The sequence below is a fragment of the Lactuca saligna genome, chromosome 7 (assembly GCF_052625555.1).
Source record: "Lactuca saligna cultivar CGN05327 chromosome 7, ASM5262555v1, whole genome shotgun sequence".
NCBI classification, from domain to species: Eukaryota; Viridiplantae; Streptophyta; class Magnoliopsida; order Asterales; family Asteraceae; genus Lactuca; species Lactuca saligna.
Genome location: NC_136423.1, coordinates 3,494,714 through 3,566,802, shown reverse-complemented (window position 1 = coordinate 3,566,802; position 72,089 = coordinate 3,494,714). Strand labels below are relative to the sequence as shown.

At 34.4% G+C, this 72,089-nt stretch overlaps 5 protein-coding genes and 1 long non-coding RNA gene across 7 annotated transcripts; 2 read left to right on the top strand and 4 right to left on the bottom strand.

Moving 5' to 3' along the window:
* Positions 1-3,644: 3,644 nt before the first annotated feature.
* On the bottom strand, positions 3,645-7,967 carry LOC145004462 (ferric reduction oxidase 2-like). Its single transcript, XM_078963391.1, has 8 exons — positions 7,770-7,967; positions 7,434-7,536; positions 7,156-7,353; positions 6,818-7,052; positions 5,835-6,162; positions 5,509-5,752; positions 4,363-5,069; positions 3,645-4,085 (listed from the first exon to the last, which is right to left on the bottom strand). Exons 1-8 carry the CDS (start codon positions 7,909-7,911, stop codon positions 3,946-3,948), a joined length of 2,097 nt encoding a protein of 698 aa, XP_078819517.1. The 5' UTR covers positions 7,912-7,967; the 3' UTR covers positions 3,645-3,945.
* Positions 7,968-27,885: 19,918 nt separating this feature from the next.
* On the top strand, positions 27,886-29,710 carry LOC145006479 (uncharacterized). Its single transcript, XR_013662910.1, has 4 exons — positions 27,886-28,260; positions 28,349-28,441; positions 29,297-29,364; positions 29,457-29,710. It is a non-coding gene; the product is annotated as an uncharacterized LOC145006479 (long non-coding RNA).
* Positions 29,711-32,416: 2,706 nt separating this feature from the next.
* Positions 32,417-35,584, top strand: LOC145004592 (putative serine/threonine-protein kinase At1g01540). Of its 2 annotated transcripts, XM_078963538.1 has the most exons (7): positions 32,420-33,227; positions 33,619-33,723; positions 33,800-33,922; positions 34,000-34,170; positions 34,273-34,402; positions 34,563-34,772; positions 35,237-35,584. In XM_078963538.1, exons 1-7 carry the CDS (start codon positions 32,653-32,655, stop codon positions 35,360-35,362), a joined length of 1,440 nt encoding a protein of 479 aa, XP_078819664.1. In that variant the 5' UTR covers positions 32,420-32,652; the 3' UTR covers positions 35,363-35,584. The 2 variants fall into 2 exon arrangements, with proteins under 2 accessions (XP_078819665.1, XP_078819664.1); XM_078963539.1 differs by lacking the exon at positions 35,237-35,584 and having other exon boundaries at positions 32,417-33,227; positions 34,548-34,661.
* A 1,489-nt stretch (positions 35,585-37,073) lies between these two features.
* LOC145006402 (coiled-coil protein (DUF572)) lies at positions 37,074-39,540 on the bottom strand. The gene is made up of 8 exons (XM_078965487.1): positions 39,301-39,540; positions 38,574-38,820; positions 38,328-38,477; positions 38,071-38,205; positions 37,860-37,985; positions 37,655-37,756; positions 37,469-37,529; positions 37,074-37,374 (listed from the first exon to the last, which is right to left on the bottom strand). The coding sequence occupies exons 2-8, from the start codon at positions 38,769-38,771 to the stop codon at positions 37,196-37,198; spliced, it is 951 nt and encodes a 316-aa protein (XP_078821613.1). The 5' UTR covers positions 38,772-38,820; positions 39,301-39,540; the 3' UTR covers positions 37,074-37,195.
* Positions 39,541-62,394: 22,854 nt separating this feature from the next.
* On the bottom strand, positions 62,395-65,466 carry LOC145004748 (putative polygalacturonase). The gene is made up of 6 exons (XM_078963732.1): positions 65,337-65,466; positions 64,651-64,989; positions 63,866-63,986; positions 63,602-63,776; positions 63,326-63,396; positions 62,395-63,235 (listed from the first exon to the last, which is right to left on the bottom strand). The coding sequence occupies exons 1-6, from the start codon at positions 65,433-65,435 to the stop codon at positions 62,526-62,528; spliced, it is 1,515 nt and encodes a 504-aa protein (XP_078819858.1). The 5' UTR covers positions 65,436-65,466; the 3' UTR covers positions 62,395-62,525.
* A 5,209-nt stretch (positions 65,467-70,675) lies between these two features.
* Positions 70,676-71,152, bottom strand: LOC145004962 (uncharacterized). The gene has a single exon (XM_078963995.1). The coding sequence runs from the start codon at positions 71,150-71,152 to the stop codon at positions 70,676-70,678; it is 477 nt and encodes a 158-aa protein (XP_078820121.1).
* Positions 71,153-72,089: the final 937 nt, after the last annotated feature.

The following is a 72,089-nucleotide window of genomic DNA, read 5'->3' as shown; positions in this document are numbered from 1 at the left end:
CGCCTACGGGATCGTTAGTATTGCTATAGACTAGTCGTTTGTGTAACGTGTGTTTGTAGCAAATAATCATGCTCAAAAATAATCCAACGTCGCCTGGTACCGATAACTTCACACGTTGCAATTGTTTCAATGTACGTTCATGTAATTCAAAGAATTAGGAAAACATCGGGTTTTCCTAGGGTATTTCAATACATACGGATTCGGAATGCACACAAATTTTAAATGAACAATTTTTACAAGTATAGAAACAAACAAGCATACCTATGGATCTTCACACATTCTTGACTTTACTATTTTCAGAAAATATCGGATTTTCTGGTGTTTTTCAAAACATTACAAACATTGGATTTCAAACATTACTTATGAACTCACCAATATTTCATATGTTAACGTTTTTCAAAATACTTGTATTCTCAGGTAACAGATAAAGTGAAGGATGAATTGTACTCTATGACGTTTTGCTGTGGTTTAATTTAGTATCAAACAGTTACTTTTGAGAATGTAATATTCTGGGAACAATGTAATGGATGTAAACGCTACCAGTTGTATCATTCTGAATGTTGGTGATGTATAATGTTATGTTTCAAGTATATTCATTGTGATGGTATTCAATTGAGTCACGACAGCCCTCGGACGTTTCCGCCGTCTGGTTCGGGGGTGTGACACCTGGCTTCATCGCAGCCCTCATTGGATCGAGTACGGATCCTCTACTTCTAGTAGTATGGGACCATACTACCTTCCACAACTATTCGTACTTTCCTCAAGAAGTGCCTTAACTAAGCCAAGATACTTTATATCCAACAATTCCCTCAAAGATAAGGCTCCCATCACTAAATCTCATCCTATGTTTTCCTAGGGCAAACTCCACACCACTCTGCCCCATCAGCCGCCGAAGGAAGTCCTGCTAAATTCCTCTGACTATCCCACGAATACAATTACATATTACAAAAACAAGATAATTCTTCGGATGAGAGGTCTCACACTACAACAGTTGGACTCAAACAAGAGTTGCACAATATATTTAAAACCTAACCCTCTAAAATTATTTAGTTCCCATAATATGTAATTTAGCATATTCGTTTACTAGTTAGTTGTAGCTAGTTAGACTCCTAAAAGCAAAAAACAAGCATCATTCGAGCATCAAGTAATCAGAACCAAGCATAACCTACTCAGACCGTCCTATTACTGATTGATCATTACTAACATGCAAATCTACAAGATCATACAACATATATACAAAGGCATCCTCCTACATCCTTATCCTTAATCTAGCCTGCGGTTTATAGATTCATAATTCAAAACATATCATAAACATTTATGGGTATTTTGGTAAAACTTACTTGAGCTCGGTTGATCGCATGTACCAACCCCTTTCTTATTTTAGAAAACATTTTCTTTAAACTATGTTTCTTTTTGAAAACATTATCAAATCCTTAGTTCGAGTTTAGACACACCGAGAGTATGCATGAATCCCTCAAACCAAGGCTCTGATACCAACTTGAAACATCCAAAAATTGTGACCCAGTTTTTTTTTATTTAAGTAGAAACAATATTCCAAAACATTGTTCATACATCCCAATAGATTAAATATGTCAAACATCATCAAAATCAGAGTATGCCCCACAAATAGAATAAATATGGTGTGTGCGATACCTGAGCCCTTCCCCTTGGAACCGTAAGTACCTGAAACACAAACTAAAAACCATAAGCACAAAGTTTACTGAGTTCCCCAAAATACCACATATCATACATATCATATATGGGCCCTACCCAAATGAGATATGGGCCTCGCCCAAACTCGCATAATGGGCCCCGCCCAGTGAAATAAGATCTCTGCCCACACTCGAATAATGGTCCCCTCCCAATAAGATATGGGCCCCACCCACACTCAAATAATAATGAGATCTGGGCCCCGCCCACACTCGAATAACGGGTCCTACCCAATAAACGTACATACATAAGCATATACAAGTATCCATAGACAACAAGTATAATAACATAACCAAATGAGGGTTGACCTTGGTGCCTTAGACCTACTAAATCCAATGAGGAAACTCACCTCGAAAAGTTGAATGAAACGAATGATCCCTGACTGTTGGTCCTACAGTTCCCCGAGCTATCAATTGCCAAATACAAAATAATTAACATTTGGGATCTACATCAAAACCAAAAAATCCTACTTAGGGTAAAAAGACCATTTTACCCCAAACCTAGCTTGGTCCAAGAATGGAGCCCATAACCAGAATCCAATAGGCCAAAAAGTTAAACAGTCCATCAAGGCCCAAAATATGGCCTAATTTCCAATTGGGCCCAATCCCTTCACATAGGCCTTAGCCCAAGGCCCAATAATATTCCTAGCCCAAAAATTCCCAAAATCAAATGGTCCAACTAAACCATATCCTTCTAAGCCCAAAACGAGGCCCAAGCCTAAAGCCCAACATCGAATGGCCACCTAACTGAGTATGCAGGGCGTATTCAGCTTGTACGCTAAGCGTACTGTCTCGAGGGCTTGTACATAGTGCGTACAGGCTTATATGCCCAACATACTCAACCAAATCAACCACCTTCTACTTTAAGCACTTAACTCGTTAAGACTTTACCCCAGAGTGCAAATCTAACCCCCTTAAGCTGAAATATCATGTGAAGTTGCTAACTTTACATCCATGCATGATCATAAGAAGCTCTAAAACTCAAAAAGGACTTAATTAAGGACTTAATGAATGCATGAGGCCCCTAAACTCCATAAAGTTGGAACCTTTATTCCTAAGGAGCCCACGAAGACATTAGATCTGAAAGAATAAGCCTTTGGGACGTCCAAATCCCAACATCCATCCAAACCATGGCTAAAAACATAACTATTTAACCCAAAAAGAGATCTAAGCATCTAGCAACCAAGATAAGAACATGATACCTCAAACTTCTTGCAAAATGAGTACTGGTTATGGATGCAAGACTTCCTTCTCCAAGCTTAGCAACTTCAAGATCTTCTAAATCCATCACAATGAACAAAATAAACACCAAGCTCTCTTCAAAGACTCAAATGCATGACAACGGAGGCTACAACTCGTTTTAAGGTTTTGGAGGCTTTGGGTGCTGGTAAAGGGGCCAGTCCCAGAAGTTAAGGATCCTTAAATAGGGTGCAACACCCCCACTTACAGCATACGTATGTATATGCCCAATGTACGCGACCTAAGTCCCATCTCGCCACCAACCCAGTACGTTAAACGTACCAAGTGGTACGCCCCGCGTACTGGCTTCTCAACCAGTATGCTAAGCGTACCAAGTGGTACACTCCACGTACTACTTAAGGGATCAAAATGAAATGGTTGAATACTCAAGGGTCATAAGGCACATACCATGACACAAGTATTACAGTATCATAGCGAGGGTCTAGCTTATCTATGGCTTAACAACTCATTGTATATCCTCATCATGCTTCTATCTCAGGATATATATATATATATATATATATATATATATATATATATATATAGAAAGAGAGAGAGAGAGAGAGAGAGAGAGAGAGAGAGATAGAGAGTGTGTGTGTGTGTGTTAATATGTTACACATCATCTAGTGATAGAAAACTAAGTATTATAAATTTTATATAGTAATTTATCATAGAGAAAACAAGATAGAAATACAAGTTTACACACATGCCTTACATTCTTTCTCAAACATAAAAGTAAATATAAATATAAAAAGTACCATAATCATCACATTGTTGTGGTAGATAAATCTTTTTTTAAATGTACTTCAATTTTACAATCAAATGGAAAGATTTAATCATTGTTTCCTATTCATATATAGACACACATTTCCATTTTCTAACCTTATCAATCTTGACCTTTAGAACCCTTAAAGCAAGGGTATCCATCATCACAAAAGAAGAAAAAATATATATATATTATTTCAATCTGTTTTAAGTATGCCTTGAAAAAGTTTTATCACCAATTAAAGCTTATGGATTCAAAATGTAAGTTTGAAGCCAACCCTGATGAGCATATGTTTGCAACCTCATGCCTCATGTTTTTTGGTCTACAAACAAGAACTCCAACACTTGATTCCTTTCGCTCAAACAACATTCCTAAAATAAACACAAGTATTAGTTTCCAAATTTTGGAATTTCAAATTAAAAAGGATCAAAATAGATATGTATGAGTTTTGGAAATCACATGGTAAACCTTAATATATATATATATATATATATATATATATATATATATATATATATATATATATATATATATATATACACACACCATATGATTATCTTAATTTTCCTTTAGGATAAAATTTAGGAGGACCGATAAGAGTATATAATATTAATTTGAATGTTGTGGAAAGGTTTAAAACGAACTTACTCTTAAGATTCGGTCTTTCACCGTAATGTGCATTTATAGATTGAATGAGTGATTGTTGGGGTAGGCTTTCAAGCTCTCTTTCCGCGTTATAAAACAAAGAATTAGGTGAGCCAACGGGTGTTGCTTCCTCCATGTTTTGAATTTGCTTCGAGTCTATTGCATTTTTTTTCTTGTTCCACCAAAAACCCAAACTACATGCTACCATTATAGACACACAAATGAGCAATATATTCATCACCCCCTTCGAACCATAAGGGTACACTTTGTTTGTGTTTTTATCAATAGGGTAGATGTAGAATCGTGTTAAAAGCCCGATAGATAAAAGGAAAACAACAAAAGAACAAGAAATAATTGCACCAAGCCATAACCAACCATTTTGTCCTAAAATAGGTGTTATGGGCCCATCTGAAGAATTTGGTTTGAGCCAAATGGTTCGAACTTGTTTCTTGTCATCAATCGTTGGTTGCTTCTCTCTTGTCACATAGGCCTCAATTTGTAGTTCTAGTTTTGAAAAATCCATAGGAGCACCAAATGCCGGTAAGAGCAATTCTAACATTGTGAGATCGGAAGAGTCTTTAAAGACACTTATCATGAGTATCTTTGGTGTCTTACATTTTGAGGTTTCAACTGTGAAAACAAGCTCCCTAAATATTGAAATAAACGGTGTGATCCCACTTCCTCCGCTCACCATCACTAAGATATCGTGCCTGCAACCATAGCTTCACTAAGATGCATTTTTTTCACTTAATGGACTTATGGGACAAGATGTAATCTAATAAAATTATTTGTATAATCGTTTTTTAGTTTTTTTCTTATAAATAGCTATTTAATAGAAAAACTGTGGAAAATAGGTTTTTCCAATAACTCCAAACTTTGTACAAATTTGGTCTTTTATATTTTTTTCCATTACATATCTCCACACGAGTCGGCATTTTCTAAAATTTATTTACCTAATTAGACTTGATGAAATAAAAAAACAAGCATACTCTTTCTCTCTCTCTCTCTCTCTCTCTCTCTATATATATATATATATATATATATATATATATATATATATATATATATATATATATATATATACACACACACACACACACAGAGAGAGAGATTAAACCTTGCACAAAATAATTTCATGACATTTTTTACCTTAGGAAATTAGTCGAGATAGGTCCATAAGGTCCTTCAACGCAAACATCAAGCCGATCAACAGGGTTTGGAGATGATAATATTTGATAAAGCTTCTTAGACCAACTACCTTCACCTTTGATCATAACACTTAGCTTCTCAGGTTCCAGATTGCTACTTGAGGTAATTGTGAATGGATGCCATTGAGTCTTTGAAATATTTGGAACATTGATGAACATGATACTCGTAGGTGTATAACTCAAGTCTATTAAATCAATGAAATCGTTATCACATAAATATTCATAAATACTTATATATTTATTATATTCTATTGTGATTGATGTTACCTTGGCTCTTGGAGAAGTTAAGCTCGAGAGTTTCAGATAAAAGAACACGGGTAGAAATCAAACGAACGTTTTCCTTTGATTGTAGAAATCTTAGGAACCGATCAATCAAGAAGAGGTAGAATCCAGGAAGCATGATGGATGTGTAACCTATGCCAACATGGAACACAAAGAAGACAATGAAAAGGATGTACAGGTGATGAGTATAGAAGAAAACCTCGAACATCTTTCGTCTAATTTGTGGAAAAGTTGTTGCCCACATGACCAATCCTGATAACAGAGACAACTCTCCCGCTACATTTGATATATCGGTTTTTGCCCATTTCAACATCTAAATCCAACATTATAATATAAAATGTCATAAAAAATTAAAAAAGATAAAAAAAAATAATAAAAAATAAATAAATAAATACTTCTACTAACCACATCGAGGTATAATTATCCTACTTCATGCCAAGGGAAAAAAAACTATGGCATCTAAAATAGTTCCATTAAATCATGTTGTTACTAATGTTATTATAATATGTATACGCACTTTGTATTTGTAATTTTGTATATACTATCACACAATCATAAATAATAGGTTTAAAACTAAAATTAACATTATATGCTTGATGTTAAAAGTACTTTGAATTCAACAATCACTTTCTTTGTAGAGTTCAAATCGACAAAAAAGACCACTTGGTCAATAATTTTTGACCACACAAAAGTTGACTCTTTTTTAGGAAAAAGATTTCACGCATCCATAGCGCACTTCATATCATGATATGTACTTCCAAATTAACTGGTGGAATACTTTCAGGACTTCTAAGCCATACACTTGTAAAAAAGTTCTCAAAGTTGGACCCCCCACCCCCCACTCACCACTGTTCAACATTTGATATTTTTATATAATTTTTAAAAAATGTTCATTTTTAAGTAATCAAATGGACTTAAAACACCTAACTATTTTAAGTGAAAGGTACCATGAATCAAATAATATATACCTCTGATGTTTGGTTGGTTGCAATCCAATAAATGATGTAACAAACGCCATGAGAAGAGAAGAGAGTCATCATGATATGCCCGAGCCATATGTGATACTTGACACTCGCTTCGGAAGTGAGACCAAACAATGGCAGGATAGATGAGCCTCGAGTCACAGGGAAAAACAAGAATGCTAGACATATATTACCAATTAGTCCCAACCTTAGGGCCACTGAATCCAATTTTGATTCCCAACTATCATCCAAAACAACAAGACATAAAATCAAATTTTACGCGATTGATCTGACTAGACTCGAGGAACAGGAAAAGGTAAAAAGTAAGATATCGATTCACGTACACTTTTTCTCCTTTTTTTGCAGCTGATTGAGGGGTAATTTTGGCAAAACTGACATGTAAGTACGTCGTGAAAGACCAGACAAGAAGAGCGATAAACATTATAAAGAAAGCAAGCTCGATTTTTGAGACGATTCCCAGACTTTTAACGATCATGGGCCTTCTCCATATAGTTAAGTTACCATTGGTAGCTTCTTTTTGTCTGAAACTTGGAGAAAAATAAAATCATTTATTTGGAGTAATAACACTTTTAGAACTACTCAAGTGAAATAACTAATATACCCTTCATTGCGGTTTTGGTTCGATTTTTTCCTTAAATGCAGATACACACTGCCCATGACAGCCATGAACAAAACAGGGAATGAATAGAGCAACATCGTTGGACCTGAAAGTATATACATGTAAAGATTACAAAACAAATTGAATCAAATATGTTGTACAACTAACAATAAGAATCGAGAATACAAGATCTTACTATACGTTCAAATATAAAAAATTAATACACAAAGTCACAAAAGAACTTTTTTTGGGATGCTACATCACCCCACTGCCCCAAGTAACTCCGCCAGTGTGTATCGTACAAAAGAAAAATATGGTGGTTAGAGAGATGGAACAAACCTTGAGTTCCAAAGTAAGTAGAAGTGGTGTGGGCTCGAACCCTAACGAGCCACTTTTGCTTGAAGACATAGGTTGGTGTCATCACCCATAGGAAAAGGTACCCTACAAACACCAATATCGCAAGCCCTTTGATTATCTTCATTCACTCTATCTTTAGATTTTCTTTCTCTAGCTGATTTACTTGAAGAATAAAGAGAGATGTTGCTATTTATAGACTTGGTCGGATGTAGTTAGAGAATTAGTCAATTAGACTGAGTGTGAGTGAGTGTGAGAAGGGCAAATTTGGAAATGCACCATTTTAATTTAATGTTGGAAATATATGTATGTAGGTATGTATGTATGCATATATGTATGTATATCTTTTCATGCTTGTATGTGTCATAAAAAGATAAGTTGACCACCAGGTTAAGAGAATCTTGAATTTGTATTTAATTAACCTGCATGCATGCAGTGGTTATATATATATATATATATATATATATATATATATATATATATATATATATATATATATATATATATATATATATTACAAGTTAAGTAACATAGTATTAATTTGCATGTGTTATATTGTGGTTTGGTTTGGTATAGGTTGAGGTGCAAATTTTCACTAATGGTCGTCTCTAATGCTCAAATTCTGACATTCCTATAATATTGTTTAGTGTTTTGGAAACGCTTAGATATTAGAATTCACCATTTTTATTTGCATGTACTATTCCTAGTTTATAAATATATATATATATATATATATATATATATATATATATATATATATATATATATATATATATATATATATATATATATATATATATATATATATATATAACAACATTTTATTTGCATGTGTTATATCGTGGTTTAATTGGTTTGGTAGGTTGAGATGCAAATTTTCAGCAGTTCATATATCCCAAGTCCCAACGATAATAAATAATTTCACAAAAGTATTACAATTTGCAAAAATACATTATAAGAATACAATTAAGTTGGTAAACACTATATCAGAACCACATCAAATATGTCATTGATACGCATTGATAATTGTATTGTATACATTTTAATGCATGAAAATAAAAAGAATTTGGAATAAAAGCATGGATCATGTGATAAAAATTAAAAAGAATTCGATTTAATTCTCTTGTTATGTCATGTTGGATTTAAAGAGAATTTATGTATGTTGCACGGATCATGCAAAAACTTTTACTTACATCACCTTCAAGTGGGATTTGCCTAAATTGGTGTGGGTTCATTTCTCGAATGTTGTGGTGGTTGACTTTGGCAAGCCTCCAAATTTATGCACTTCCAGCGTGTGGCCTTATGTTTGTGCTTGTGTTTCTTGTCGCTTGGCACGTGCTTTGTGGGTGACATGTCATTCTTAAGTTGACTATTCATGGTACAATTACATGTCTCAGTGGCAACCTAAATTCCACGTCATCCTGATATTGAAGACTCCAAAATGTGCAGCAATCTATGTTTGAGATGTCTTCAAAATATATCATAATTTCTGTTTCTAGCATGAATCAAACAACTATATCTTTTTATTAAGTGTAACAAAAACAAATCAGAAATCCAACTTTTTAAAAGGCAAAATATTTGATTTTATATGCAATTAATATATATATATATATATATATATATATATATATATATATATATATATATATATATATATATATATATATATATATATATAAACAAAGACAACCTTTAGAAATATTAAACAATGACAATCTTTAGGAACACTACCTGACAAGGGTACTGTTCATTGGGTTAATTAGTTCACCGACTTTGGTTAATTCCTGATCACCGTCTCAGTTTTCTTCTTAATTTCATCACTTCTCGATTCTTCATCTCAGTTAAACCTGAAAAGACTCTCACCGCCATCACCCTACAGGCGATCATTCATCACCACCAGCTTTAATCCTTACGTCCACCGCCTTACTTGACTGAAGGATCACTATCGATCCTCTAAACCTCTCTCAAAGCGTCAATCTCCGTCACCCATCGATGTTTCCTCGACCGCTTACTTTATCCTCTCTCAAAATCGCTCCTCTAAACCTCTCTCAACGCGTCAATCCCCGTCACCCATCAACACTTCCTCGACCCCTCACTTTATCCTCTCTCAAATCGACTCTCCTACCTCCACCGCCGACGGTCGGTGTTGTTATTCACCGTCGATGATGGCGATGCATCCATGGGAGAGAAACCCTCTCCAATTCCCTCATGCATTGATAAGCAGATAGGAAAAAAAGAACGACATTCGTTAGCGCTGCTGGCCATTATGGTGGTCCGACGGGATTGCTAACAACGGTAGTGCAAATTCAGGTAGAGGACGGTGGTAATCGGATGTTATTCAGCTCACCATTTCTTCTCTATCGACATTTTCTTTTAGTCACCCTTTTCCACCATTGCTAGTCCTAAATTAGTGTGTCGGTTATCCATGCACGCTCCAATAACGACTTGGCAAGGTGCAAAGTGTAATTTCATGGAATAACATCATTTTTCACATTTTTCCTAAAGTAACTAAGATTGAGAATTTATAAAAACATTTAGTTACTTTATAGATCATTATACTTATTAATGAGCAATTATTTTCCTTATCCTATCCGTTCGGCTAACGATCTTCCACTAATCAAGAGTACGGTAGGTAAGAGTGGATACCCAATGGTGATCATTTTATAGGCCGCTTCCTTAAACACTCCTTATGTGATGTCTCTCACTCAAGGTACATTCCTTTGAACATCATTTTGCATAAAAGTTTCTAATCTAGACATAGATTCTCAATATCTAACTCCTAATATGGAAACCTTTCCATACTTACCATATCACAACTCAATTTTAATAGAATCTTATATATTTATAATTATGTCGATATGCTCCATCCAATATCATACTTCTAACTACTCACAAGCGACTAATCCTCAGCAAGCTTTGGATCGTCTTTTGATAGTTGTTTAATTATCTTAGTCAAAACCAATTCTAGTCCTTTTTCCCTCTAAATGCGTTAGACATTTGGAAAAATTTTAGAATGGTCGAATATTATGGCCCTATCAATCAATCCTATACCCGAAGCGTATAGGACATGATGCATAATGTCTTACATAAAGATATGATACTTTGCCATAATATTTTATGTGTCTCGTTCTTACCATTCGAACTATGAAGAGGGATACCGCAATCATAATCGAAATTTAAGAACACACCATGTATCTTGACTAAAATTATTAACATTCCACAACCTAAACCTTTAGATTTGAACCGAAGCATAATATTCTCTCCCTTAATTATAGCAAAACAACTTTACATCCTTACTACTTTGCAAAGTATGACTCTTGTTTTCTATAATTAATATTGCTAACTTGCAATACTTGCCTTAATAATCATACAATCATAACATTTATGCTCCCACTATCATGATGATTATTATAAACATAACACTTATGCTCTCACTAGCTTTAACATGTATTTAGAAACCAGCTTAACTTCTAGAAAACAATACTTATTGAATTTCTTAAGTTCATGTTTCTAATACCCAATGCTTTGATAATCTTTTATCAAGGCTTCTTAAACTTATACACCTTTGCCTTAGATATTTCATATGTGTGTCTAAACAATTCAGACTAATTGCCAAATCTCACAATTCGAATCATGGAAAGGGATACCGTAACCATAATCAATTTGAGAATACAATTTTACAATCGCTATCTTCTTAAAATCTCTCTTAGTGAAAGCATTTACTCACATCCATCTTCATGGAGGAGGAAATCTTATGACACTTAGATTTTAACGGTGTATGTGTTTCTATCCATGTGAGTTTGTCAAAACCAAAGTTTGCGACAAATCCAAACTCTTATGGACTGAACTTTTCCAATCTTGATCTCTTGCCTTATGGTAACACGACTGCCCACCATGTCTTCCAAGTAGTTAAGCAGCTCACCCTTTCCCATCAATGTACTTTTCATTGATTAAGGTCCTTGACTTTTATGCACTCAAATGATAACTCATAGAATTCACATGCATAACTAACTCGATTGGAACGGCGCAGAAACAAGATAATGTCAACACGATAGGTTGTAAACCTCAAGTCGTGTTCTAGTGATGTTTGATAAGGTTTATTTTGATTTGTTCTTGAAACCTTTCAAGACCATTAAGACTCCCACTGACTCCTTGACATATAAGATTCTCTTGTCAATAAACATTTCTTGACAAACAAATATTCAAGAGTTAGTGTAGGTTTTATCAAGACAAAACACTTCACAAAATTGGTCCTAGTTGATCTTTGTCTTATCCAAGACATCACAACTTTTCAATTTCAAATGTGCACGAATAATAAAACTTTTTCCATATTCTACATTTGATGAATGTTATAAACCTTCTTAAGACTTGTCACTCAATGTCACAATCTTAACTTTAAGACTTGTTTTGGAACGAAGTATGATTGACTTCTTGATTTAATCATTTCTTCAATTCTTGATTCCTCTTCTTATACATACAATTTCACTAAGACTCACTTAGAGGATCAATTGATATATGGTTCTTAATCATTAAGACTTATCATAAAGCATAATAAAAGGTACTCTCCCTTCTTCTTAGAATAGAGAAACTTTTATCTTTCTGCCTACTTGATTCTTCTTATTCGTTCTGCTATTGATTCAAACCTTTTCAATCAATTCAGAATTACACTTAATCTTATAAGTATAATCATATTTACTAAACCTTTAGTAAATCATGACGAATATCTGTGTTACTCTTGCGGTGGACTTGATCAACACACAACTTTGTGTACTCGATCTCCTAATCCTTCACTTGACACGAATTAGTTTAATTTCCAAATATGAAATTTCTCATTCATCATGCAACCAAGTTGCATGATTCCAAGTTTCTGTCCAACTGAAACTTGGGCGATGAGAAACTCTCCCTATTTGGTAAATTCTCGACATTTCCACAATCATAATTAAGAATCACATCCATTCGTTGTAGAAATATGCAAACATCAATTTTCATAACGATTTCATTGCAAGGAAATAAATAAATGAGTCAAACCAAAATTTATTTTATTCATAAAAGCAGCGGAAAACATTTGTCCTTACAATGCAAAATCAACTGAAAAACTATGTAATAAATATTCCTAACAACTCTATCATAACTTTCTAAGCTCAAAATCTAATCTTCAAGTCCATGCGATCGAGATCCATTTCTTTGTGATTAGACTCATCTTGTTTTTCCATCAAGCTTCCTCTCTTTTCATTGATCCTGCAGAACATTCAAATGCAATCTTATCACATTAAGAATCAACGAATAGGAACGAATTGAGTTAGATAGTGGATTTTACCTGAAGCACAGTCATACTCTTTGACTCTCCCATCTTCTAGACTTTTCAACCTCTTAGGGCAGACTTGTATCCAACGCCCTTTCTCTTGGCAGCAAATGCAGGTCGGTTCTCCTAGAACATCCTCGGAAGCATGGTTGGTTGACTTTCCCAACAAATACGCTTCATTGTTTTTCTAAATCATTTCTGATTCAGCAGCAATAAGCATGTAAGTTAGGTCAATGAGGTTTTCGTCATGATCCATCATATAATACTCATTATATGATTCAGGAAGTGACTGCAGAACCCAATTCACAACCAACTTATCCAGGAATAACACACCCAACATTTTCAACCTATCAATGTGTGATTTCATTCCTAGAACGTGGGCACACACGGGTTTACCATCTTCATGTTTCATTTCCAATAGGGCTTTAGTGACATTGAACCTTTCAATTCTTCGATCTTGTGGGTTAGGGGGAATAATTGGAGGAGGAGGAGGAAGTGACGCATGATCTCTTGTTCCTCGATCGAATCGTGGAACATCATCTTCATGTGGAATGCTTGTTCCACGGGATTTGGGAAGACCATGGTTGTCGTACTTTGACATCTAAAAAACGGGAGAAAACAAATTCAAGTTAGTTGATCAATTGAGTCCTTAATAAATCACCCAAATGAGATATTAAGGCTAGAACCCGACACAATGCTCTACAACCTAGAAAATGGATGCCGTAATCTAGTTGCAGAACATTTGAAGGTAAGTGAATGACGATTCACTAATTTTCCACCGTGAAAAAAAAAAGAAATTTAATTTTTAAATCTATGAAAACTCCTAGATCCTTTGAGATTCATTGAACCTTTTCAATGGCATGTTTAAATCTCGATATGCCCCTCTAGTTTGTGACTGGGATGCCGAGGATCACAAAGCGGGTGTGAATAACCATGCAAACTTACATGGTTCCCTCACATGTTACGATCACCTATTCGATGCGTCGGTAAACCACACATGCTCCACCGAACTATGACAAACATTGAGTCACCCTTTGTCACCTTTGCTTAGAACCATTTAGTGTGCCGGTAAACCACACACGCTCCACTAACGTCTTTGCAAGGGTACATAGTGTAATTTCATGGAATTGCATCAATTCACTTTTGCCTAAAGTAACTAAGATTGGGAATTTGTAAAATATTTAGTTACTTTTGTACTTCATTATACTTATAATGGAAGGTTTTTGTCCTATCCTATCCGTTCAGCTAACGACCCTCCACTAGTCAAGAGTGCGGTGGGTAAGAGTGGATACCCATTCAATCGCCATTTTATAGGCAATTTCCTTAAACACCCCTTATAGACCAGCTTCATGAATGAGGCCTACTAACGGTAAGACTGACTTTTACTCATACATATATCTAATGTTAGACTTTTAATGTTATATATAATATAGGGTGTATTTTACACTTTTAAAATACTATGTGGTCAAATTTAACAATTATACTTTTAATTCAATTAAATTGTAAACCAAAACTTTATGGATTTATTAAACCACTTTTAATTATACACCTTAATTAATTAATAAAACCATAAGGGTGTGATTTGAACTTTTCAAAACAATACTAAGGTTTTAGAATTTAACATTTCTAAATTAAACTTTTAATCAACTTTTAAATTCCAAAACTTGAGGGCAAGTTTTGAAACATTTAAAAGACATTAGGGTTTTAACTATTTAAATTTCAAAAACAAAACTTAAGGGGAAAAATTGAAACTTTTCATAACACAAGGATCAAATAACAAATAATATAAATTAAACAATTAATTTCATCATTATCTATATTTGACCTTGATTTCAATTTATTGCAAAATAAGTTACCCAATTAATACAAATAATCAAACTTTATCAAATAAGGAAGTTATTATCTAATCAATTGGTAATTATCTTTTGTTTAATCAAGGATATACTCACAAATATGAATAGAATCGGATTTTAATGACTTAGAATAGATAAGGCAATTATCCATGAGTAAAACAGCAAGAAATCTCGAAGTCCCCTCTTTCTGACGCTCAAACTCGTCGAGTCACACATTGGAACTCGCCGAGTCGGTTCGAACAGAATGCCAAAATTCGATTTTCAGTACATAATTCAACATAGCATCAATATAATAGAAACTAATCTAGGCTCTGATACCACTGGTGGGTTTTAGCTATAAGAACATCCTATATGCTCATACAAACCCTAATGCTTGGATCTAGGTTTCTCTAATGTACATGCAATTCATCCAAGACTATAAACCCTAGATCTAGTATATGATAATCAACATAGCATATGAATTAGGGTTTATATCATACCTTGATTGTTATGTAGCAATAACAATCACAATTCCTCCTTGTAATGACTTTAGAAAGCTTAGAGTCACAAATATCACTCCTCTAATGGTTCACAAACACCAAGAGCAAGAGGATGAAAAAGAGAAGAGAAGGAGGTTGCCCAAAACGTGTGGAGACCCTAACCAATTAGTTCACCACGCTTTTGGGGCATAAAGGTCCTTTAAATAGTGAGGCTATTAGGGTTATCTAATAAGGAAACCCTAATTTGGATGCTTAAGCCCTACGCAACCCATGGACTCCTTCCTTAAAGGCCCTAAGACGATTTCTAATGGGTTTCCCCATATAATTCGTCCAACCTTATAATATAAGGTAATCCATAGCCCAATTGCAATTATCTTATAATTACAATTCCAGTCCCTTAAGTTTAATTAATCTCTTTTAGCCACAAACTTAATTATCAACTAATTTTTGACTAATATTAATTAAACAATATGATTTCTCCTTTAATATATTATTCTCATAATATATTAATAAATCCTATTTAATCCTTTCTCTCCATAATTCATCCTATCAAGTTGCTTTGGTGAAGGCAACCCAAAATGACCATGCACCATCGGGTCAAGTACATACCAAAATAGTTATGGACTTAGACACCAATCCAACACTCTCCTCCTCGATCGGATCGAAGCACCTTGATTTTACTGCCCATTTGATTATCCACTTCATGCTTGAATTCTTTGAACTTTTCAAACGTTTCTGACTTGTGCTTGATTAAGTAAATATACCCATATCTACTATAATCATCGGTGAAAGTCACATAGAAGCGGTTTCCATCCTTTGTGGTGGATCTAAAAGGTCTACATACATCGGTATGTATGAGATCCAATAAACCCTCACCCCTCTCACAAGTGCCAGTGAAGGGTGACTTGGCCATCTTTCCAAGTAAACAAGATTTGCATGTGTCATCTTCCCTAAGGTTGAATGACTCCAACACTCCATCATTTTAGAGTTGGGCTATGCGTTTCTTGTTGACATGTCCAAGACGACAATGCCAAAAACATGCTTTATCCATACTATTGGAAGAATCCATACACAACACATCATTTCCTAGGTTATCTACAACCATAACAGTTTCATAAATTCCATTACAAGGCATTACTTCAAAGTATAAAACACCATTTAGATAATCATAAATAGAACCATTCTCATTATTAAATGAATATCTAAATCCTTATCTAAACAAACCATGAAACAAAATGATGTTTCTTGCCATATCTGACGAGTAGCAATAATTATTTAAATCTAAACCTAATCCATTACTAAGCACTAGAGAATACACTCCAATCTTGGTGACAGCCGACGATCTTCTGTTTCCCATGATTAGATTTATTCTTCCATGCTCCACATCCCTATTTCTTCTAGTCCCTGCAAATCAGAACAAATGTGGTAACCACATCTTGTATCAAGAACCTAAGAAATAGCATGAGATGAATCATTAGATTTAATTGTGTAAATACTTGCGAAAGACGGCTTGATCTTCCCATCATTGATGGCTTGCAGATATTCCGGGCAGCTTCTCTTCCAATGCCCTATTTTGTGGCAATGGTGGCACTCGGCCTCCTTTGGGTTAGAGTTGGGCTTAGCAGGGCCATCCTTGGTCCCACTAGAAGAGGAAACATCTCGGGACTTTCCCTTGTGGTGGCTCTTTGACGGAGCCTTCCTCTTCTTTCCCCTTCGTTTCCCAATTGCCAAAACAGTAGCAGTGGGTTGAGCGGGAGTCGGTGCAACAGACTTTTCCTTGAGGTTGCTCTCAGCAGTCCTTAGGAGCCCTTGGAGTTTTCTTAGGGTGACCTCTTCCTTGTTCATGTGGTAGGTCATCCTAAATTGGTTGTAGCATGAGGGCAAGGAGTGAAGAACAATGTCGATGGCTAAATCTTCCCCAAATTTAACATTTAACTTGCGAAGACGATCAACATATCTTTTCATCTTTTGAAAGTGCACGGTAAGAGATTCTCCACTTCCCATCTTAGCGGTGATCATGTTTGTGATGATCTCATAGCGCTCTTGCCTCGCGCTTTGGTGGTACCTCTCCATTAAGTCTTGATGAATTTCATACGGATACATGTCCTCATAGGACCTTTGGAATTCTTGGTTCATAGTGGCTATCATGATGCAATGGACTTTCGCTACATCACGTTCGTGTGTCTCAAAGACAGCAATTTCTTCGGGAGTAGCAATTTATGGATTGATCTTCCCGAGCTTCTCGTCGAGGACATACTCTTTGTTCTCGTATCGCGCAATCGTGTGAATGTATCTTATCCATTCGCTAAAGTTCGATCCATCGAAAGTCACTTTTTGACAAAGACTCATTAGCGTGAATGAGTTAGCAGCAGTGTTGTTCGCATTAGCCATCTACAAATAGAAAGGACAAAGTTTGATTAGAACTGAATCCTAATTAAACACTCAAAATTAAAAATTTGGGCTAGGATCCAACAACATTATTTACATATTAGAAAAGGGATGTCGTAATCCAACACACAAATAATTTGCAAGTAAGTGAATGACGATTCACTAATTCTTCACCATGAAAAACATAAGCTTAAGTTTTAAATGTATTGAGAATTTCTAGATTTTCTTGGAGATTCATTGAACTTTTCAACGACATGTTTAAATCTCGATATGCCCCTTTCATTTGTGACTGTAATTTCATGGGATTGCATCAATTTACATGGTGCAAAGTGTGAATAACCATGCAAAGTGGGTGTGTATAACCATGCAAATTTACATGGTGTCGTCATTGTTACAATCACATATTCGATGTGCCGGTAAACCACACACGCTCCATCGAACTATGACAAACAATGAATCACCCTTTACCACCTTTGCTTAGAACCAATTAGTGTGCTGGTAAACCACACACGCTCCACTAACTTCTTAGCAAGGGTGCAAAGTGTAATTTCATGGGATTGCATCAATTTCACTTTCGTCTAAAGTAACTAGGATTGGGAATTTGTAAAAACGTTTAGTTACTTTATATAGATTCATTATACTTATTGATGAAGAGATGATTGCCCTATCCTACCCGTTCGGCTAACGACCCTCCACCAGTCAAGCAAGCGGTAGGTGTGAGTGTACACCCATTAAGCATCATTTTATAGGCAACAACCTTATACCCACCTTATAGACCGGCTTCGTGAATGAGGTATACTAACGGTAAGACTAGCATTTTAATTATATATATATATATATATATATATATATATATATATATATATATATTAAGCTTGTAATAATATAATAGTATATGATGTATTTTAAACATTTCACAATACTAGGGTTTTAATCTTTAATTTAAATTTTTCGAAATTTAATACCATTTAAATTAAAATTTTAAATATTAAAACTCTTGATTTAATAATTATCTCAAATTAAACTATTAATTCAGATTATTAAATCATAAGGGATTATTAAATCTTAAAGGATAATTACCATTTAAACAATTAATTTATCCTAATCCCTTTTATCCCTCTAAATCTCGAAAATAATGGGAGGGGATAATTCAAAATCTTTAATTACCATATTTAATTATTAAAAGATAATTACAAGATATGGGATTATCCAAATCCCTAAAATTTAGGATCTTATCTTGGGGAAGGAGGCTAATCTCGAAATCTTAGGGTTTACAAACCCTAGATTTCGAAATCTTGGATTAAATGGAAAGAATTCAAAAACCTTTTCATAATTTTCGCAAATTAGGATTAGGAAACCCTAATCTCGAAATTTCTTGCCTCCTAGGGTTTATTGGCTATAAACCCTAATTTGTCAAATTCATACAATTGAATAATACTAATTGAAAACAAGTTAACCAAAGGCTCTGATACCACTGATAGGTTTTATACAAACAATCCTATGTGTGCATGCAACCCTAAATTTGGATCTATGTTTTCACTATTAGATACACAACATTATGAACACATGAATAAAACCCTAATGTAGCTTGCTATTTTCGAAATTCATATATAAGGTTAGATCACATACCTCTTGTTGTTATATTGCAATAACAACTTAAATCTTCAAACCCTAAGTCTTGAAAGCAAGCACAATAAGTGTAGCGCATCTAATGGCTCACAAACACCACAAGCAATTGGAGATGCTATAGAGAGAGAAGGAAAGAGATAGAAATCGGCCTATGGATCTCTTAGAAGCAAGTGGGGCGATTTCTTAAGGCCTAGGGGTCTTTATATATGGTTGAGATCAGAGTTTCAGTCCTTATCCTTATCTAGTTGCTTGCCCACCAAGCAATCATAAGATAAGCCTTGATAACCCTTATCCCTTGGACCATATGGATGATTTGAAGGATATCCAATCCCTTGAATTCGCCCATCCTTCTACAGGGATAACCATTGCCCTATTTTGTAACTATCACATAATTACAATTTAGCCCCTCTAGTTTAATTAATTACACTTGATCACAAAATTAATTCCTAATTAATTATTGACCAATATTAATTAAACAAATATGATTTCTCCTTTAATATATTATTCTTATAACATATTAATAAATCATAATAACCTCTTTCTCTATTTATGTGACATCCCCATTTTCACGGCCAGAAAAGACCGATTTTGTTTATGCTTTATAAAAATCAGAGTACTTCATTTTATAAAAATATTGCGGAATTTGTTCCCAGAAAAACATGGTAAATACGTTATTAAAACATTTTCGAAGAAACGTATTTATTTCATTTTAAAACGTTGGGACGTCATCGTTAATACAGAAACATAAGCATAAACAGAACTTACAATTATTTACACTAGTGATCTACATCTCTTTAAATCTCTTAGTGTAATGTCACTTCATATCAACACCTGTGATATAAATAAACTGAGTGGGTCAGGTTGGGAAACCTGGTGAGTACGTAGGGTTTTCAACCCACAATAATATAATTATTATGTTTAAACAATCAAACAATCAACCCAATTACCCATCCCCATTATCTTCTTTATTCTTAAGGATCTACCCTAAGAATCAGCTCTTTCTCATTCATTCATTCCTAAGGATCATCCTAAGGAAACAACATGAAGTCCATTGTTGCCAATGACACATTGGTCAAGCGCAGCTGCTAATATTGTCACTTAGGCTCAGCTGCCAGAATTAGGACATTTTCTATGAGGCGCTTCTGCCGGTATTGACCTTTAAACACTATTGTCATGGTCATAAGGCTCCATATTAGGCGCAGCTGCCGATACTATCCTTAGAGCGCAGCTGCTAGGACGTTTACCGTAGATCAAAATCATCTACGGGTTGTGGTGCAGCTGCCAGTGCTCATCTATAGGGTACTAGGTCCACTGCTGCCAATGTATACCTATAGGGCACTAGGTCTGTACTACTAATGTTCCTCTATTTCAGCTTTTATCCATCATCATTCATCTACCCATGTTTTACCCAACATATTTTGTAGATATAAAATACTTTATACAGTTTACATCATTTAAAACATGTATAAAAATCTTTCACCAGCATAGACAACAAGTATTCAGAGAATATGCACACATAACACGTAATTTATATTAAAATACTTCATATCTATGTGTAAGATGAAAGAGACCATGCACTCACCTGATTAGGTGGTGATTCCGAACTCAGACAGCACTTCGTTATCTCAAAACAATTTTCCTCGACAAAACCTAGTATCAATACCACTAGGGTTTAATTTTTAACGTTAACCACTGTGACATCCCCAAAATCACGGCCAGAAAAGACCGGTTTTGTTTATACTTTATTTCAAAATCAGAGTTATCTTTTAATAAAAGGGTTGCGGAATTTGTCCCAAAACAATAATATGATAAAGATTTATCAAAAGCATTTCCATAGAAATGTATTTCATTAAAAGACTCGGGATGTCATGTTCGTACAGATCAAAAGTATAAACAGTACAATATAAGGCTTACTACATTATTTCATATCTACAGGCCTATATCCGTAATCCCTCGTCCAAAACATCACACCTATGCTCATGCGCCACTACCTGTAATGCATAAAACTGAGTGGGCCAGGCTTGGGAGCCTGGTGAGCACATAGGGTTTTCAACCCACAATAAATAAGTTTATTAATTTCATCAATCAACAATAACCCGATTACCCGTTCCCGTTATCCTCACTTTACGTCCCTAAACACCTATCATAAGGGACCTAGCCTAAGGATCATCATCGGGACGAACACTACTGCTAAGGGGATTCCTCAGCAATAAATGTCCTAATAGGCAACCATGTGGGGGATGGAGTACACCGGTGAACACATCGTTCACAACACCTACAGGTTGCGAGTCTGCTAGTGTTCCACTGGACTGTCTAGAAGAGTCTGTGGTCGTCATCTATACTCCGCTAGATGACTGGATCAACAACAACAACATCGAGGCCTCTCATCATTTTATCACACATCACCTATTACATCTACCCATGTTTTACCCCAACATTTTCGTAGATATAAAATACATATACAGTTTAAAGCATTGAAAACATGTATAACAACGTTCATCTAACATAGATAGCAAGTATTCAGATAATATGCACACATAGCACGTAATTTATATAAAATACTTCATATCTATGTGTAAGCTGAAAGTAACTATGCACTCACCGGAAAAGGTGGTGATTCCGAACTCAGACAGCGCTTCGCTTCTTAAAAAGAATTTTTCTTCGACGAAACCTAGTATTATTACCACTAGAGTTTAGTTTATTATTCGTCGAGACTAATTAATAGTCTAGCTATTATTATTATTATTATATAAGCGTCAAAAAAATACTTATATAACCCATAATAATAGCCCAAGTATTTATTATAAGTTCCTAATAACGTTACTATAATTAAATAAAAGTTATATTAAAAATAGTGTAGGCGTAGCTCACTTACAACGGGTTTTATAGAAAATCGGGCTTTGCTTGGAGCAGCGTTCCCGAGCCGAAAAGCTCTTCTTCTCGGAGCCTTCGAGCACTCCGGGGCTTCCGCCTCGTGCTAGGGAGGTTCCCTAGGCTTTTCGGGGGATTTCGGGGCTAGAGAGAGGTTCTAGAGAGAGAGAGAGAGAGTAAAGAGAAGAAAGAATGGGAAAGGTGTGAAGAAAATGAGGGTGGGAGAGGTGGTATTTATAGGGTGAAATGTGGCTGAACTTGGTGCCACATGTCACCATCTGGTGGCAAGCCTTGGGGAGAAAGCAATGGCCAAGATTGTGCCACATCACTCATTTTCGCACAGCACACTTCCGACTTCTAAAATCCGTAACTTTCACATACGACCACCGTTTTTGACGTTCTTTATATCCACACGTAGGTAATAATAAGATCTATAACTTTCATTTTGACACCGTCAGCTAATTCTCGACCGATCTTAAATTTAACAGTACAAGGAGATTATACTGTTAAATATCTGCGTAAAATTAATAACTTCTGCATACGGACTCTGTTTTTGTCTGTCTTTTTACCGTTGATTTCCTATTAATGAGATCTTCAACTCTCATTTACGTTGCGTAAGCCAAAAACCGCTCGAACTAAAATTCGAGTTTCAGGCCGTGCACTGCTAAGCCGAATCTTAGAAAAATCATAACTTCTTCATACGAAGTCAGATTTGGGCGTTCTTTTTATCGATGTTCTTAGCTTAACATATTCTACGACTTTTGTTTAGATTGCTAAGGCTAAAAAGTCTTCTATCGTAAATTCACTATTTACGTCTCCCGGTGTCGTGCCGATTTTGCCGTAAAACTTCGGCGGGCCATAACTTCTTCGTTATAGCTCGGATTTCGGCATTCTTTATATGTATGGAAATCTTGAGACATATTCTACAACTTTATTTAGAGATATAGGGATTATCTCACACTTTAATTTTGACGCTCATTTTTATTCTTTATTAATTATACATTTATAATTAAATACTAAACACATAAACACACATAATTCACATAATACTCAAATATTTCATATTTATTACTTCAAAAAGAGTTACAATAGTTGACCTAGACTATTACATTGACAAAAATGCTTAGCCCTGAAAACCCGGACGTTACAACCACGACTAATTAATAGTCTAGATATTATTACTATTATATAAGCGTTAAATAACACTCAATATAACTCATAATAATAGCCCAAATAATTATTTTAAGGTCTTAATAATGTTACTATAATTAAATAAAATCTATATTAAATATAGTATAGGCGTAGCTCACTTACAACGAGTTTTTATTAAAAACCGGGCTTCGCTGGAGCAGCGTTTCCAAGACGAAAGCTTTTCTTCTCGGAGCCGTCGGGCGCTCCGGGGCTTTCTTCTCGTGCTAGGGAGGTTCCGTAGACTTGGTAGGGGTTTAGGGAGGCTAGAGAGATGTTAGAGAGAGAAAGAGAGGCTTATGGTGTGAAGAAAATATGAGGAGTTCACCCTTGTATTTATAGGAGTTTTATAGTAAAGTAGTCTCTAAGCTTCGTCCGTAACTTTTGCATACGAGCTCCTTTTTTGTCTGTCTTTTTACCGTTGAGTTTCTATTAATGAGATCTTCAACTTTCATTTAGACCTCGTTGGCTAATTCTCATTCTATCTCGGATTTACAAAACTGTATCGAATTCGCCGCGCTCGAAAAGTAGGGACTAAGCTTCGTCCATAACTTTCGCATACGAGCTCCATTTTTGTCTGTCTTTTTACCGTTGAGTTCCTATTAATGAGATCTTCAACTCTCATTTAGATCTCGTTGGCTAATTCTCATTCTATCTCGGATTTACAAAACTGTATCGAATTCGCCGCGCTCGAAAAGTAGCGACTAAGCTTCGTCTATATCTATCTCATACTATCTTCGTTTTCGACGTTCTTTATATCCATGCGTAGGTAAAAATAATATCTACAACTTTCATTTTGGCTCCGTCGGCTAATTCTCGACCGATCATAAATTTAACAGTAGGAGGCGTTTAGACTGTTAAATGACCTCGAAGAATTCGTAACTCTTTCATACGAACTTCATTTTCGTCCATCTTTTTACTGTTGAGTTCCTATTAATGAGATCTTTAACTCTCATTTAGGTCGCGTAAGCCAAAAACCGCTCGAACTAAAATTCGAGTTTCGGGTTGTACACTACTTAGCTGAGACTTTGAAAAATCATAACTTCCTCATACGAAGTCAGATTTGGGCGTTCTTTTTATCGATGCTCTTAGTTTAACATATTCTACGACTTTCGTTTAGGTTGATAAGGATAAATCTCGCTTTATCGTAAATTCACTATTTACGCTTCCCGGTGCCGTGCCGGTTTTGCCATAAAACTTCGACGGGCCATAACTTCTTCGTTATAACTTGGATTTCGGCGTTCTTTATATGTACGGAAACCTTGTGACATATACTATAACTTGGTTAAAATTATTTATTCTAAATAATCTTTTGCCGAAAAGTCATTTTCGACCCATATTGCCTCTAAATTGACTAGCCCGGATCTACGGGCGTTACAATTTATTTCTCTAGTCAAGTTGCTTTGGTAAAGGCAACCCAAAAGGACCATGCACAACCAGGTCAAGTATTTACAAAATATGGTTACGGACTTAGACACTAATCCAACAGTTACATCATCGGTGGTGTGAGATAAAGTTGCATCAGGATTAACAGTCGCCATTGTTAGGGTTTGAGAATTGGATGTTTATCAGATTAAATTTGGGAATATGAAAGCGTAAACTGATAATGAACCCTTGAATCCCCTTTTATATGTAACGCTAAATTTTGAAATCAAAGCGGGATAAGCATTTAATGATCTGTGACGTGTCACCGAGAAAACCATGTCATGATGATGAAAAAGTAACCATGCGTGATAAAGTAACTGTCACGTCTCCTCAAAACCCACACAGAATTCAAACAGTCCCTTCAAACAGCCTGGATTGTTTGCCCCAATAGAATAGTAACCGTCAGAACCCTTCGGATGGAGGTAAGGCTCTTTTACTTTATGGTTTCAAAGTAAAGTTATTTGCCAGATTCTTGAAATCATCATCCTGAGTTGGTATTACTCAGAACCTCAAGGATTTCGTGTGTGTTAAGTGTGAAAGAATAAAGATAAGAAGCAATTATTTTTTTTTTTGGATATTCAGTGATGTCAAAAATTTAATTTGACACGAAGGCAGTTAAAACCCCGGGCAAAGATTGTCCAAGTGGTTGAACATTCGATGGAGGATTGCGATTACCAAAAATACAAGTCCATAATTCTTCATCTAAACCATTGATATAATCCTCCATACGATCAGCCCACTGATCGTAATACTAAGGGGTTAACATTGGAATTTTTGTAAATGATCCTAGCAAATGAAAGAATGAAGTCATGGAATTAAGATTGAATGACGCCATTGTTTTACGGAAGAAAACTTTGAGAATTTTGAAGAAAATTTGAGATTCTTAACAACAAACTAGTTGATTCAAATTGCTAGATGAACACTCGATTCAACAATTCAAGTGCGGAATCGAATCACAGACTTAGATCCAATTAATTTTTCACTTTTCAAATAGTGCGGAAACTTTTAAACCAAAAATAAATTAATTTAAAAACTCTTGAAAGGATGAAAATCAGATCAGAGATATGATTCCTGCTCTGATACCAATTGATGTGGTGTTGGTTATGATGGCATGTGCGGAATAAGAACGATCTAGTGAATCAACATGTAAAATCAAGAACACAAGAAGTAAATAATTCTTTTAAGCTCTCATTAGTTTCATAGAAAGAGTACAAATGGGTCTTGCAATTTTTCTCTCTCTAAACTAATGCTCTCATAAGTGTTCCTCACATAAAATGAGTGTCACTCACTTCCTTATAAAGGAAAGACAACCCATTACACATACAAGTAGGTTAGCCCAAGACTCCACATCCAAGCATGACTTTGCACCCTAACAGCACTGACCAACATTATGTTGACTTTCAAAATACATGTATTCTCAGGAAGATGAGTGTGGAAGAGTGTCCCCCAAGTATAAAGGAAGTTTGCAAGGAAGCTATTGAAGTTTAGCATAGTTATGTTAGGACTTTGTGTCTGTCCCTAAAACAATGTAATCCTTCAAAAATCAATAATAAATAAATGTTTAAAATATACCTTTGTGTTTGATTGTACCTGTTGCCGAGATACAATTATCCCTACGTCGCACTGCCCGATGTTTCCACTAACGACCGGGCAGGGTGCGATAGATTGGTATCAATGCCTCAGGTTATAGTGAACTAGTAATTCCTTAGGAAATACGACTATAGCCTAGGGTGTAAAAACTCTGAATTAGTAAAACCTAATAAAAGTAATAATAATAATAATATGAATAAACTACTCTTGGTGAGGTGTCTAGACTGAAAAACTTGTAGATATGGTTGTTATATTTCAAAACAGGTATATGCTAAAATGGTCCTATCCTTTGACTTTTCCAAACTGGCCGATCCTTGTAGTTTAAAAGTACACATATAGGATTAAATAAAATACCCCAATCAAACATTAATCAAATAAAGAGTTTTGTAAACTCTTATAAATACACCCTCGTATCAAAAAAGATTATCCATTCAAATTACGACTTAAGATTTTAGTTAAAAAATGAATCCTAGGTTTAGTTAGCAATGCGGCTAACCCACAACTAGACCTAAAATGTGCAACTAAGTTTTATTATGGTCTGACCGACACATGCTCAAACCTGGATGTCGTAGTTGACAATCTAAATGCTTAAGGATTTATGGATCGATAGTTATTACGCCTAGTTAGGAAATTAGGACGAAGCAAAGGTAGGATCCAATTCTTCTTTTTTCTAGATTTTTTTGGGTTTCATTTTGTAAGATGATAATTGTTACCAAGCTGAAAAAGTTGGTTACTCTCTTTCAATACTCCAGTTATAACTTCGGGTAACTCATTTCCAACTAAACTTAAGTGTTTGAGTTTGTTTTAGGATCATTACCAAATAACATGACCTTGTTTTGGTACCATTTTGCAACATTCATACCATTTCGCCCCTAATATTTGCTCACATCAGTTGGATTTTTTTCTTATACCCATGCAACCTTATAGTGGTTTTCAATGGACAACATTAGGATGCTAATACAAGGAATTAAAAGTGAGGGAAGTTTGATTTATTTTAGATTTTTTTAAAAAAAATCAATTCATAGTAACTTATTTGGTTTCGTGTATTCAACTCACTCATTTCCAATAAAGTTTAATATTTTGAGTTCATTTTAGTCAAAATGACATTTCTGATATTTCCTTCTTAAAAATGATTACATGCATTCAACAATGTACTTAAAGTTTCCTACCATTTCCTGCTTAAAATTTATTTATGTTTGTTTTAGGATTATTAATCGAGTGAATACCTCATAATAAAGGCAGTGACGGCCCATGGGGAGTTCAAACAATGCCTTTGAACAGGGCCCAATAATTATGGGGCCCCAAAATTTTCCATCATGTAAACTAGTTGTATTCGGTTTGAGACCCAAATCAAATTAGGTTAACAATCGCATGTATGCAAGATGTAGGAGCACAAGGAGCGGGAAATCTGAAACTTTGGGAAAAGAAAAAACTCTTCGATTTCTCTTAGGCATGGGTAAGAAATTAATGATTCCTTGACAACAAGTATCTTATTGTTTGTTTAATATCAGACAATTTCAGAGGCAAATCAAATCAGGAGCTTTTAGTTCTCACAATCCTATTGTTTCGTCTTTCTACTCTAAAATCAGAAGCATCAATTCTATTTTATTCTCGAAAATCAGCTTTGAGTGCTTTGTGCTTATAATCTCTGGAAAAAAAAACCTGAATGTTAGAATCATTCTTGTTTCTTCTCGAAAATCAAATTTTAGAAGCTCCAAAATCAATCCTGGTTGAGGTTTCGAAATCAGAAGGTAAGAAATTTATGATTTTTTGTTTTTTTGGTTTGTTTTTTATGCAAGTTCCTTTTTTAACTTTAATTTTTGGTTTGTTTTATTAAAGATACAAGCAAATCGGTTTCGAAAATCAAAAGGCACAAGAAAATCAGTTTCGAAAATCATAAGGAAGAAGGAACTCAATTTCTAATTTTTGAAGGTACAACTGTGCAAGCAAATTAAAATTTGTTTTTTTCCTTTAAGTTCATTTTTTATTTTTTATTTTTCTGATAAGTTTCACTTTCAGATCAGTAAGAAGTAAACCAGTTTTTTTCTTTCTTTTCTTCGTGTCCTATTTTTTTGAATTTAGACTAACTGAAGCAATAATCTATTTGAACGTTAATCAAGAATTTATGTTTAGAAAATTTTAATTATAGGTATTTTTGAAGTATAGATAATCAAAAAGTAACTTTTCTAATTTTTGATTATTTTATTAGAAGCAAGTTTTGAGTTTGTTTTTTTCCTGATGTAACTTGTTGATTTCATTTCTGATTTTTCTTAGTTTTATTTTAAGCAAATCAAAGTTTTTTTTTTCATAATCGAAAACCAAGAATTCACTTACAAATTTGCATGCATATTAAAGACCTATGATCTATTGTGGCACAAGAACAATTTAATAGATTGATTTCGATAAAAGATTGAGAGAAACATTTTGGATAAAGTTATTCATGAAGAGGCTGGTGAAGACTATTGGAAGGATGACAATTTTCAAGTTGAAGCAAATTTCATTTTTTTGTGTATTATTTGAATGAATTTTTATTTTATGTATATTGTAATTGAGCATGGAAAAAATTTGCTTAAATTTTTAGTTCTTTTAAGTTTTAGGGCCTTTTTTTTTGTTAAATGGAACGAGGCCTCCGAAATCTCGTGGCCGGCCCTGAATAAAGGGTTAGTTGACTTTTAGAAATTTACTGATTGCATTCGTAGAAAAATTGGACCACGATTGTCTTTTTTTTTTTTTTTCAAATCTAATAATCAGTTAAATAGGTTGTGTATCTCAATATATTTACTGCAGGGCATGCCTGTAAATTCTAAAGACGGCTAAACGGTTATCAAATTCAGTTCGATTTTAATAATTTAAAGGTTTGTTGCTATTTTCATTCTTTAAATGTTGATTGGATTTGTGTTTTTTTATTTGATTGGTTGTGATTTCTCTCTATTTTATTCACTTTCAGACCATCAGCAACAGCAGTTGAACTCTCTATTGGTGGATTTCTGGCAATCATGAACAGATGACGCTGGAATTATGAACATGTCTCAATTCATGTGGATACCTAAAGATGCAGCAACTCCTATTCGACAACGACTATGAGAGCGCAAAACTGTTGAAGACCATGCACGAGATGCAAAAGAAATATGAAGCTCTTATTCAAAATCTCAAAAAAAATGTCAAAAACCTAACCGATGACAAACATCCCTACTTCTAATATGTTTCTGTGTTTAATGCGTTTTCTGTTCTATCGTTTGCTACAGCTTCAAATAAGGAAAAAAAATAAATAAACACAACACCAAAGGCAAAGCTAATTTAACTTATTAATGGAGATGTAGAAAAAGCAAAATAGGAAGAAAAAAAAAAGTAAGAATTTATTTGGTTCTATTATAAATTTATAAAAACATGGGAACAAAAGTTTTTAATTTACAGTTATATTTCAAAAATAGCTAAACACAATTACAATTATAAAAAAAATAAAGGGGAGACAATATCAATTGATTAATTCTTGATAGAAGGATTTTCAATGTTAATCATCCAAATAAGGGTTAGTTATCATCTAAATAAGGGTTGGTTATAATTTGTGGCCAATCATTGTTATAATAACATGTTTTTACACTCAAACAACAAAAGTGAAATAATGACATAACTTTTAATGTTTTATAAATGAAGTTTAGGTTGGTTAACATGTTTAAATAATTCATGAATAAAATGGTTAAGATGATTGAGGTGCATTCATAAGTATTTGATCGCTATAACGTTTTTTATAACGGTTTGTACACGTGTCTATTATTCTTCTTCCAAATCAACATATTTCATCTAAAAGAGAATTTAACTCATCAACGTTTGGTCAAGGGCATCTATCCGCCAACTATTGATATTGTTATGCCAAAAGTCTGAAAATATATATGATCATATAACTAATCAATTTTAAAATGTATAATATTTTTTTTTTATTGTAAGATATTGAACGTAGAATCCTAACAAAAACAGTTTAAAACATAAAAATACATTTTCATTCATTAGTTAATTATTCAGTTCACATTAAATAACTTCAACCATTAAAAAAATCATGTTAAACAGTGACGATGCTAGGTATAAGAAAGGTCAGTCCAAGAACCCACCTATTTTTTTTTTTTTTTTTAATTTATCTAAAATTTCTTTAGGAATTTTTGAGGGACTTATTTAAAAAAAAATTAAGATCTATCTTACCTATAAAAATCTTTGAATTTATATAGAAAAATGCATATAAAACATAAATGAACCATATGGTTTTCTATTATAAACTCGCTACTGATTTAACAAAAAAAGATAATTCAAAAAAGATTTTTAGGATTCATATTCGATTCAGTTAGACAAAGTATTACATAAAAAATAATAAATAATAACAATTTTATGATCATACTTGATTCTACCCAAAAACAATTTTAAAATCGTCAAAATCAATTGCTTATATGAAATCGTATGATTATAATCACGCAACAACCTTATTAGACAAGTTTAATTGGTCAAAACAATATGGGATAATGACTTAAAAATGTAACGAAGTTTCAAAAGTGTTCAAAAAATACCATTGTTGTTTTTTTTGTACACAAAATATCATTTTACCGGCTATTGTAGGTTATCCGGTTTCCAAATGTTCAAAAAATACCATTGTTGTTTTTTTAGTACAAAAAATACCATTAATATTACTATTTGTACACAGAATACCAACAAAACACACAAGTGTTCAACTAAAACATTGTGGTAATCAGGTACTCCAGGTAAATGGGATGAGATGAGCGTAATCAGCAAGTGCTTGTTTAATTTTTGTTGAAATTGTTGGAAAAGATCTTATTTCCACCGTATGATCAGCCGAACAAGATTACAGGTGATGTTTCGGCTGATAAATTTTTCTTCAAATCGGTGATGAGAAGAGCGTAATCAGCAAGTGCTTGTTCGGCTGTTAGATAGGCTAATGTAAAAGCATTCTTGTATGCCTCTTTCTGGCTTCCATATGGCATCGATTCAGCATAATATCGATGCTAGATCAAATCACGTAGCTTTTGATAAAATTGTATTATTAAAGGTCTGCAAGTGAACAAATTAATGTAGAGTAGAGTGGGCTTTTACTTCGGGGAAGATGACCATGGCACCAAAACAAGGGGCGAGTTCCCAAACGAAGTCGATGTTGGCAGCGAACCATTCGATGTCGCCTTCGTTGCCGCAATAAAGGAAGATTGCGCCCAAACGACTAGGTCCTGGGCCCACCCAGTGATCGGAGTTGATGAGATAATGTTGTTGGAACTTGGGAAGATCATTGAAACTGAAATGATCAAGAGTCTGATCAAAGTATCGTGTCTCGTAAGTGTACTTCGGCTGAACAAGAATTTTTGGGTTTTGAGAAGCCGTGGGGATTTGCCGAGAAACGGAGGTGGCCGGTGAGATTCCGACGTTGATGAAAGTAGACAGATGATTAGGAGGAAGAATAAGAAAAAGGGTTTTGCCATGGTGGTGGAGGGTGGCGATGAACAACAGTAGTGGCTGAAGTGAAGTGAAGGGTTCTTTATAAAAAGTAGCTAAATTTTCATTACATTCAAAGAAGGAAAAATGACTTAAAAAGATAACGAAGTTTCAAAAATGTACAAAAAAGACCATTGTTTTTTTTTTTACATAAAATACCATTTTACCGGCTTTTGTAGGTTACCCACAAGGTATTATTTGAACACATGTGTACTTCATTGGTATTTTGTGTATAAAAAATATATTTTAATGGTATTTTAAATACTAAAAATAAAATAATAATAATATTTTTAGTATATTTTTGAAATTTCATTACCTACAAATAAAATAGTAAACGTGTACAATTTACCGAACTAAATGGTAATTTTCTGAAATTTATAAATTATGAGTCATTTTTAGTTTTTTTGTAATCTGACCAAACCTTAAGTCCTTACCTGGACAAGTATTGGAAACCAGCACAGCTTACTCATTTGAGAGTAGACTTTCTCTCTCCTCCTTCCTTCTTTATCTCTCACACATACACACCCTCGCCGGAAACTTCATAAACCATCGCCGGGTACACTGCTCCTTTCCCGGCTAAACTAACATTCAGTGGAGTCCAGCTCGATTACACATGTTCCTCAGCTACTCTCCCTGATTTCCCTTTCTCTAAGACCACAATGTCGATATACGATAAAGCATTCATGAACAGCGAGCTCTCAAAACCAACCTCTATATTCGGTCTCCGGCTATGGGTTGTCGTCGGGATCTTCGTTGGAGTTATCATAGTCCTCGTACTTTTCCTCATCTCCGTTTGCATCACCTCTCGACGTCGACACTCTCACTCGACTAAGAAAAATGAACAAACCCTAACCCCTGCAGTATCGAAAGAAATACAAGAGATCGTCCCTCACGAATCGTCTGCTGCGGTGGATCACCGTATGTCAGTGCCGGAGATCCAAATCGATATAGGGAAGTCGGAACACCGTGTCGTTTTCTCCGACCGGCAATCAAGCGGTGAGAGTAGGGCTACGAGTAACGACACGGCGTCGTATGGTGGTAGTAATGGCGGTTCGTCGTTGCCGCAGGTATCGCATTTAGGATGGGGGCGGTGGTATACGCTCCGGGAGCTGGAGGCGGCCACAAATGGATTGGCAGATGAGAATGTGATCGGTGAAGGAGGCTATGGTATAGTGTATAGCGGTATTTTAGGGGATAATACTCGCGTGGCCGTGAAGAACTTGTTGAATAACAGGTAAATTATGCTCGTATTTCTAAATTCAAATGTTCAATACTTCAATCAACTATAACGCCAAAGAAAAACTTTTTGCGAGTTATCCTTAACCTAATTCTTATTTTCATCAATACTCACAATTTGTGATGTTAGCGTTTCGTGCGAATTGATGTTACTCGAAACTCTATGTGTATGAGAACACAATTCGGTCGTATCCAAAGTTGTTATCAAAATCAAGACCTGAATCGAATCATATAACAACGGAGTCTTTATTCAAATCCATGTTTCTTCTACCCATACAAAATTTGAGTTCAATTTCAACCCTTCTCTTATCTTATAACCCAAATTTGTTACTCATGGATTGTTCCATCTGTTGGTTGATCACCATTTGAATGATGAAATAACTTACCAGGGGTCAAGCTGAAAGGGAGTTCAAAGTAGAGGTAGAAGCAATTGGGCGTGTCAGACACAAGAATCTTGTTCGCTTGTTAGGATATTGTGTAGAAGGAGCCTACAGGTAATCAATCATATACATCTCAGTTGCTATTTATCTTCATCAAGAATCTATCATCATCAAATTATCTTTTTTCCAGGATGCTAGTCTATGAATATGTAGATAACGGGAATTTGGACCAGTGGCTTCATGGGGATGTTGGAGATGTTAGCCCTTTAACATGGAGTGTTCGTATGAATATTGTTCAAGGAACTGCTAAGGGGTATGTTATATAACTTATAACCAAATTTATTAGCATAAAATCTCTTGAAAATCCAACTTTTTTGTTTTTTTACACAGTTTGGCATATCTTCATGAAGGGCTTGAACCGAAGGTAGTTCATAGGGACATCAAATCCAGCAATATATTACTTGATCGTCAATGGAACCCTAAAGTTTCCGACTTTGGCCTTGCAAAGCTTTTGGGTTCGGATACAAGTTACGTAACAACTCGTGTGATGGGAACTTTTGGGTATGTTTTTTTATTTGTTGTCGAAATGTTTTTAGGATATGAATCTTGATTCTTGAAATTGAATAGTCAATAGTATGAGTTTGTTTGTTTTTTTCTGTTTAGGTATGTTGCACCAGAGTATGCTTGCACGGGTATGTTGACTGAAAAGAGTGATGTGTATAGCTTTGGAATACTTATTATGGAGTTAATCACTGGGAGAAATCCTGTTGATTATGGTCGACCACAAGGAGAGGTTAGTAAACCATATGAATGAAATTAAATGACCATTTTGCCCTTACATTGTAGTTGGTAGGGAAAAAGAAGGGCAAATGTGTAAATGGTTGGTACCCTTACATCAACTAACTTCTTGGTTTAATTTTTTTTTTTCTCCTTAACAGTTTGAATGATTACAGGTGAATTTAGTGGAGTGGTTGAAGACAATGGTGGGAAACCGTAAATCCGATGAGGTGGTTGACCCGAAGCTGACCGATATGCCATCTTCAAAAGCGTTGAAACGTATACTTTTGGTGGCGCTTCGGTGTGTGGATCCAGATGCACAAAAAAGGCCCAAAATGGGGCACGTACTTCACATGCTTGAAGCTGATGACTTGCTCTTTCCCACTGTAAGTCAAAGCCCTATTATTATAAGCTTGCTGAATTATTTATAAAGGATGGGTAAATTAGTCATTTTGTCTCGTTAATCATGATCATTGAGATTATGAACGCTTGCTTTTGTATTATTTTTAACTGAAGGGTCAAATGGTCATTTTGAACGGTTTATTCATTCTGAAAAAGTATAATAAAGAAACATAATTTATGTATACAAGACTTTATCCAGACAAATACCTTAGTGGCAAATAAAATAAAAAGATCCAAGTAAAAAAAGAAACACCAAAGCAATAAGCAACACCTCTTTAGTAGATTACAAAAAAGAGGAATCTTATGGATAACTTAATGATTATTTATGGACAAAAAAGCGACTGAATGACAAATGGAGGAACTCTTCCCATGTTACAAATATTTGTCATGATTACCGATGGACAAAAAATGTTTGTTTATTTATTTAATTTCTTCCCTTGATTTGCAGGAAAGAAGAGAATCTTCACGTTCGAATCGTGATTATAGGGTGGAAAATAGTAGCAGCAGATTAAACCATAAAAAATCTGGTGATAGAGATTCTGATACAAGTGAAGGTGATAGCCGACGCAGATAACATAACACAATCGATTTCTTTCATTCGAGGTCCGCAGGATTCTCTTAAGTTTATAAAAATTGTTATTTATTAACCATTTTTTTTTCTTTCTCATGTATGTTAATCTCCTAAAGTTGCAATGTTATATCATTCTTTGATTTGATGCCTAAAGTCACACCACAACAACCCCCATTTGTATTTTACTATCCAAATAATTCAATTACATTATTCTTTCTTTCAAAAGATGCATCCTTCGCCCACAAGACACCTCTTTAGGCTGAAACACTTATCCCTCTTAGTGCTTCCACTAAGACTTTATGACATCACCTTTTGTTAATGCCTTTGAAAGGTTACGCATTCTCACATTTTGTTAACCATTAAGAGCTTCCAACCATTCAGTTCAGCATTCAAACACGTTTCTTTACCATCTTAGAAGACAAGATGAATATTGCAAAAAGACACAGGGCATCTTCTTATTAGCCAAAAAGTGCTGCATTTGATTCGCCTGATTGAGGTTATGGGGCCCATGTGCCAGCTAATTTTATTCTTTCAAACTTGTAGCTGTACGACAAGCTGTTCATGCACAACCCTTTTTGTATGTTTTCTTGCTTATATATATATATATATATATATATATATATATATATATATATATATATATATATATATATATAATATCGTTTGTTTCATGGTTGTCAAAATCGCGATCCTGATCGTAGGATCGTACGATCCTACGATCCTATGTATGAAAAACGATCCGGATCGATACAATAATGGATTTAAAATTTTCGAAGTTCATTTAAAACAATTTAATTTGCTGTTAGATGAAAGTTGATGTTTAAAGCTTCCAAAGTGAGCAACTTGGTTGTGCTTAGATAAAAACTTGTTGAATGTGCATCTTTAGCTAAAACTTGTTGAATGTGGTAGTGAAGAACCAAGTAATTTTCAAGAATGGTTTGAGATAATTTGCATGTTTGGTTTAGTTATTTTATATATGAAAACATTGAGTTTAGCAAAAAAGTCATTTCGGGGCAAACGGATCGTTTATGATGAACATATAAGTATAAAATTGTCATTTTTATTATTTAGCACTGCAATTCAGATGATCTAACCAAATAACATTTAAAATTTATAGCTTAAAAATTCAGATCCTCTTAAAAATTCAGACCCTGAAAATTCAGATCCCGCCAAACAGACTAGAACAAAAAGTTAACATGTAAGAACTTCATGATTTAAGGTTAAAATAAGGTTAAAATAGATGGCTGGGCGAGGGGAGGGGAGGACATGGAATGTCAACTTAGTTTAAATGAGAAGTTATAATGCGGAGGGGTGAGAGGAGATCTAGTTTTGAGAGAAATTTGGTGAAAATGGATGCAAATCCTCGAAGAACCTTGGTGAATCTAGATCCAAATCTCCAAATGAAAGCTTGTGAGGCATCAAATTCCATTTCTGCTTTCTCATTAATAATGTGTTGATATGATCATCGTTATTAATCCAAATCATGTGAAAGGGATAAAAGAGGTTAATTAGTATAGAAGATCTTAATTGACTTTCTAGAAGCCTAAAAGAGGTATTGCAATAACCACTGACATAATAACTAAGGTGAGTAATGTGAGTTTTAATACACATAATCATAATATGATGTGTTTCCTACTTTTATATATCTTTGTTTTAACATTTAGAGCGAGCCAATAAGACATTCCGTTTGTTATGACACTAACCACAGGGACCATTTGTGTAATATTGTCCATATTTATATAAAAATAACATCAAAATCTCAGAAGCTTTGAATTATAACAAATACAATATTCTTGATGATGGTTTGCCTATGCTTTTATAATTTTGGCATAAAGATTATTCCTCTTCTTCATCACTGTCATACTGTTGGCACAACAGTAACACATTACTTGTAGTAGTTGCTTTATCATCTTCTTTCTTCTTTTCTTCATTTCCTTGTGATTTTTCCTTCTTCACTACAGAAAACTTCACTGTCGCAGACTTCAAAACAAAACTCCCAGAACCCTTTGCATCTTCTGCAATAAAAATAATATATAAATCATCATCTTAACAAAAAATTTACTTTCTATTTTAAAAGTAATAGTTACTGTTACTTTTAACTAAACTGACCTTTTTTAGTACTACTTGTTTTTGTTAAGTAATCTGTTGGGGAATCCGAAACCTTCTGTTTCTGCATCATAAAGAAGAAAGTTTTTTTTTTTTTAAAAAAAAAAAAAAAAAACTGTCATATAACATTAATCCCATAAAAACCTTTTGTTATGCAATATGAAGAGACCATATCAATTATCAGCATACCTTAGAACCACCTTGTGAAGTTTCACTGTTTTTTGAAAGAGTGATGTCATCGTCATCATCCAGCTCAGCATCGTCAATTCTACGAACATATTCGTTTGATCCCTGGGTTATATATTCAATAAAAAGTCTTATAAATTTGACTAACAACTTATCGAAAAAGTTAAAACATAATAAAGTATGTTGCTGTGTTGAAAATCACACTAACCTTGAAAATGGATTTAATTAGAGCTTCATCCGCTTCTTCAAGCTTGTCCTCATCCTCTTCTTGTACAGGAGCGGATCTCTGCAAGGCTTCAAGCATTGCATCTACACTCACAGTCGCGTGTCGCGACTGCAAAACAAACACAAAATTTCAATTTTCAGGATCCAAAATAAGTTTTAAAATGATTAAACAATAATTTATTAAAAAAAAAAACCTTCATGGACTTCATTTCATCGAGTGCAGAAAGAATATCCATCTCTCTTTTTGAATCAAGTGTTCTATTCTCCAATGATTTCATCGCATCTCCCATCTCTTCAGCATCTCGTTTCCTTTGCTCCTCGTCTACCACCTAAAAAAATACAGATAATTTTATAAAAATGAGAAACCATATGGTTTATATATACATGGTATTACTTATTAACATCAAAATTATAAATAAATAAACAAATAAATAAATAAATAAAAACCCACCTCATCTTCTGCACGCCATGGCTCGAAATTTCTTGCAGCTCCAGACTCGACAACATAATCTGAGTTCTGTGGATCTGTTTTCATGGTGATTTCAGCTGAACATTTCGTGCACTTAAAATAGAATCTGAATATTTGAATTCCTAAATATGTCTGCATAGCGAGTAAGAGAGAAGTGAGTGTTATTTAGGTATAAGTTATAAATGACATTGTGTGTTTAACTGTTTATCATAAATCATAATGGCTTACCTCTCCTATTACGTCTTCTTTGCGTGAATTGAATTTTGTTCCTTTGTATATGTAGTTTCCACATGTGCTGCATCGAATGCTCATTGGAAGCATCATTCTCACTTTGATTTGTTGATTTTTGGGCATCCGTCTCCTTGGGATTTTAGCCGGATCAAAATCCGGGGGGTAGTATTTGTTCAACACCTTTCTTTCTGCCATTGCTTCTTTTTTTTCTTACTACTCAAACTCAAGAAGATGGGTGCACTACCTGATTCATTACATACAATTTGAAATCAAGATCAGAAGAAACAGACAAGTCTCCAACAACATATCATAGGTATCTCAAATATACATTGATCAATTTGATTACCACTTGAAAAGATATTACTACTTCTGAAAGTAACCCCTAAATCTATACATAAACCATAACTTTTAAAGAAACACAATAAAATCTAGATATTGTTAGTTTTTCTTTGATAGATATGAACTGCAATAATCAAATGGATAGTTTGTTGCCTAGTTTTTCTTTGACATGTATGTGGGTAAATACGCATCAATAGAATCAATATCAATTTCGTTCAAAATCAGTCCTCTTTCTACCTAATGAGCTCGTATGTTTTACTAACCCTAATCTGTAATTCTTTCTCAATGACATTTTATTCCTGGTAAGTCCATCAGAAAGTTCGGAACTGTAGACTAAAAGAAGAAACCCTACATCAAATGGAAACGTGAAATTATAGAAACGAACCTTGTTTTCAAATGGGATATGAACCCTAATTTCTTGTTGCCGTAAACTGGGATTGCTGTAACGGATTTTCTTCAGAGGTAAATAGCACTAAAACTGCAAAGAAACGGGAGCTTGCAGAGTCACCAGGTAGAAGGGGACGTAGAGAAGAAAGTCGATTGAGGATTTGATGCGAGTATGGTGAAGCTTTCTTCGATTCCTCCCTTTGGAACGATGAAGAAATCGCGGGCCTAATAAGTGCTTATTATTTAATAAAAATATTAATACATATATGAAAAATCTTTAACCCTGAATTTAAAGAAAATAACTAAAAAATTATTTTTTTAGCAAAATAAAAATAACTAAAAAAATGTTTTTTTTAGCAAAATAACAATCAAATTTAAAATCGGTAATTCTGATAAAATGGTATGTTTTGGATTTCAAATTGAAATTTGGGAGTTAGAGGAAAAAAAAAATCTTTAAAATTTTAAGAGTAAATCCGAAATCCGATGAATTCTAACAAAATATAAAATATGAAGTATATAGGATACTAACATTTATAATTAAATATGTGATTAAAAACAATAATATTAAAAAATTTGAAATTGCTATTGGCATAAGTAAAAAAGCTTTCCTAAAAAAAAAAAAAAAAAGTCAATGAAACATTTGGAAGAAATTGTCATTTTCAAAAACCTAAAAAATTGTATTTTTCTTTTAAAAGCTTGTTTAGAATGATTAGTTATTTAATTTCCCTTATAATATTGAAAAGGGTTTTTGATTTAAAAGTCCCTAAGTCTTTAAAATTTGTTCGGTTTAGTCCCGACGACGAATTTTGATGCGTTAATGCCCAACGTTTGGGCTTTTTTTTTTTGTCAAAAATGCTATTAGCAGGTTTGGAGTCGGTCATCCGGTGACGTCCAACATGTTACAGAAATACCCTTATAAAAGAGGGAATCCCAACAACTTTCGTCCCCCCTCCCTTATTTGCGTAGCCTTTATCCCTCATTTACGTAGCCCTAATCAGAGCATCTTCACGCAACAATGGTTGCATCGTCTTCAAACTCAACAACTTCATGTAGAACGAAACTTGTTAAATGTTATTGTGGTGATGTGTGTTATGTAGCAGTGTCAAGAACACCAGATAACCCTGGTAGAAAATTTTGGAGATGCCTTAATTTCAAGGTATTTTGTAATTTTTATGTTAAATTCAAATGATTACTATTAGCAGGGTTTTAGAATTGTGATTACATGTTTTTCTCCCTTTTAATTTGTAGGAGTCTTCAAGGTGCCATTTTTTCAAGTGGGTGGATGAATATGGGAACAAATCTATCCAGCAATAAGATAAATTGATGGGTGTGATGAAGATTGTTGTAGGGTTGTTAATGTTTATTTCAATAATGCTTGTAATTCTTGTCCAAAAAATGTAATTTAGGTATTGTACTTTTGCAATGTGGTTGTTAATGTAATGAAGTTGTGTTTTGAATTGGAATCAATGTAATTTGGGCAATGATAATGTAATGGTAATCCTTTTTGTAGTCTTTTTAATTTGGCATGTGCAAAGTTGTAAATGGCAACCTAATTTAGGCATTGAATAATATCAACATATGGCAATTTAGGCATTGAATAATGTCATGAAAGAGAGCAATTTAAATGATATAATTCATACAAAATTAAGATGTTTTAATCCATACCAAAGTCTGATGCTATAAAGCATAAAAAACCAAATGTCAGATGTTATAATCCACACCTAAGATGCAATTAACCAAACCTATTGTAAAATGCTATAATCGAATAATAGTACCATAAACCATATTTCATAAAAAAGGAGTGTGCATTACATAATGTTTCATGTAGCAATCATCCAATTGTGCCAAAAGCCTATCAAAGTAACATATATGACAATTGGATGTTTGATGCAAAAACATTATATGAAAGCAACATGTAGCAATCATCCAATTAACCTGACCATACCCTCATCAACCTCTTATCCATTTTCCTGGTTTCACCCTTAATCCATATGTTGTTCAATTTCAAACACATTGTCAATATTCTCAAAATCTTGAACATCGCCAACAACTTTTTGTCCCTCAATCTGAACGTGTCCCTCATCTACAAGTTTTTCCCTTACCTCCAACTCTACCTTCACCCCTTCTACCATAAAATACACATACGTGTTATCTAATATGCTTCGATCTGTGAATATGTGAACCACATGCTAGTTAGTGCTAAGGATCTGCTTAATTTTTGCATAGTAGAATGCTAGGAGAGATGCCGTTGTATGCATGTTGTATGAGCTTGTAAACTTGCATGCTAGTACTGATCAATCAGTGATAGGATGGCATGGTTAGGTGATGCTTGGTTCTGATTACTTGATGCCCGAATGTTGCTTGCTTTGTGCTTTTAGGATTTCTAACTAGTTTCAACTAACTAGTAAGCGAATATTCTAGGTTACATATTATGGGAAGTAAATAATTTTAGAAGGTTAGGTTTAACTCTATCGCGCAGCTCTTGTTTGAGTCCAACCATTGTAGTGTGAGACCTTTCATTCGAAGAATTATTTGGTTTTAGTAATATATAATTGTATTCGTGAGCTAGTTAGAGGAAGTTAGTTGGAGTTCCTTCTACAGCTGATGGCGGAGAGTGGTGTAGAGTTTGCCCTAGGAAAATCTAGGATGAAAGCTAGTGCTGGGAGCCTTATCTGTAAGGGAAATTATATGGATATAAAGTGAGTTAATAGATTCAAGGCAATACTTGAGGAAGGTACGGATAGATGTGGAAGGTAGTTTGGGCCCATACTACTGGAAGCATATGATTCGTACTCGATTCAAGGAGAGTTGCAATGAAGCCAGGGAACTTGTGGCATTGTGATTCCATGATGTGTGTGTGTCTATATATATATATATATATATATATATATATATATATATATATATATATGATATGCATTCTGATGGTATGACTGGTCTATTTTCAGTATGTTGACATTGAAAGGAAGACGTGTTGGCAGTTTGGGTGTTAGGGAGGGCTCGTGTCACACCCCAAAACCAAGAACGGCGGAAACGTTCATGGGTGGAGGACGTCATGTATAGCATCACAACAGTGTAAAGTAGTAAACAAGCAACAACATCATCCATTATATTAAAAGTAAAGTTTTAATACATATGTGTTTTTTCATTGTAATAAGACACCAAAATATACAATCAAAATAAAAGACGAGTCTTGTCTGTGCTCTGTCTTCTCAAAACCTGGTCATCGTACCTGTCTACTGGTGACCTGAGAATAGAAGTTATTTTGAAAGCGAGTATCAGCTTAAAGCTGGTGAATTCATAAGTATTTAAATGTTATTGTCTTGTTTTGGAAATATGTTATGTATGCTATGTAAATCTTAGAATGAAATAGTTGATATAAGTATGGAAACCCTAGAAAATCCCTTATTTCCTACTAGTATGAAATGTAGTCTTCTACCAAGACCCGAATGTTTTGTAAGTAAAATGATAGTTTTTCCTTTCTATTGACTAGTACTAAAAGTACTTAGTCTAACTCTTCGTTTATGTGAATGTATCACAAAATAAAGTAAATAGGAAAATGTACTAATGTAAGTGTTATCCTTTGGTACTAGGACTAACACGACATCGCGTTAAGCGAAATGTATAACCTAATGAACATCCAAAGATTGTCCAATTGCCCTCTGTAGCAGCAGCAGGGAGTAGGAAGGGTTAGTCCCGTAATCGATTTCCTAATATAAGTATTAACCGTAGGCATTCGTAGATGTTCATCAACCTCTGTAGCGAACAGTAGGCCCAAGGAATGGTTAGTCCCGTAAAGGTACTCCTAGTATAAGTAATAACCGTAGGCATCCGTAGATGTTCATCAACCACTGGTGCTAATCAGCTGGGATTCGGAATGGTTAGTCCCGTCTAGATATCCCGTTGAACTGGGATAAGCAGGACAATTTACACAGAAGGTACTAATAAATCATCCTCGTGAATCGAGATACAAGTATTCATGTAAAGTATTCATGTAAGGTATTCATGTATCATGTAAGCATATGTGAACGTACTCATGTATCATGTAAGCATATGTAAACGTACTCTTGTATCATGTAATGTAATGGTATAGACTCATGAATGAACTGACTCTTGTGTGATTCCTTGTAATAGGAATAATGTTTTGTATCTTCTAACTATCCATATGATAATTAACTGGAAGGTAATTGGTTGTTCAAGTTGGTTGATACACCCTTGCCACACAAGAGTGTGGGAAACTAAATGAAGGATGAAAACTATAACCTCAATACATATATAAGAACATATGTGTATAAGTATAGTTTTATTCAAGAAGGTAAAAATGATTTTGTAAGACATCTAAGAGTTTTGAACAATAATAAGGAGTGACTTGATGTCATTTTAAATAAACATTTCAAAAGTAATACATTTGATAACAAAGTACTTTTAAGATAGAAAGTCATTTCATGCATCACATTTTGTAGTATGTGAAATCTGCTGGATGGAAACACAATTATAAAATACATATGAGTGATTTAATAACATGTTGTTTTCTACTTGTATTCCCCCCATTAAAGCATCTAAAATCATTTCAAACATTGATTAAGGGGAATGAACTCACCTGTAGATGGTGGTTTGGATGTACTGAACGGTGTCGGATTGTTTGGTGGCAAGTGAGGACTTGTACAAACACTATGATCCTAATGAACATATAATAACACATATATGCACCCAGTTAGTCTTAAACTACTAATTGTAAATGTTAAGACATCCTAGAACATAATAAACACTTTATATAAGTGTTATAAGCCTTAAGGATTGCATCTAAGTTTTTGTGGGACAAGGCTAAAGGGGTTTAGGGTTCCAATAACCTCCTTTGAGGAGTTTACGGCCCCAAGGCCAATTCCTTTGGAGTTTACTGCCGTAAACTCACATGGAAGGGGTGTTTTTATGCTTTCAAGCCCCAAGCTCATGTAGGATAGGTTCTAGACAATTACATAAGGCTAATGAAGGCCTCAGGCACACATTGGTGCCCTTGATTGATGTTCACGTCCCATGAACCACATTAGGGCCGTAATCTCACTTTGGGAGGGGTTTTTGATGTTTTAAAGAGCTTAAATTAACTAGGTGTAAATATAGGTAATTATCCAAGGCTTTAGGAGTGTTAAAAGCACTCTTTGGTCCTTGTTTTTGGAGTTCACGGTCCAATACTTCTTGGGTCGTGAACTCATAAACTTTGGTGTTCTTGGGGTGATTTCAAGTCATATACACACTAGCATACAAGCCTAAGGTAGTAAAATTCACGGGGGAAGAACTAGGCATCTTTTTAGGAGTTTACTCCCTAAGGTGTTTTTGGGCGATAAACTCCCGAATCTAGTTGTTTTATTATGAAATTGATGTTATTAAGCACATTATAAACCATATAATACAACTAGAGAAAGGTACTCACGATTTAGGATGAAAACCCGAAGATCCGTGAGAGAGAAATGGATTTTCTCTAGTTGGAAATGCAACAAATGAATGATTATAGCTCAAAATTCTATATATAGTCCTGAGATTTTTGGAAGAAAATATTTCATTCCCGTAATGAACTCTAATGTAATAGATTTTTAGAATAACAGAGTTGCACAAAACCCTAGTGCATCTACTCTCCTGATATCTCCTTAAGTGTAAACCCTGAAATACTCAAACTTATACGGAAAAGTCTGAAAATTTACTATGACTGTTATAACTTCTATTGACTTGATAATGTTCGTACAGAATGGAAATTTCGGGTTGTCACAGCTCGGGAGTCGGGAAACTAGATGAGCAGATGAGGAAGTTCATCTTGTTAGAGATTACGCGCAGCATCCTTGAGCAGACTCCTGTGATCTTTGGTTCGGTTAATGAGGGTATTCTGGAGATTCTAGATGAGCGGTTTTGCGCCTTTCATGCAGAGGTTGTGGCTTTTGTTGGGACGCGTTCTTTGACCTTCAGGGAGTTTTGGGCATGTGGAGCTCTGAATTATCTGTTTGATTTGGTTCCCATTCCTTTGTGTGGGAACAAGGTTATCGTGGGCATGGATTGGTTGAGCCCTAATGGGGCAGTGATCAAATGTCAGTAGCTGTTGGTTGGGGTTCGGACCCCAAGTGGGGGAGAGTTGGTGATTCATGGGGAGAGACTGCAATGTGGGCCGATTTTGTGTTCTGCAGCAAAGGCCAGATGTTATCTTCAACATGGTTGCTCAGGTTATGTCGCCTATGTCATGGATTCCCGAGATAAGGGTAACGCAATGGTGGACAATGTACCTATTGTGTGGGATTACCTGGATGTGTTCTCGAATGATTTTCCAGGGGTGCCTCTAGAAAGGCAGGTGGATTTTAGGATCGATCTGGTTCATTGTTCGACTCCAATAGCCAATGTACCGTATCGGTTAGCTCCTCCTGAGATGCAGGAGTTATCTACACAACTACTGGAGCTATTAGACAAAGGAACGTTGAAGAACCGTTATCCACTCTCGAGGATTGATGATCTATTTGACCAACTTCAGGGTGTATCTTGGTTCTCTAAGATTGATTTGCGATCGGGTTATCATTAAATGCAGTTCGTGGATGAGGATATTTAGAAGACAACTTTTCGGACTCTTTATGGTCATTACAAGTTCATGGTGATGCCTTTTGGGCTCACTTATGCTCTAGCAACATTCATGGATCTCATGAACCACATGTGCGGACTGATGTTGGATCGGCTTGTGATAGTATTTATTGATGATATCTTGGTTTATTCTAAGACTCGGGATCAACATGAGGAGCACTTGAGAGAAGTGTTGGAGACATTGAGGGGGGGGGGGGAGATTTTTCGAAAAGTTATCCAAGTGCGAGTTGTAGTTGCACGAGGTGCAGTTTCTAGGGCACCTTGTCAACCAGAAGGGTATTCTGGTCGATCCGGCCAAGGTCGGGGCCGTGATGTAGTGGGAGGTTTAGAGGTCTCCATATGAGATTCAAATTTTTCTTAGTTTGATTGGTTACTATCGGAGATTTATCCAAGACTTCTCCAAGATATTTGCTCCTTTGACTCGACTGACCAAGAAGATAGTTACATTTCGTTGGGGGCCTGAACAGCAGACAACTTTCGAGACTCTAAGACAGTAGTTTTGTGAGGCACCGATTCTGACCCTGCTAAAGGGTGTTGATGATTTCATGGTTTATTGTGATGCTTTAATCACAGGTTCGGAGCAGGCTCTAGACAACTCAAATTCGGTAGAAGAGTTAGACTGGCAGGCTCTCGACTTAGAGTTTCAGGTAAGAGATATGGTTCTCCTGAAGGTGTCACCTTGGAAAGGTGTCATCCGATTCAGGAAGCGAGGCAAGCTGGGCCCCAAGTATATTGGTCGGTTCAGGGTTTTGGATCGGGTGGGCCGGGTTGCTTATCGCTTGGATCTTCCAGTTGAGCTCAATCGGATTCATATAAGCTGAGGAAGTGCTTAGTGGATGAATTCGTAGTCGTACCATTAGAGAATATTCAGTTGGATGATCGCCTAAATTATATTGAGCGACCGGTTATGATTTTGGATTGGAATGTGAAAACCTTGAGGAACAAGGTAATCGAGCTGGTGAAGGTGCAGTGGCAACACCACAAGGGATCGGAGTGGACTTGGGAGCCTGAGGACATGATGAGAGAGCACCACCCAGAGTTATTTGTGGCAGCGGACTTCGAGGATGAAGTCTGATACAAGTGGGGGAGATTTGTAACACTTGGTTCCAAGTATGTATTGATTTCAAATGTCTTCATGTTGCTCTTTGAACACGGCGTGGTGAATCCTTACCACGTCGTGTAGATAGGCCTTTCAACACGAATTTTATTGGACCAACACGACGTGTTTGCATCATAACACGGCGTGTTGGTGGCTAGTGGAGAAACCCTAATTTTTAGGGTGTTGTACCCTATTTAAAGGCCTTAAGTCCTCATAGATGGCCTCCTTACCAACCTACATCGCCACTAAAACACTAAAATCGATCCCTAAGTCTCTGGTTGTATTCTTGAGCTAGTAAGAAGTTCTTGGTGCTTATTTTTGGTCTTTGTGAAAGAATAGGAGATCTTGAAGTTGTCTTGCTTGGTGGAAAGGCCTTGGATCCAGAATCATCTTCTCTTGTGCAAGCTTTCTAATGTATCAAGTTTGAACCTTGACTTATAGATGTTTAGATCTCCTCATATTGTGCTTTATTATGCTTTTGGTCCCTTTTTGAGTTGTTGAGAGAGTGAAGTTGTTTTAAGGGCTTGTTATTCAAGATCTGAGTTTGTATTGGACTCCTTGAGCATAAAGGTGCAAGCTTTATGAGATATTTGGTTTCATGCATGTAATAAATCACTTATTTAGTCCCTTATAAGCTTAATAGCTTCATTTAGACATGCATGAACGTAATGTTGGCAACTTTAAGTGGTTTTCTAGTTCAAGGAATGTTTTGGGGTTATGTCTTCAAGGATTAAGTGCTTATGGGTTAAGCCCTTGCTCTATCAAGCCTTATGGCTGGGTTTTGGATCCTTTTTGGTAGTCCCTATGGGTAAAGTTGGAAACTTTACCCTTCTAAATATCATTTTGGTATATATATGAGCTTTGGAGCTCTTGGGGTCGAAGAAGGCAACTTAATGTGTTAAAATGTTTAAACTCAGGCAAACACGACGTATTTGAAAGTCAACATGGCGTATTGGTGGGGTTTTCCCTGATTATTTGGATGATGGTGAAACACGGTGTGTTGTCAAGTTAACATGGCGTTTTGGGTAAACATGGACTGTTGACCTTGACCTTGACTTCTGACTTTGACCAAGTTTGACCTAAAGGGGGTGTTGAGGTATTTTGAGTGGTATCTGAGGATTGGTTACTGTTTAGGTGTCGGGTAGAGCTGATATTCGGATCTGGGATCTATTCATCCATCACTCAGCTTCATAGGCGAGTTTCCTCACCATGTATAGCGGTTCGAAGGCACCAATGCCGACCCATGATTTGATATGTTAGAATACTCATTGTCTTTGTGACATTAGTATGTGTATGTATTTGAATGCTTACTGGGTGGGGCCCAATGATTATCCTGTCTGTTATTACTTGTTATGCAGTATGAATTGTATGTGGGAGGGGCCCGTTGTGCGAGTTAAGGTGGTTCCTGTTACTATGATGTTCTTCAATCCTTCTTCGGGATAATTACATCGCACACACCACATGGTTTCCGCGTTGAGATATTACTCTAATTGATATGATGTTTGATACACTTATTTTCCTTTAGATTGTATGGATAATATTTTGGAATACTATTTTATTAAGTTGAAAATGAAAATTTTAGATCATATTTTTGGGACATTTCAAGAAGAATGATGAACTATGATGTTCTTCAATCCTTCTCCATGCTCCAAAATTTCTATAGAATGCCCAAAAAAATCTCTGATTATCTGAACAATGATCCAAAAATTTCAAGAAAGGACACAAATATATAAGCGATATGTAAGTTCCATTTGTGTAGGTTGAGGGTTTTAGAGATAACTGAGGGTACGTTTGAGGGGGTTGGGAAGAATGCGACGGGGAAGGAGGCGGCAGGTGGAATCAATCCGCTCTATTTCTAGAACTCAAAGTATGATCTGTCGAGGAGTTTAGAGAGAGATGAATGGTTTTCGAGAGGGTGTGGGAAGCATGTAGATAAATGTTTACAGGCGGTGGAACACAGAGAGAAAAAGAAGGTGGCTAACAAAAACGGTGAAGAACACTAATCCAAATGTCATTGGCTTACAAAGACGATGAAGCAAATATAGAAAAAACACGTGTCCAACTCAAAAGAACACATACCCACCAAAATTATATAAAATAGCAAAATATGACCCATTAAAAAAAGGACACAAATTTACAATGACACCCATAATCAAAGGATCAATTTTACCAAAAAATCAATATGTTCACTGTTGCTAACTTTGAACAACTTTAATATATATATATATATATATATATATATATATATATATATATATATATATATATATATATATATATATATATATATATATATATATATATACACACACGCACTAGCTTAAAACTCGTGGAAACCACGAGTAAAATTTTATTAAACTAATATGTATAAGTTTTGCTTAGATTTTTATATTAATTATTTAAAATTAATATACATTTTTATTTGAATATCCAATATACATTATGTATGTGAAAACATTTAATATAATTATGATATACATAATAGAATATAAATTTGAATAAAGTGTTATACATAGTTGGTGACCAACTTCCATGTTTGAAATCTTAAAAAAAAAAAAAAAATACCATTTTACAAAGTATGATGTTAGAAATGACATTTTAAAATAAGTAGAATGCTATAAAATAAAATGTTTTTAAAATTTCCATTCTATGTTCGAAATCCCCAAATGAGATTATTTTACAAAGTAGAATGCTATAAATAATAGTTTCCAGAAAATAGAATGATATAAAAAATATTTTATTTTATTTTCTAGTCTACCTTCGGAATTCTAAAAATAAAATATTTTACTAAATAAAATATTGAAATTTCAAAATTTATAAAGTCTGAGAGTAGTTGGTATATCATGCTTTTAAGAAATATTACATTCATAATTACAAAAAAAATGAAAATAATAATAACTCAGAAAAGAATTTTGAAGTCATTCACCAAACTTTTTCCAAATTTATTTACACCTTTTTGGTGGAGTTAGAGATCCAAGCCTTGTTTTCTCAAATCCAATATTCAAAATTCACATAATCTTGAATCACATATTCAAAAATCTTCTTTTAAGGGCTACACATGCTTCTATAAACTCCTAAAAAATGTTTAATTGAAATGGTCAATTTACTCATTTCCACTTAACTAATTGAATTTATCGAAAATATATCAAATCTCATTATTGAATATAGAAATACTATCCAAAAGGAGCAAATAGTACAACATTCTTGATGCGGCAACCTGTCCAAATTGGAAATCCACAGCCCTCAGTCTGGTCTTTACTTTGTGTAAATTGTCACTTACAGACTATCAGATTAATAAAAAAAAAACATGATTTTTTTTATAGTTTTGATGAAAATATTAAAAGTTAGAGAACACAATCCAAACCAATACAAAAAATGTATCGCTATAAAATGAAGACTCGAAATGTTATCCAAAGTTATATACGCATTCAAGCTATATGCATTTTGTAGGTGGAATAAAGAAATTGAAGCAGCCCATGAAAACCGTTTCATAGGTCGAAATTTGTAATCTGAAATAATAAAATTATTTATTTAATTAGGCATAAATTTGAAGCAAATGGGGTAGATATTCATGGAAACCATTCCATAACAGGTGGGAAGGGTCTGAAAATTGCTATCTACATTATTGTTTGGGTTAAAAATAATTTTATGTTTTTTAGTTAAAAATAAAAGTATGTTCTTGTTAAATGGTATTAATGGGTAAAGACGTTTATTTATATATCATAGGTTTTTTTGTGATTAATGGGAGTTTCTAATTTTTTAAAATAATAAATCATAGGCTTTTTTGTGATTACTTTCAAATTGGGTTGAGAGTTAGTTTTCAGAAATCTAAACTTGTTAAATGACTATGTCTGTATTACTTTAATTTAATTTAATATAACTGTACCTCTTAAATTTAAGAATTATTTGCTTAATATGACAAAAAATATTTGTGTAATATGGATATATCTTGGGCAAAATACTGTTGTAGGCTAAAAAAAATAAATAGATAATAAGATTAATTATAATGGAAAGTAGGATGCTCTAATATGACAAATACTATAATTTAAGAAAAAGTGATATACAAACAAAGGAGGATGCCTAATAAGCCAGATGCAAAATAAATAATATGACAATTTGCAATCTATTACTATTTGGATAAATTAGCTTGTTCCTTGGTGAGTTAGGTTATTAAATTAACATTCGGTTTATGATAGAAACATTTACAAAAGGAAGGGCACAATAGTCATTTGTATTTTGTTGCTTACGAGTTAGATTAAAAGTACAATATCTTTCAAAATAAATAAAGTAGAATGCTATAAATTGTAAATGATATTACAAAAATGCTCCCTGTCAATGAAATAGTGATAACGTAAGTAAAGCAATTGTCCCTGTACTAACATAAAGTTACAGGAAATGTCTATTAAAAAAATATAAATTTTTTTAGAAAAGGTTCAAGAAAAGAAATTACACTGAACATACAAATTGACATGTCCTTGGGTCGAATTCCAAGAGCATATGATATAATACTATCGTTTAAAAATATGGAATTTTGGTAACTTCAGTTTATAACCAAATGAAAAAAAAATCTTCAAAACACTACAAAAGTCATGACTTAGTAGACACCTTTGCAAACTTATAGGTTGGTGGATTATCAATACAAATCAAATTTCAAATCAATTAATTGAAATTGCTCTTTTTTATATCAATAAAGGGAATGATATGTGGATGTAATTTTTACCCCATGTATGAATCATAACCATCATCTTTCCAACGATTCCATCTTCAGCCACACCGATTTCCTAGAAATAAAATATAACAAAAAGTAAGTACTACAAATCTTTAACCTGTTTTACATACATCAAGTGTGAATATAGTAAAATGTAAAAAATGTAGAAAGAGCTTGTGACAACCTATTATTCAATCATAAAGTCATTATCGACATTTGGCATGACAAGTCCAAAATCACTTATCTTAAAATCATAATTTGCATCCAACAACAACTTGCTAGGTTTTAGGTCTCTATGAATGCTGAATTGATGCTTACTATAAAAACACCAAAAAGATAACAGAAGCATGTAATATAACAATGACAAACATTCCTTTCTAAGCAAACCTCCAATGAGGAGATCATCTCATTATCAATAAAGCCATAATTAATGGTAAACTGGAATTGAACACGCAGGAGTTAAAAAATCAACCAACCAAATTTCTTAGTGAATCCATGCATAGAATATAAGAAAAAAAAAAGCTTAATAATCTTAACATTTTTGAGTTCTAAAGCACAAAAACAATGAAGAAGAAGAGCACATGTTTGTACCCATTCCAAGACGTCTACCAGTTTCTTTAGCAATGGCAAGTTGATCACCTGTAAGTTAATAATAATAAATTGATATATATATATATATATATATATATATATATATATATATATATATATATATATATATATATATATATGATATAAGTTAAAAATAAATTTCATTGTTTAATAATTAGGATATATGAGCGTAGTTATTACCACTGATCATCTTGATGTTTACACCAGGATTAAGAGCTCTGTGAATAGTCTCAACACTTAGGGATGTCAAAAAGTCCCATGGGACCCCGATCCCGTGGGGGCCCCGTGTGACATCCCCAAATTTCACGGTTAGAAAATACCGATTTGTTTATGCTTTGTTTTTAAAATCAGAGTAATCTTTTAAAGAAAACGGTTGCGGAATTTGTTCTCAAAACAAGATATGATAACAACTTATCAAAACATTTCTCAAAGAGAATGTATTTTCATTTAATAATAAAACCATGTCATGTTCCGATACAGACATATAAGCATAAACAGAACTTACATTCAATTACACTAATGATTTATATCTCCTTTAAATCTCTCTGTGAAATATGTCTTCGTATCGATACCTGTGATACAAAGAAAACTGAGTGGGTCAGGCTTGGGAGCTTGGTGAGCGTATAGGGTTTTCATCCCACAATGTTATATCATATATTTATAAATATAGAACATTCAAACTTGTACAATTTCACCATATAAAGGCAACTCTTATCCCACCCCATCGATCCTCACAACGACACGATCTAAACTCTAGTATCTAAAAATTTCCTCTTTACCTGATCCCTACTCACGGATCTAAAACTATCATCTTCACCCGATCCATACTCACGGATCTAAAACAAACCTTTTCACCTGATCCATACTTACGGATCTAAAACTAACCTTTTCCCCTAATCCATACTTATGGACTAAAACTAACCTCCTGATCTGATCCATACTCCCGGATCAATAACTGTACCCAATCCATACTCCTGGAATAGGGACAATTAACTATACCTTAATCCTAATCTGATCCATACTCCCATATCAATAACTGTGCCCAATCCATACTCTCGGACTAGGGACAATTAACTTAATCTTAATCCATACTCCCAGTCTAATAACAAGTTTTATCTCTTTACCTGATCCATACTCCCGGATCTAAAACAAACCTCTTGGTCTAATCCATACTCATCCTTTTATCACACACCAACTATCTCATCTACCCATGTTATACCCAACATATTTGTAGATATAAAATACATATACAGTTTAACTCATTTAAAAACTATATAAAACATCCATTCCACACTCATCTCAAATAAAACACAACAATATATAAACACATAGCACGTATTTTGTAACAAATACTTCATATTTACGTGTTAGAAGAAAGTAACCACACTCACTTGATTAGAAGATGATCGGACAGCACTACGGCTTGTAGAAGTAGTATTCTTCGGTAGATCTGGAAGATTTTCACAAAAACCAGGCTCCTCGCGGGCAGAGCTTCGGCTCGGGAATCGCACTTCTCGGGATCTTCGGGGCTTCGAGACTTGCTTCGGGTCTCGGGAATGATATCGAGGCTTCGGGATATTTCTTGCACAAAAACGATGCAAAAACGCGAGAGAAAGGGAAAAAATGAGCAAAGAAACTCGGCAACCTCGACTTCCTTTTATAGGGGCTGGAACCTTCGATTACGCTGGGCGTAACCTGGATAAGCCCGGTGACTCCCTCCCTTTGGATAAAATCCGGATTTTTATTTAAATTAAATACTTTAATTATTTAATAAAATTCAGAAATTCATAAATCCCTCCCTACGATCTACAACTTTCGTAGGCCAGGACAGGAAAACTCCGTTATAAATTCATAACTTCTTCAACCGACGTTCGCTTTCGCCTATCTTTTTATCGTTTCACTACAATTGACGAGATCTTCGATTCTCGTTTAGATTTTTTCGACTAAAAACCGCTCGATCTCAAATCGAGTATTTAGGCTGCATACCACTAAGTCAAAACTTAGAAAAATCATAACTTCCTCATACGAAGTCAGATTTGGATGTTCTTTTTATGCACGCTCATGGTTTAACGAACTCTACGACTTTTGTTTAGATTGCTAAGGCTAAATATCACTGTAACATAAATTCACTTTTTATATCATTCAGCGTCGTGTCGGTTCTGTTACAAAACTTCGACAGGTCATAACTTATTCGTTATAACTCGTATTTCGGCGTTCTTTATATGTACGGAAACCTTGTAACATATACTATAACTTAGTTAAGATTATTCATTTTAAATAATATTTCATAAAAATTCATTTTTGACGCCTATCGTCTCTAAATTGACTAGCCCGGATCTACGGACGTTACACCCCGTCCCGTATGGGGGCATTTGTTGAAAAAAAATCAGGGGTGGGGGTGGGGACGGGGGCAAGGTTAACCCCCGTTTTAATTTCGGGGGTGGGGGTGGGGGTTGGTAGTCCCGTCCCGAAACCCCCGTAGGGGCCCCATTAATAGATTATATAAATTGACATATATTAGTTATATAAATATAAAAAATAATAAAATGATTTTTACAAACAAAAATTCAATAAAAACCATGTTTTTAAGTTGTTTGTAACATGTAAAATTATGTTATAAATATATCTATTTATTACCCAAAAAATAGTTTTTTTAGCCTAAACAAGAACTTCTTTTAGCCCAAATAAGGTAGCCCAAAATCAATCGGGGGCGGGGGCGGTGAGCAGAAGGTGAATTCGGGGGAAAGGGCGGGGTGGAAAGGATGGAGATTTCGGGGGCGGGGGAACGGGAAAATTTTGGGGGCGGGGGCGGGGGTTGTGTGACATCCACAATTTCACGGCCAGAAAAGACCGATTTGTTTATGCTTTGTTTTTAAAATCAAAGTATTCTTTTAACGAAAACGGTTGCGGAATTTGTTCCCAAAACAAGATATGATAATAACTTATCAAAACATTTCTCAAAGAGAATGTATTTTCATTTAATAATAAAACCTCGGGATGTCATGTTTCGATACAGACATATAAGCATAAACAGAACTTACATTCAATTTCACTAATGATCTATATCTCCTTTAAATCTCTCTATGAAATATGTCTTCGTATCGATACCTGTGATACAAAGAAAACTGAGTGGGTCAAGCTTGGGAGCCTGGTGAGCATATAGGGTTTTCATCCCACAATGTTATATCATATATTTATAAATATAGAACATTCAAACTTGTACAATTTCACCATATAAATGCAACTCTTATCCCATCCCATCGATCCTCACAACGACACGATCTAAACTCTCGTATCTAAAATTTTCCTCTTTACCTGATCCCTACTCACAGATCTAAAACTTTCCTCTTCACCCGATCCATACTTACGGATATAAAACTAACCTTTTCACCATATCCATACTCAAGGATCTAAAACTACCTGATCCGTACTCACGGATCTAAAACTAACCTCCTAATCTGATCCATACTCCCGGATCAATAATTGTACCCAATCCATACTCCGGGAACAGGGAAAATTAACTATACCTTAATCTTGATCTGATCCATACTCCCAGATCAATAAATGTGCCCAATCCATACTCCCAGACTAGGGACAATTAACTTAGTCTTAATTCATACTCTCGGACTAATAACAAGTTTTATCTCTTTACCTGATCCATACTCCCTGATCTAAAACTAACATCTTGGTCTAATCCATACTCACGGATCTAAAACTCGCCTCTTGATCTCATTATCCAACTCATCCTTTTATCACACACCAACTATCTCATCTACCCATGTTCTACCCAACATATTTGTAGATATAAAATACATATACGGTTTAACTCATTTAAAAACTATATAAAACATTTATTCCACACTCATCTCAAATAAAACACAACAATATATAAACACATAGCACATATTTTATAACAAATACTTCATATTTATGTGTTAGAAGAAAGTAACGACACACTCACCCAAACATATACTTAATACATTCAAACAATACTTGTATTATACCCGTGTTTATGAAATGAACTATACACCCACACATATAAACAACTTTATATTATACACATAGCACGTATTTTATAACAAATACTTCATATTTACATGTTAGAAGAAACTAACCCACACTCACTTGATTAGAAGATGATTGGACAACACTACGGCTTGTAGAAGTAGTATTCTTCGGTAGATCTGGAAGATTTTCACAAAAACCAGGCTCCTCGCGGGCAGAGCTTCGGCTCGGGAATCGCACTTCTCGGGATCTTCGGGGCTTCGAGACTTGCTTCGGGTCTCGGGAATGATACCGAAGCTTCAGGATATTTCTTGCACGAACACGATGCAAAAACGCGAGAGAAATGGAAAAAATGAGCAAAGAAACTCGGCAGCCTCGAATTCCTTTTATAGGAGCTGGAACCTTCGATTACGCTGGGCGTAACCTGGATAAGCCCGGTGACTCCCCCCTTTGGATAATATCTGAATTTTTATTTAAATTAAATACTTTAATTATTTAATAAACTTCAAAATTTTATATCTTCCTCATACGAGCTCCGTTTTCGACGTTCTTTATATCCCCACGTAGGTGAGACTACGATCTACAACTTTCGTTTAGACTCCTTCGACTAATTTTGAATTTATTTTTATTATATTATTTTAGTAGGTCGGGACAGGAAGACTCCGTTATAAATTCATAACTTCTTCAACCGACGTCCGCTTTCGGCAATTTTTTTTATCGTTTCACTACAATTGACGAGATCTTCGATTCTCGTTTAGATTTTTTCGACTAAAAACCGCTCGATCTCAAATCGAGTATTCGGGCTGCATACCGTTAAGTCGAAACTTAGAAAAATCATAACTTCCTCATACGAAGCCAGATTTGGATGTTCTTTTTATGCACGCTCATGGTTTAACGAAATCTACGACTTTCGTTTAGATTGCTAAGGCTAAATATCACTTTAACGTAAATTCACTTTTTACATGATTCAGCGTCGTGTCGGTTCTGTCACGAAACTTCGACAGGTTGTAACTTCTTCGTTATAACTCGGATTTCGGCGTTCTTTATATGCACGGAAACCTTGTAACATATATTATAACTTAGTTAAGATTATTCATTCTAAATAATCTTTCATCAAAAATTCATTTTTGATGCCTATCGTCTCTAAATTGACTAGTCTGGATCTACGAGCGTTACAGGATGCAATCCCCGTCCTGTTTGCCCCCGTTGACATCCCTATCAACACTGCCATCAACAATCCAAAAAAAATTCATGGACCACCAACATTATCTTTCGATTTTTCAAGAACTTCCTGCAAATTTTTATCATACTTCCACCGTTACCCATTGTAAGTAATAATGCCAAAAATAACAATGTACTTTTGAAATGTTTTCTTATTCATTCATTATACTTTGAAATTTCGACACCTTTAGCAAACACCTTGATTAAATTTTTATCCATAGATTGTTGTAAGAACTTTTTGGAAATGGCCGACTTGGTTGGTATTGACGACAAGATGTGCAACTTTTCTAAAAAAGTATGCACACGAGTGGCGATAACAACAGCTTCAATTTCACTTGGTCTCTTATTGTTGAGCATTTGACCAAACACCTTGTATGCGTAAATCAGCTTCAAGAACATGATTCCATATGGTGTCCTCAGTCAAATTATTAACATTAAGAATGAATATTCCAATTTCAAGAACAGATAAAATAAATTAATGTTGATGGCGAGTTATTTGAAGAAAGATGTAACAACTCGATTTCTTCCAACAAATAACCAAAAAAATTGATTGAAAAAAAAAACTCACAGACAAATTAAATAAGAAATTGTATTTTTCCTTTGGCAATACATTACTAACAGTAGAAAACGAAACCAAAGAGAATACATGACATTAACATGTCTTCTAAGAAATTGTAGCAAATTGAAGAGAATGATAGAGTTTTAATTGAAAACACGACGAATAAAAAAGCAATTTCAGAAAGAGAAGATTGTTATGATTAAACAAAAGAAGATAATGAATGGGGAAACATACCAAATTAACACCAATATAGCTAATTATCATGAGAATCCTATAATTTGGTAGCTGATTTCAAGGACTCTTGTTAGCAAAGTAGTTGAATTGTAGAGCTCGAAATAAATGGGCATGAGGTATATAATTGATAAAGGGCATTTAAGAAAATTCACATTGAAAAATTGAGCGGAATATTAAGCTTGGGAGGGGGGCGACCAAATGACACGTGGCATTTGGGTTATGTTATATATATATATATATATATATATATATATATATATATATATATATATATATATATATATATATATATATATATATATCCCTATTTAATAAATAAATAAGGTTAATCTCATTCCATCATGTATCAAGCTATTAAATCAATAATATGCCACATGTCATTATTTTGGTTTTCCAATTTAAATTTTATTTTACAACTCATATTCATAAATACTCATAAATTCTTATATGGTAACAAAATCCTTAATCTAATAAATAAGAGCAATTTTGCCAAGTGGCATTCTATTAGCCCCTCCCAATAGATTTATCCCGCCAAAAACATCTAAGTGAATTTCCGATATTACCCTCTTCTTCCTTTCTGCCCAAGCCCTACTATTTAGTTTCCTCCTCTCCACGCTCAAATCAAATTCAAAGTTCAAATTGAAATCCCTGTAATCAACAATAAATCATTCGCAAAATCAATTTATTACTTCCTTTTTTTTATCTCACTATTTCTATCTGTAACAAAGAGGATTCGAATCAGTTTTGCTTATGCAATTTTACATGGAATGTGATTAGGTTTTCAAAAATCTCTCTCTTTCAACAAAACTTTTCGTCGGTCATCTTCACCACCACCATCTCCCCTCCATCATTCTTTTAGTGGGGTTTCTTATTTTACCTCTCTCGCTCAAGAATTCTCCTTCGGAATGAGGCAAGAGTTTGATCGTTCGTTGTTAGTAAGTTTTGATTTCTAGGGTTCTTCCCTTATACTTATCGTCGGATCCATCTCATCAAGCTTCCATTGATCAAGTAACTTCCTGTAAAATTTAAATTCATCTTTTTCTTGAATTGCATGTAGTCTATTTGTTCCTTATTAAGTTCAAAAGAAATCGATTAATCTGGTGTGGTTTTCGTGTTAGAAATGTTGCGAATCAAGGGGTTAATATCGATGCTTGCAAAACCCAAAATTTCTTATTAGGATTTTTAACCTTTTCGTTAATCAGTTAATGCATGTTCTTCTAGATCGGAATAAAAACAAACGAAAACTAAATTATTCAATTTTGTTGCTTGTGTGAAATCCATCGCATCTAACTTACACAATGTTACTTTTATATATGTCTCTGAAGCTAATCTGATTATATATATGTGTGTGTGTGTGTGTGTGTGTCTTTGAAGCTAATCTGATTATAGGACATGCATATGCATAATAAAGTTACTGGTAGTTTCAATCGATCAATTGCATGATTTTTGTTTCTTTCATACTAATTAGTAATCCCACTAACTTAACAGAATGCTTATCTAACTATGTTCAGTTGAAATGTCAGCATGCCTTTAGCACAATAAGTTAATGAATTCTGATACATTTCACCTTTGTTGTTATTAATTATGACTTTTGTGGTGGCAGATTCAATTTTGTGTAGAGAATCTCATCATTCTTGCAATGGCTGGAACAACTCGCCGATCAAAAGTCAAGGTTTTGACTTTTGACTGGATCTATACTCTATATCAGCTACAACTAATTTCTGTAAACCAAAGTGATCGTAATGATTATTTTGATTTGATGTCAGGATATGAGTGTAGAGGTTGTAGACATCAACCCTTATAGCAGGCTCATGGCACTGCAGCGGATGGGTATTGTGGACAATTACGAAAGAATATGGGATTTTTCAGTTGCCATAGCTGTTTGTACTGACTCCATCTTTTCAATTAATCATTCTTTAGACTAAACTACCCTTCCATTAGAATCTTAATATTTCATACTTCATTTGGTTACATATTTCAATATTGTTCTTTGTATAGGGTATTGGTGGGGTAGGGAGTGTTGTTGTTGAAATGCTTACAAGATATTGTATAGGTCGTCTTTTGTTGCATGATTATGAAACTGTGGAGTTAGCCAACATGAATATGTTACTTTTCCTCCCTGAATAGGTGTGGATGTGATTATAATAATTTATCATAACATTGTTAGGGTTGTAAAGTACTATTGTATATAAGTTGTAACATGTATATTTTTCAGATTACTAAGACTGATGCTGCTGTCCAAACTTTATTAGAAATAAATCTGGATGTTGTTCTTGAGGTAATATTTGAACAAAACTAATAAGATCATATATATATTTTTTGTAAGTTGTGACTTACTTTCACTGTCTAATTTGTTTAATATTGTTAGAGTTTTTCTATTCCTTTCAATTATTCTCTTAAAATAAGCAAGAATTCATCAAGAATTATTATAATTAAGAATGCATAAAATCAGGGACAAATGTAAATATATTTGATGTTGCATCGCAGGAAATCAATAACAAATCATATTCAAAATTGAAGGCGGTACGCAGTGGATTAATACCGTTTTCTTCCTTTCTCTTTGTGGTTTCTACAAAAAAGCAATTTAATTGATTTCTATGTTGGTCTTTTGGTATTATATTGTATTGATGAAAACTTTTTGTTGAGTAGAACCCAGAAGGATGCCAAGAAGAGATCCCATGGTAATGAAAATTATGATCCAAGAACTCTATACTTGCCTCTTGACTTTTTAGAGAGTTTATTAGGTGGTCAGGTAATTGGTCCTTTTTGGTAACAAGTGATTAAATTGTATTACAATCTGTAAGTAATTGAAACGGTATGTTTTTGTTAAATATAGAGACAATGGTGGAAGTTCAAGTCGCAACATATGGATAAGGTTCTATTTTTTAAGGTAAGTCATCTATCTAATATGGTCATAAGATCTGCAATTATCAAATATTTTTCTATAGAATGCGTTTTTCTTAGTTCTAACTCCGTGTTACTAATCAGATGGGAAAATTTTACGAGTCACTCAAAATAATTGCACATGTTGGAGCAAAAGAATGTGAATAGTCTCGAGATGGTTTTGGTGTTTTTGAAGGATAAGGGTATTTTGGTCATAAAGTAAAAATACATGAAAAAAGAATTCAATATTCATGATATTTCTCAAATTGGGGATTTATTTGAATAAAGTGATATTAAAACTTGAATTTTTGATAGTCAATGGCCAAAAGATAGAAGAATTTGGTTTGAAATGGTAAGCGTAATAGCATTATACTTTATATTATGATTTTTAGAAGTGGAAATTTTATTTTTAAGTGACATAATTTTGTATGTATTCAAACTAGAATTATTTAGGAATATTTTTTTTTGAAATTCAAGTTAGCTTTGACGCTTTTAGGACGAAAAGGGGCATTTGGCTCTCCTAGTACCTCATGTTCAAAAATCAAAATTGATTATAATGATTTTATATATCTTTGGTATTTTCTGTATGTTTGAACCTAAATAGTCATTTTTTTAGTTTTTTTTAGTAAAGTTTTCTTTTGATCTCAGTTTCAACAAAACTTTTCTCTTGATCTCAGTTTCAGTACAATTTTAATTAGAAATCATAGATGAAAGTTGATAATTTTTTTTAAGAATAAATATGATTGAAAAATAAAATTTATTTTACCTGTGGTTTTCACGGGTTTTACACCTAGTATATCAAAATATGTCAATATTACCCAAGGCAATTATTCTCCAATTAAAGGATATTTACCGTATTCGGTTACACTTATTATGTTTATATTTTTCTTTTATAATTCTTTATTTTTTTAATAATATATGTTTATTTTAACAATTTAATTTTCTGATTTATATTACTAATTTTAATTTTGTAACTGTGATTCCCATTGGTTAAAAACTAGTATATATATATATATATATATATATATATATATATATATATATATATATATATATATATATATATATATATATATATATTAATGGGTTTTCTAGATAAAAGGTTGATAACAATAACATGATGGTTTTTGACTTTTTATGTAAATTGCATTAAATAAAGTTATTCATCAAAAGGTCCTTCCATGAAATATAGATGCAACAATTCAACATGATGTACAACTTTTAATGCATAAAATATAAGTAGCGTCCGAAAAAATAAACAGACTACAAGAGATAGATAAAAGCAACCCCTCACAATGAGCTCATAAGATAAGAACACTTCTTGATTTCAATATTGTCTATATCTAGTTTCTCTTGTGGAAAAGTGCACATTCCAACCTTGTCTGGCCCTTGGTCAGGCAACAAGTCACAAGGCTTAGGAACCACACCACTAGTCACCCCTTCAATATCACTACACGTCCATGGCACTTTTTTGGCCTTCACACGCATACCAATAGTCGCATTCGATATACAAATCCCCTTAAAAGTATCCCCCGAGATCCCCTCCAATCGAGCCGCCATTGTCACGTTTTCCGCGACCACGTCCATGTAATTTATGTTCTGGATGATTGGAATAGCATTTGGGTCCCAGTGATCATCAGCATGAGACCCATAGTTTCCGGTGATCCAGAAGACCCATTTCATGGTATGCAGGGTCATACCTTTTACATAAATGTCCTTTACGAATCCACCACGGCCGACCCCAGTCTTGATTCGGACTGCTGATTCGGTGTTGATGGCGACGATGTCCTCCGCCCTCACATCCTGAATCCCACCCGACATTTCACTTCCCAATGCAATGGCGGCACTGTAAGGCGAGATACACGTGAGCCGTCTGATGATCAAGTGATCTGTCGGCATGGCAAATGATATCCCGTACTCATCCCAACCACTCTTAACCGCCACACAATCGTCTCCGGAGACAATATATGTGTCTTCTATTCTCGTGTTTGAGCAAGAATCTAATAATACACATTTAAATTCATTATAATTACTGAAAATTCGATCAACCCACGAAATTAACAGAGGTAATTAATTAAATTAAGACTAACCCGGGTTAATTCCATCGGTGTTGGGAGACTGAACTGGAGCCAAAATTGTAATCCCTTGTATAAGAATGTTGCTGCAATACAACAAACACATATAATTAAGCTTTAATTATTTTGCAATGTAGGGGTCTAAAATATACATTGACAATTATAATATTTCATATTTAGCCCAATACTATTGTTAACTGTCACACAACTCCCTCCCTTTAATGTTCAAGAAGACTTGCTAAAGTAAAAGAAAGCGCATTTTAGGAAATCCCACTATAAAATAATGATTACCTGCTATAAACGGGATGGACATTCCATGATGGAGAATTTAAAAACGTAAGATTGGAAATCTGAATGGTATCTGAATACATGATCTCAAGTAGATAGGGCCGAGTGTACTTCAATTTTTTCCCATGGAATTTTTGCCACCAAAGTAAACCTTGGCCGTCGATCGTGCCATTATCACCTATCCAACGTTCATCATTAAATCTCAAGGCATTTTTCATAATAACTTATAAAGGTAAGCTTGATGTCTAATTTGGTCATTTTAGCTACCTGTGATAACGACATCAGTGAGATTTGTCCCAAATATGAGGCTAATGTACCTTCCCCCGGCTGCATCTCTTCCATGTCCGTAGGATGGCAGAGGATCAATCACTGGCCATCCATTTATATCCTGTTTATACATAACGTACAAGTAACTAAGCCAAGGGTACAAGTTGGAAAAAAAAATCACTTACTTAGTAGTTAGCAGTTACATTCTCGTTTCAAACCGACCATTCTTCTTGTAAAAGTATGAAAAACAGGAAACTTTATAAGATAAAATACCTAAAATACCCTCCTAATAAGTAGAAAACTCACTATCATCACAGATTCACAACTTTAAACTTCAATTATATACTTCAAATAAGGCCAAATATATATCACATGATCATAACAAGCCAAAAGTATTTTATTGGAGTTTGTAATTTAAGGGGATAAATTGTCACGTGACTAGATTGGACAAAACTTTATCTGTATTGATAAAAACTGTATGACTGTATTAAATTTGAGCATCTGAAAATTAAGGTTACTTTAATAATATCTACTTGTATATTCATAAGTTGATCACCATTTAATTGCAAAATACATGTTATATGTGTAATATTTTTACTGCTCTTTATTCTATTAATTATCCTGACGATATTTACAATTTCTACCAATACATATTTTGTATTCTTACTTTGGCTGTAAATGTCAAACAAGCATATTTTTAATTCAAATTTTACGAAATAAATAGTAAATAAACTCTCATATGTAAAATTGAAAATTTTGTGTTTGACATTAAAAAGGTGAAATACCTGTGAAGCAAGAAGGGTGGCATCCTTGTGAAGAAAGAGAGTAAAATGGCTTGTAAGATTGAAGCTGCCGGTCAACCATTGACCAGCCGGGACATAGAGCTGAGCCCCACCGTCTGAGCCGTATTGGCTCAATGAATTCACTGCTTCCTGAAAGGCCCTTGTATTTAGCGTTTTTCCATCTCCAACCCCTCCAAATTCTACAATTGATGCACTGTGCCCCCTGCAGCTTATCGCTGTGTACTCTAATGACCCTTCTATTTTTCTTACTTTTCTGCCCTCAACTCCTCCCATACTTGCCACCACCATCACCACCACAAATAACAATATCATCTCTCTCATCTGTAAAAGAAAAGAGATGTGAATAAATAGTGTAATAGCTCAAATAAAAAGGTTATTACCTTACTTATTATGGGCAATTAAGAATGGGATTTCACATTCATATAGCAAAGAAACGTAATTATGATTATGTTATGGGTCATGTTTATTTTAAAACAATAATGTTATATTAGTAACACGTACATTAACGAGCTTAAACACACTATGTTGAAAATCTTTCATTTTTGTTGCTACAATAGTGAGAATGAATTATGCATCTATAGTTGTATATTTACAATGAAATTTCATCTTCTATCGAAAACCAGTTTATGGTTTTATGTGCATAATTAATAGAAATAAGTGGCACTTACTTGAAGATGTAGATGGCTTCTTGTTTTGTGGCAACACTCCATAGTTAGCTTTTGAAGAATGTAATGCGAGATGTGTTTGGTGGGGTGTTGGAAAAGCATGAAGTCTTTCTGTGAGTATTTATAGGACAAAAAACCCAATATTATTGGCATGGGCATACTCACATGTATTTTCATTTATGCTTAAATGTTAAATATAAAAACAACAATATATTTGGTATTATATTCTGTTTTTGTTTTTTTTTTTTCTTGTTATAACATTATATTTTGAAAAATGTGTTTAATTATTACAATATCATTTGGATACAAGGCAATTTAGTCATCCTTATAAGAATATAATGAAATTGCAATTTTATAGTTTAATAGACTTACCAAAAGAGAAATAAATTGATTCCTACTTTTCATACCTACAAATATTCCTACTCAATAAAATTATGACAAGTGTTATTATTTTATATTTTTTAACTAACTCATTAAAGCTATATTAGAAATATATCAAATAAAATAAAATTGAATGATGATTTGTCATAATTTTACTAATTGTAGACATAAAATATAGGAGACTAATTGTAGACATAAAATATAGGAGGTAATTTAATTTCTCCAATATGTAATATGAAACATAAGTTTTACAATTTCCGATTATATATTATTAGTAATGGAAAAATATGTATATTTATTATAAAATTATAATAAAAAACATATTGCTATTATAAATAACGATTAAATACGTTATCTATATAAAAACAAATACGTTATTATGTCGATAATTTAAACCATTATTAATCCACAAATTATTTTTGGTGCGAGTTCCGGTTATATATTTTATGCACCCCACATTCTAGTTCCATTTGGTTTTAATGCTATTTTATTTAGATTCTCTTTTTTCTCTTGTGACTCTCTAGTGATGTGATTCATGATTACCATTTGGAACTTTGTGGCACAAGAAAACTTAGGCTATTGTTTATTATCATAAAGTATGTTCATATGCAGTTATATGGATTTTATATAAGAGGGGTTATACTATATTAATAAAATAGCATGTAGTTGAAGTGTTTGGTGATGAAAAGTCGAGCAATTGTAACTGCTTTCTTGTGTATCGAAATGAAGAAGAAAAAATAAACATAGATTTTTAACTCATATAAAAGTACAAACTATGTGAATTATTTTCACATGATTGTTTCTAATGAGCTTAAAGCAAGGGTGTTAAATGATTGTTGTTGTCAATTACATAATTATCTAAGGGTGTCTTCAGCAGAGAGGGCGTGTTCAACAAAATTAGCTGATAGCAGGTAGTTTGTAGCGTTTTGTTAAACGCTATATGAAATAACATATGAATTTAGAGCGTTTTGTTTAAACAAAACGCTAGAAGCTTGTAGTGTCAAACAATGTTTTCTGTTCAAAACAGAGCATTTTGTCAGACGCTAAAAGCTAGAAGCTCTTAAACGCTCCGTGCCGAACACGCCCAGAGCGTTTGAGAGCTTCTAGCGTCTGGCAAAACGTTATGTTTTAAACATAAAGTCTCATTTGATACTACAAGCTTCTAGCGTTTAGTTTAAACAAAACGTTCCAAATTCAAAAGTTGCTATAGTGTTTAATAAAACGATATCCACTACTAGTTAGTTTTGTCAAACACGCCTTGGTCTTTACGTATACTCTTGATTTATAAGATTCTAGTCTTAAATTTTTATCTTATTTTTATGATTATTGTTTTTATTTAAGGTTTTTGTAAGGTTGTTCGTCTATGGTTTTAGTAAAGAATGACCAAAAAAATACAAAGTTGTAAACAATTATACTTAAACCTAACACAAATAATTTATTGTGAACAAAGACCATAAAAATGTTATAAAATTTTCAAATAAATGCCAAAATTACGAAAAAAAAATTGGATGCAAAATCCTCATGGTAGCAGTTAATTAGTAATGTTTTTTTTTCAAGCTCCTTATTATAATTATAATATTCATGTGTTCAAATTTTTTTTTTTTCAAATTTGAAGTTATGACCAAAAATAGTAAACTTTTTTATATTATCATAAGTTAAATATTTTAGGCATCTCATTGGCTTAATCGAGTAAGGCTTGGTAAGCATCAAGGTTGTAAAGATTGTGATTTTAGTTATGATCGTTTTCTATTTTGTATAATTGTGATCATAAGATCGGATATTTATAAATTCAAAAATATAAACTGATGTTGATTATCAATTCTATCAATCTATTACAAAGAAAACCACAAGATATATAATGAGAAAACATAAAGAGAAAATCCACTAAAACAGGAAGGTAAATATGGAGAGGATCATAAGAGAATATGGGACAAAAGTTGAGGCGTGTAAATTGATAACGCCCAACTAGTCAAGTAAAAAACGAAGTTGCGAAGCTCCAAGCCCCTGTGTGAGGAGATCAGCAAGCTAAAGTTTTGAGTCGATCATCATAGGATAAATTTGTTTTGATTCTACACGTTTACAAACGAAGAAATAGTCCATTTCAACATGTTTAGTGTGTTCATGAAAAACCATATTGTTGGTAATATGTCGAGCTGCTTGGTTGTCGCAAAAAAGAGTTGTGAAACCAAGTTGTGGGAAACCCAACTCTAGTAAAGGTCATCGCAACCAGATGATTTCACTAACAGCTGCAACCATGGCACGATATTCAGCTTCATCGGATGAGTGTGAGACAACAGACTGCCTTTTGGTTTTCCAAGAGATGGGGGCACCATCGAGAAGAACCAGGTAACCGGTTCGCGAACGCCTAGTAAGAGGACAACCAAGCGGTTCTGAATCAGCGTATGCAACCAAATTCGTGCCACCTTCTTTTGGTAAAAGTATGCCTTGGCCGGGAGTGGCCTTGAGATATCGAAGAACTCTAAGCAAGGCATTCATATGATTCTGACGGGGATCCGAGACAAACTAACTAAGAGTATTAACCAAATATGCTATGTCCAGACGAGTAGCCTGGAGGTAAAGAAGACGTTCAATGAGACGCCGGTAGGTAGTAACATCAACCTTGGGTTCTTGATCATCCATAATGAGCTTAAGATTTTGTTCAATAGGAAATAAACTCAAACGACTTCCTTCCATGCCACCATCCTTCAAAATATCAAGAGTGTACTTTTTTTGACTTAAGACAAGACCACGAGAAGTCCTGGCCACCTTTATCCCAAGAAAATATTTCAGGTTCACCAAGATCTTTAATGTTGAATTTATCATGTAAACATTGTTTGACTTCATGTATCTTCTGAGAATTATTTCCAACAATGATGATGTCATCGACATATATGAGAATAGAAAGGAAAGTATCACCATTTGTGTAGAGAAACAGGGAATGATCTGCCTTGGATGATGTGAAACTAAGACTGAGAAGAGCTGAAGTAAATTTTTGATACCAGTTTCGAGAAGCCTGTCTGAGACCATAGAGAGACTTTCGTAAACGACAAACACGACCTTCTTTCTTTGTGGAAAAACCTTATGGCATCTTCATGTACACTTCTTCATCAAGATCACCATGAAGAAAAGCGTTGTTAATGTCGAGCTGGTGGATGAACCAATTATTTTTAGTGGCCATGGACAATAATGTTCGAACAGTAACTAATTTAGCTACAGGGGCAAAAGTGTCATGTAAGTCTTCTCCTTCGATTTGAGTGAACCCTTTTGCGATGAGTCTCGCTTTATACCTTTCGATATCTCCATTTGGCTTGTATTTGATCTTGTAAACCCATTTAGAGTCCTCTGGAAAAGACTCAATAGTCTAGGTGTTGTTTTGTTCAAGAGCTTGAATCTCCTTTTTCATGGCTTCAATCCATTTTGGATCTTGCATGGCTTGTTTAAAGTTTTTGGGCTCATCATTGGTTGTGATGGCCGCCAATAAAGTTTTGTGAGTTTTGGAAAATTTATTATAAGAAAGATAATTGGAAATAGGATGTACCGTTGAGGCGACTTGAGTTGATGTGGTATGTGCATGGTCAACTGAAGGGGGAAGATCAACAATGAAATCATCCAAGTGTGTTTGGGTTGCGTCTGGTCCCTCTTTGCTCGAGAATGTCCCAGATCAATGTGTGTTTCGAGATTCTGAGATGGAATCTCTTCTTGAGTAGTGTCTGGAGCACTCCCATCGTCGTCCATTATGTGCCCACCTAAGTTATGTGGACTAGAGTCAGGCCTATTATCTTCCACATCACTGGGTACAGTAACATTCTCATGATATGCTTCTTCAACATCTTGGGCTTGTATGGGAATAAATACGATATTTGCCCCATATATCACAATGTAATAACTCAAAACATTCTCTGGTTTTAATTTCACTTAACGGAAAAGAAGATCTCGTATGTTTAGCCTTAGAACAAGAATCACAAACACTATTTCTAAGATTAAAAGAAACACCTTTGAGAAAATCGACCTTAGCTAGTTTTTCTTGAGATGTGTGACCCAACCTCTTATGTCATCATTCAACAGTAACCGTCTTAGCTTTCCTTTCCCCAAACATCCTCATTCAGTATGGACCTCCCTTGCACTTACCCACACCAATCAAGTTTCTCGAACGAAGACCCTACATTACACAAAAATCAGGAAAAAAAGTCACAGAACATTGAAGATTCTTGGTTAATCGGCTAACGGATAAGAGATTGCAAGTAAAATTTGGAACATGCAATATCCTTTTGATTTGGTGCCTCATGGTAAAATGTAATCACCCTTACCCTCAAGAGGGATGGTATCTCCATTAGGAATAATCATAGGCATTTCAAGTGGGTCTTTTTTTTATTAATAAGGATATTATTTTGATACGTGGTGTGGTCGGTGGCCCCTGAATCAATAATCCAATCATCTTTATTATTAAATCTATCTGTCATGTTGGCTAATCGTTGCTTCCTTTCATCACCTATGATGGTTCCACATTCAAAATGCTTCAAGAAGGCATTGTATTGTTCAATGGTGAGTCCTGGAATAGGACTTGAACCACCTTCAATACAGGAAGCCTTTGGTTTTTTCTTGTCTTCCTTCGCTTTCCCTGGCCACCACTCAGGGTAACCAATTCGTTTGAAGCAACCCTCTCGATTATGTCCATCACGATCACAGTGAGTGCAGTGTTGTACCTCTTCTTCTTATTTTGTTGTTTTCGAATGGATCTTTGTTTTCTATAGTGGGAAGAGAGAGTTGCCACGTTTTGAAGGAGTGAAAACCTTAAAGGCGGTGGCTTCTATAGTAGGTTTCTTGTCTTCGGTTATCAATTTTTGTCGTTTATCCTCTACAACGAGATGATACGCCGTTCCGAGACCCGGGGTTGGTTTGGTGGCAAGAATTTGAGTTTTAATGACTCCGAACCCGCTATCGAGACCCATAAGGAACTCATACTACCTCTCTTTCTCTTGATGTGCAACAAGTTGCTTGCCAATGTCACACGTACACCCGTTACAGGTGCACCGTGGAGTGGGGAACACCGACTGAATTTCATCCCATAGTGATCGAAACTTTGTGTAGTAGGCTGAAACAGTGGCACCATCTTGATGTGTGGTAGCGATCTTGTTTTTCAGTTCATATGCCCTCGGAGCGCTCTCTTTCCCAAAAAGTTCATGAAGATTAGACCACATCTCCGCAGTGGTGTACACGTATTTGACGATGTCCCCTATCTCCCTTCCCATGGTGGTGGTAAGCCACCCTTTAATCATCACATCAACTCTCATCCATGGCATGTAATCCTTGGATGTCTTTTCTGGTTTTTCAAAAGACCCGTCGATGAAGCCTATCTTATTCTTGGCGAATAGGAAATTCTCCATCTCCTGTCCCCAATCCACATAGTTTTTGTCTGACAATGCATCGTTGACCTGCATCTGTCTAGGATAATCGGAAGGATGAAGGTAATATGGTGAGTTGTAATCAACGACATTGTTGCCGTTGTCTTTTGGTGGTATTTATGCCTTGTCGGCCATGTGTTTCGTCGGAGCAGCAGGATCACTACTCTGATACCATTATAAATTCAAAAATATAAGTTGATGTTGATTATCAATTCTATCAATCTATTACAAAGAAAACCACAAAATATATAACGAGAAAGCATAAAGAGAAAGTCTACTAAAACAGGAAGGTAAATATGGAGAGTATCAGAAGAGAATATGGGACAAAAATATGAAAACCAATAGATATAAATCGAAAATGCCACCTAGTTGAAATATCTTAAAGTTTAAGACTAAAAAGTGCATCTCTATCTACCTCTTTGCAATTATATAAAATTTGGAACATAATGATAATCTTAAAGCTAATATATAAACTTGAATCGTTAATATTGTTTTTCTCTTTGTATAATATAATATTGTTTTTCTCTTTTTATAATATAATTAGGTTCTTATTATTATAAAGCTCATTTATTATTATGTGTAATGAAAAAAAAATAGTACGCATAATTTTTTTTTTGTCAACAATCATGAAATAATGGGGTTATAAAATAATAACTCGTCATTTTGTGAGGTTACATGTGACTTTGTGTGATATGTGATGTTTAATTTTGAGCTCAATAGATGAATTATTGAACTAATATTGGATTAATTTTCTAAAGTTAGGAAAGACTTTTTATATAGGTTTTTATACACTAAAGATGAATTTTTCTTTTTCTTTTTTGTAAAATAAAAATGGAGGGGGATTAGATCGTTGTATATCTTACAATCTTACATACAATCTTATGATTTTAAGTTTGATGTTATTACAAAACTGAGTCTACTTAGATTCACATGGTTTTTGTTTGTAGCATTTTAGGATCATATGATACTACAA

Bases quoted from the DNA above. Each gene is read 5' to 3' on its own strand.
- LOC145004592 (XM_078963538.1), top strand. From the start codon at position 32,653: ATGTCGATATACGATAAAGCATTCATGAACAGCGAGCTCTCAAAACCA. The intron at 33,724-33,799 runs GTAATCAATCAT...TCTTTTTTCCAG, and splicing joins TGTGTAGAAGGAGCCTACAG to GATGCTAGTCTATGAATATG. The intron at 34,171-34,272 runs GTATGTTTTTTT...TTTTCTGTTTAG, and splicing joins CGTGTGATGGGAACTTTTGG to GTATGTTGCACCAGAGTATG.
- LOC145004462 (XM_078963391.1), bottom strand. From the start codon at position 7,911: ATGAAGATAATCAAAGGGCTTGCGATATTGGTGTTTGTAGGGTACCTT. The intron at 7,354-7,433 runs GTATATTAGTTA...TCCAAGTTTCAG, and splicing joins AACCAAAACCGCAATGAAGG to ACAAAAAGAAGCTACCAATG. The intron at 7,053-7,155 runs GTACGTGAATCG...TTTGGATGATAG, and splicing joins GCAAAAAAAGGAGAAAAAGT to TTGGGAATCAAAATTGGATT.
- LOC145004962 (XM_078963995.1), bottom strand. From the start codon at position 71,152: ATGCAGGTCAACGATGCATTGTCAGACAAAAACTATGTGGATTGGGGA.
- LOC145006402 (XM_078965487.1), bottom strand. From the start codon at position 38,771: ATGGCAGAAAGAAAGGTGTTGAACAAATACTACCCCCCGGATTTTGAT. The intron at 38,206-38,327 runs GTGGGTTTTTAT...GTATTTTTTTAG, and splicing joins CATGGCGTGCAGAAGATGAG to GTGGTAGACGAGGAGCAAAG. The intron at 37,375-37,468 runs GTCAGTTTAGTT...TTTTTATTGCAG, and splicing joins AACAAGTAGTACTAAAAAAG to AAGATGCAAAGGGTTCTGGG.
- LOC145004748 (XM_078963732.1), bottom strand. From the start codon at position 65,435: ATGCTTTTCCAACACCCCACCAAACACATCTCGCATTACATTCTTCAA. The intron at 63,987-64,650 runs GTATTTCACCTT...ATGTATAAACAG, and splicing joins CCACCCTTCTTGCTTCACAG to GATATAAATGGATGGCCAGT. The intron at 63,236-63,325 runs GTTAGTCTTAAT...GTGTATTATTAG, and splicing joins CACCGATGGAATTAACCCGG to ATTCTTGCTCAAACACGAGA.